General features: G+C 35.8%; 5 protein-coding genes across 6 annotated transcripts; 1 reads left to right on the top strand and 4 right to left on the bottom strand.

Annotated features, from left to right (window-relative positions):
- Positions 1–15,139: 15,139 nt before the first annotated feature.
- On the bottom strand, positions 15,140–23,206 carry LOC110685945 (putative inactive cadmium/zinc-transporting ATPase HMA3). 2 transcript variants are annotated; one of them, XM_021862501.1, is made up of 11 exons: positions 22,862–23,206; positions 20,178–22,522; positions 19,729–19,927; positions 18,258–18,515; positions 18,033–18,130; positions 17,682–17,937; positions 17,176–17,313; positions 16,753–17,080; positions 16,464–16,666; positions 16,160–16,365; positions 15,140–16,068 (listed from the first exon to the last, which is right to left on the bottom strand). In XM_021862501.1, exons 2-11 carry the CDS (start codon positions 20,244–20,246, stop codon positions 15,322–15,324), a joined length of 2,502 nt encoding a protein of 833 aa, XP_021718193.1. In that variant the 5' UTR covers positions 20,247–22,522; positions 22,862–23,206; the 3' UTR covers positions 15,140–15,321. The 2 variants fall into 2 exon arrangements, with proteins under 2 accessions (XP_021718193.1, XP_021718194.1); XM_021862502.1 differs by having other exon boundaries at positions 22,426–22,522; positions 22,862–23,203.
- A 1,905-nt stretch (positions 23,207–25,111) lies between these two features.
- Positions 25,112–41,970, bottom strand: LOC110685946 (protein translocase subunit SECA2, chloroplastic-like). The gene is given in 33 exon segments (XM_021862503.1): positions 25,112–25,551; positions 25,659–25,844; positions 25,922–25,996; positions 26,663–26,786; positions 26,898–27,087; positions 27,186–27,255; positions 27,488–27,542; positions 28,424–28,503; positions 29,078–29,158; positions 29,245–29,362; positions 30,273–30,328; positions 31,385–31,674; positions 31,784–31,847; positions 31,925–31,993; positions 32,576–32,689; positions 32,787–32,865; positions 35,445–35,530; positions 35,642–35,737; positions 35,856–35,948; positions 36,040–36,123; positions 37,299–37,389; positions 38,146–38,261; positions 38,365–38,430; positions 38,547–38,634; positions 38,717–38,781; positions 38,985–39,050; positions 39,230–39,321; positions 40,550–40,670; positions 40,783–40,847; positions 40,924–40,947; positions 40,950–40,992; positions 41,082–41,216; positions 41,329–41,970. Coding segments are annotated over 32 exon segments (3,156 nt in total). The 5' UTR covers positions 41,524–41,970; the 3' UTR covers positions 25,112–25,551; positions 25,659–25,679.
- Positions 41,971–45,721: 3,751 nt separating this feature from the next.
- On the top strand, positions 45,722–52,070 carry LOC110685948 (auxilin-related protein 1-like). Its single transcript, XM_021862504.1, has 8 exons — positions 45,722–46,674; positions 47,062–47,602; positions 47,704–47,812; positions 47,900–47,997; positions 49,752–49,817; positions 50,051–50,140; positions 50,541–50,717; positions 51,710–52,070. The coding sequence occupies exons 1-8, from the start codon at positions 46,058–46,060 to the stop codon at positions 51,746–51,748; spliced, it is 1,737 nt and encodes a 578-aa protein (XP_021718196.1). The 5' UTR covers positions 45,722–46,057; the 3' UTR covers positions 51,749–52,070.
- A 498-nt stretch (positions 52,071–52,568) lies between these two features.
- On the bottom strand, positions 52,569–54,201 carry LOC110685950 (probable mediator of RNA polymerase II transcription subunit 37c). Its single transcript, XM_021862506.1, has 2 exons — positions 53,675–54,201; positions 52,569–53,367 (listed from the first exon to the last, which is right to left on the bottom strand). The coding sequence occupies exons 1-2, from the start codon at positions 53,898–53,900 to the stop codon at positions 52,874–52,876; spliced, it is 720 nt and encodes a 239-aa protein (XP_021718198.1). The 5' UTR covers positions 53,901–54,201; the 3' UTR covers positions 52,569–52,873.
- A 5,719-nt stretch (positions 54,202–59,920) lies between these two features.
- On the bottom strand, positions 59,921–60,673 carry LOC110686285 (U-box domain-containing protein 4-like). The gene has a single exon (XM_021862899.1). It carries the CDS (start codon positions 60,671–60,673, stop codon positions 59,921–59,923), a length of 753 nt encoding a protein of 250 aa, XP_021718591.1.
- Between the last annotated feature and the right edge of the window lie 275 nt (positions 60,674–60,948).

Consider the following 60,948-nt stretch of genomic DNA (forward strand, 5'->3'; position numbering starts at 1 on the left):
ACTGATTCATATCAGGCACTGGATGTATGCATTGGCTATATAGTTGCTTGTATGTTTTCACAGAATACCAAGAGCTGATGTAATTGTAGGGATCAACCTTTGCATGGACCATTGCCCTAATGGGATGCCTGCAAGGTATGCCAGATAGCTACCAAGCACCACAAGAGCATATCTTGTTGTTCAAGCTTAATGGAAACTGAGATTTTCCCTCATGTATCTCATACTCCCCTGGAGTAGACTGGTATGCTTTGCAAGTGGTGGTTGCCTTGCTGATGTCCTTAACCACTACTAAAAAACAGCCAATCAACGACGGAAAAAATCCCTCGGAAAACCCTGAAATTCCGTCGGAAATGCCCATTTCCGATGGAATTCCGTCGGAAATGCCCATTTCCGATGGAATTCCGTCGGAAGGCACCGTCACATTACATATTGTAGGAATTTCGCGATATTCCGAGGGAAATTCCGTCGGAAAGGTCCATTCCGACGAAATTCCCGACGGATTTTGTTCTGTCGGAATCAAGTTTGATTTAATTAGGAAGTTCGTCGCAACGTTCCGACGGAATTTTTTCGACGGAATTTTCCGTCGGAATAGTCAATAAAAAAATAATAATAAAAAAAAAAACAGCCCCACCCCTAACCCTTACCCTACCCAGATCCTCCTAACCCAGACTTACCCACGCCTCCCCACACCACCAGCTACCACTGAACCCACCCACGCCTCCCACCACCCTAACCTGAACCCACCCACCAGACTCACCTAACCTGAAATACTCTCCTAACCTGACCCCACCCACTAGACCCACCACATTAGCTGCCAGATCTACAAACCACCACCGAAACCACCATTCCCCACCGTCCCCAACCGCCACCGAAACCACCATTCCCCACCCTCCCCAACCACCACCGAAACCTCGCCATTCCCCACCCTCCCCAACCAACCACCACCGACACCTACCAATTCCACCTCCAATTCAACCACCACCACGACCACAATTCAAACACCACCAAAAAAAAAACAAACCAAATTAATAGAAAGAAAACAAAAAAAATACCTTCAATTCCACCTCCAAAAGCTCGAAATTGGGATTATATGGTTAAATTCGAACATAAAAACTCCAGATCTGGAATTTTTATGGTCGAATTTAACCATAAACACCATAATTATTTGTTTATTGACGACCACAAGCCCACACATAATCCATTCTTGTCGAAAATTCAAGGAACAAAAATGAAAAAGAAAAGGAGAACGAAGGAGAAACCGGAAACAGAGAAGGAAAAGAGGAAAGAGAAAAAGGGAAGGAAAATAAAAATGAAAGAGGAACAGGAAAGAGAAGGAGAACGAAGGAGAAAGAACTGGAAAGAGAAGGAGAACGAAGGAGAAGGAGAAGAGGAGAAAGAAAGAGAAGGAGAATAAGTAAAAGAAAGAGGCGGAAAAGGTAAGGGGGTATCCGTTTTATGGGCTAGGGTTTGGTGAAAAAAATTATTATTATTAATTAATTTCCGATGGAAAATTCCGTAATTAATTCCGTCGGAAATTCCGTAGGAAGTTTAATGTTCCGACGGATTTTATTTCCGTTGGAAGATTAATGTTCTGACGGAATGGAAAGCTTATATTTTCCTACGGATTTATTTTCCGTCGGAAATTTCCTACGGAATAATAATCCGTCGGAATTTCTATTTTTTCCGACGGAAATACGTGTCCATCGGAAGATGTCCGTCGGAAATCGGCCTATTTCTAGTAGTGAACCTTCTTTGTTATCTTAGGACAAACATCATCATCATTCCATGACTTTGAGTTCTCATGCCTAGCTGACAACCTCACCATACAAACCCTTCTAATTCCTATCACAAGAACAACATCAATTCAGCAAAACATAGCACATGCAACTATAGGTAAAAATGAATCAAAGTCTTGAGAATATACCCTCCAGTAGATTTAGGACAGGTCTACACCTGTCAACCCCAAGGGTTGAGTTAAAAATCTCCTCAAAGTTTGATGTGTTTGTGTCATTACAAACATTTGGATCAAACTTGTATTTGCTCCATCTGGACTGATCACCAATGTCTGCAAACCACTTCATCACCTCTTCACCTCCCTCCTTTTGAAGCTTCTCCATTGCTTTTCTAAAACTGAATGCACAGGTTGCATTGCAGGCCCTCCAAAATAAGATATGCATCAATGGACCTGGGAAGAGCTTTTTGAAATTTCTGCTAAGGTGTCTGCAACAATACCTTCTCCTAGCTGCAGGCCAAACTTGCTTCAAAGCTATGTCAACACCATGCAAGAACAAGTTCAAATCAGTTTAGTCCTACTCTAAGTATGAATGCAACTGTATAATGGAAAGCAAAAGTATGATGTACCTTTTGTCTATCAGATATTATAGTCCAATCTGTCATGTTTGAGTGTTTAACAAGGTTGTACAAATGCCAAAAGAAGTATGACCAACTTTCCTTGTCTTCAGCACTCACAATTGAATATGCCACTTGGAAGATTTCATTTTTTCCATCAATTGCAATGGCAGACAACAAGATACCCCCATAGTTGCCTTTTAAATGTGCCCCATCAACACCAATTAATGGCCTGCAACTACTTAGGAGCCCCTTCCATTGCCCAGCAAAAGATATGAAGATGCTGCTAAACAAATTCACCCTTGGGATGCTCTCACTCTCATGCCATGCTACAAATGATGTTGATTCTGGGTTAGTACTTGTAATCACCTCTACATATGTAGGTAAGTGAGTGTAACACTTGTTTAGGGTAAAAATTACCCATGACAAATGGACCAATCCGGACCTGCCACCTGTCCACCACGTGGGCCAATCAGCGTTCACCACTTGTCACCCTAAGAGGTCCAACATGGACTAATCAGGCCACGCCACGTGGCCTCCCATATGCCAAATAGGCAAAATGGCCACCAAGGCCCAAAGTCCGAGAGAAGCCCAATTTTCCCTGGTTAACCTAAACCTAGGATTGGCACGCTTCTCAAGACTATAAATACTTAATTAATCCTCATTAAAGGGGATTCAGCAATTGATGACTCTCACCTAGAGAAGTCTAAACACATTGATCACTCCTCCCCTAGAGGAACCAGATTTCCAACCTTTACTTTCCGCATTTATTACTCCTCAAACAAGTACTAACTTGACCGTTGGAGGCGGAGCTCCCACCACAAGGAGTCTCCGTTGTTTTGCAGGTACAGGCGCAAGGATACCAGTCCCGGAATTGTAACTCTCCCGCAGGACATCAGAAAACCCCGAAACATTTTGGCGCCGTCTGTGGGGAGAGTACTTTCGAGATGGTATCACAGTCTGTACTGATTCTAAGTTAGAAGCGTCCCATGGACGACCCCCTGGTCCAGTCAGACCAGGGTACCGACGAAGAATATGAAGTCGAGACTCACACGGCCCCTGACGGGTCCCTCAGAGCTCGACGCACCCGTCCCATCGAAAGGAAGGAACGGGGAGACTGCCTGGCTGAATCTAGTAAACCAGTCGGCCCGCCGCCTAATCATCAACAGGCGGACGAGGGATTTGCCCCTATCACCAGGAATGAACTCATGACCCTCATGAGTAGTTTCAAGGGGGAGATCCAAGACTTGATCAACCAAAGGGCGCTTGTTCCTGCAAAGGAACAGTCGGCCAAATCAAACCACTCCCAGTTGAAGTTACATACGCCTAGCACGACACTCAATGGGTACATCCGACAAAATATCAGCCTCCCAGCATTCGGCCCGACAGCCAAGTACTACAAGCGTCGTACGGTCGGATGCCAAGAGTCGTATGGATAGGCTTGTAAGCTATTATTAATTTTATTATCAAATCATTATTATGATATTGATTTTAAAATAAAAAAAATAAAAAAATAAAAAAATAAAAAAAAAAATTTCATTATTATCAAATCATTATCATACGGCCACATGCGCCTAACTTACTGATTTTGTATGGCAAAGCTCCACCTAAGAGCCTTAGGTGGAAACCTACTACAAAGTTAATCTTAGCATTTGTTATTATCAAGTGGCATAAGTAGTATCATAACTACCAGCCCACATCGCTATATACATAGCCGGCTCCCATGATGCTTGTCACGAACAGCTTCCTCGGTCGGTTGTTCTACATGTCTAGGAAGCCTTCTGTTTTTCCTTCGATAAAGGCCCGAGTGTGAGTGCAGTAGTGGTATGCCAACGTCGAGCCTTTGAGCTTTTAGGCCGGCAACCATAAGAGCAGCCCTCATTCTCGCATAAACAGCCGGCTCTATATGATGTTTTATCAAGGTACAGTCGCAAGGTTTTTGCTCAAAATATAATGCCAAGTATACTTGATACAAATGAGTTTGGTTCCAGCTTGTTCTTCCAAAAGCAAACAGCCAAAATACTCGCACATATAAAAATCTCTCGGCCTGCCGAGAGGAGTAGCGCTTGGCTCGTAGTAATATAATTGGCCATGAGAGTGAATGCTTTAACTTGTTCATGTGCTAGTCTCTTATTGTGAAAGCTGGGCATTGGCGTCTCGCCCAAGGAAGCAGGCGGCCAGATGACAGCCGGCCTAGTCCTAGCCACGAAGCATGACAAATCAGCTAGCCATGCTAATGTAGGCGACACCTAAACAGCCAGCCCAATCCGAGCCACCAAACAGCCGGATTGATCACTTCAAGAACAAGCAACTCAAAAGGCCGAGACCAATGAGTTCGTGTGTATGTAAAAAATAGGCAGCTAGGCAGCTGTATTTATGTATGGGAAGCATTGAAACAGGCTGTTTAGCCATCAAGTAAATCCAACAAACCACTTGTCTTTCATGAAAGCAGGCGGCATCCACAGCGAACGCATCAAGCAATGCGTGAGGTGATATGGGTCTTCATGTTTTGTAATGAAGGCCGAGTCTTGAATCACTTTGGTCTAAATAATGCCCAACACGATCAAAACATAATTAAAACAAGCGGCAAGCTGATCATACGGCATCATGTGGCCGAATAAAATTTTGAAAGTTAGCTCCATTGAGAAGAGCAGCTCGACATCCTTACCAAAGCACCATGTAAGCTCAAAATGAGTGCCTTTTGAAATTTCATAGTATCATGGGTAAACATCAAGAATCAAACGACACATTGCTATTGTTTGTAAAGAAACAGCCACCATGTGTATGCACGCAACAGCAAGTCCCTTGTATGTCTATAGACAGCCGACCTAGTCCTAGCAACACAGCAAGGAGGCGGCTCTAAAACACATCCGGCTTGGCTGAGTTCAGATGGTCGAAGCATTCGAGAGCAGGCGGCATCTAGGTGTCGTAGCTCAAGCTAGCAGGGGGCACTTGCAACCAAAGAAGCTAGCCATAGTAAAACATGCGGCACATGAAACACAATTATCGTGCTAAGTTCAAATATCATGCTGAGATTTGACGTTGATGCTGGGTACGAGTACATGCCAAGTAGATGCTAAGCTATCCATTCGTCCAACCAAGTGTGTATCCATGTGTTTGAAGAGCCGCATGAAGTGATCATCCAAGCCAAATTTATGAGCCCAAGAGTATATAACTCAACTTGCTAAGTTAGGGAATCCTCATTGCTCTTATTTCAGCCGGCATTCAGTGCTCAGACGCTCAATAAAATCAAATAGTCGGCCACCCTTGTTAATGAAAACAGGCGGCCACAAGTGCTCTTCAAGACTCAAGCCCAGTCCCAGCTAGACTCACCTTAAACAACCGACACTTGGTTGAAAGGGCATGAGCAAAAGTGGGTCTTCATACTTTTTAAATAGGGTCCGAGTCTTATGATCATTTTTGTCTAAATAATGCCAAGCACGTAAATAGCATGCAACCGGCATCATGCGCTAGTCACCTAGCTTCAGCCGGCATTTACATTATGGCTTATTGTATTGTGATGCAATGAACAAAGCCATGATTAAACGACACCTTTGTTCACATTTAAACAGGCGGTAAGGTGGTTAACCTTCGAACTTGGCTAAGCAAGGAAAGAAAGAAAGCCACTAACCGGCAATGGAGCTAGCAATGTTACAAAGCAAGTGGCACATGCTCACTTAAAAGTCAGTGGTTAACTAAAGTGGGCAGCCCTTATTGGTTGGATATGAGAAAAACAGAGCAACCTTTGTATTTTGTTAGACAAGCCATAATAAGCATGGATGGCCGAGGTCATCAAGCAAATCATCATGAGAATAACCGGCAATTTCTTGCTAAGTCAGAACCTTTATTGCTCTTATTTTAGTGAACGGATGCGCAATAAAATCTAGCAACTTCTCGTGGACGCTTCAGCTTGGGTAGCCGGCACTTCGATGGCACCTTCATTGGTCCTCACAAATAGGCTAGCAGGCGGCAGCTCAAACTCCAACCGGCACATCATGGTAACAGCCGGCCTATAACCAAGCATGATAAATTTTAGGAATTCTTATGGCAACAAGAGTTCTATGGTCACAAGAACAGTCGGCATTTAGTGGTCGGATGACTCAATGAAATCAAGTACCACCTCGTAGACGCTTGAACTTTAGTGGCCGGCACTTCAATGTTTGGCATTGATAAATAACACTACATTGGTCCTTATCATTATTATGATTTTCCCTCGAAAAAAAAAAAAAAATTGCCTAAGGTTATTAAACCCGGCAGCATAGTCAGTAACCAATTGAAGACCGTCTCCCTTCAGGGATTACCTCCACTTATTTGTGTCACAGTAAGAGAGGCGGCATGAATAGTAGCCGGGCCCCTATAAAATGAAGTCTCGTAGCTATGAAAGCAGCCGACTCTCATTAATAACACCATCCATCCTTTATGGAAGGGAACTAGGTGATCCATCTGCTCTAACACTTGAAATGATTTCAATACTTGATACTGATTCAGAGGGGCAGGCCGCCTATACATTTACAGTCGCCTACTCTCCATTGAGTATTTCACTTTATCATCAGAGGGGCATGCCGTCTGTACCTTTACAGTCGGCTACTCTCCATTGAGTATTTTACTCTATCTTCAGAGGGGCATGCCGTCTGTACCTTTACAGTCGGCTACTCTCCATTGAGTATTTTACTCTATCTTCAGAGGGGCATGCCGCCTGTACCTTTACAGTCGGCTACTCTCCATTGAATATTTTACTCTATCAACAGAAGGGCATGCCGTCTGGACATACAATTGGCTACTCTCCATAGAAGATGGCCGACTGGTTCCAAAACAAACGACCACCCTCCTATACTTAGCTAAAAAATGATCAGGGCCTGGCCGACCCTGTGCCTAAACAGGCGGCTACCCTCCTCTTACTTAGCACCTACGTTCACCAAGAACTATCCAAGGCCACAAGCCGAATGATCAGTCCAGGCGCCAAGCCAACTGATCCAATCTTTAAACTAATACGACTTGTCCCAACATCATAGCAGGCGTCCGACGGCATCCCTCCGGATGAAATTCGTCGCAGAGAGCAGCTCCCTTTTGGGTGGAACATTGCTCTATAAACTAATTACACGGCACCTATACGACTGTCCCCAAGGGCAACCACGTAGCCGTTTTTTGAGACAAGGATAACTCTATCACTAACCAAACTAGTGGTAGCAGTTGACATCTGAGTCGGATGACCCCCTGTATTACTTGGGATAAATGCAGGGGGTACCTCTTGAGGTAATAGCCAACAAACATTGGCGAATCAAGGGGATCAGCCGACCTCTGCCGCCTGGTACCTCTACTGCTCAAGATAGAGTGTGACGGAGACTGAGTAACTCCCACGTTAACTCATAGTCACTCTCTCAAACTTAGTATGGAGCCTAAAAGGTATGAGTCGCCCGCCTGTTTTTAGCAAACAGGGGCTCTCAACCACTACTCCTTCTAGGTTAACAACCTTTGAGTTAATAGCCAAGCAAAACTTGGCGAATCAAGGGGACCATGTATCTGGCTTCCGCCGCCTGGTTTCCCTACTACTCAAACAAAATAGGCAGTGATTGACTAACCTCAAGGTTAACCAGTCGCCCTCCTTAGTACAGAACCTAAAAGGTATGAGAGATCCGCTTGTTTTTTGGCAAACAAGGGCTCTCGACCACTATTCCTACTAGATCTGACAAAAGCTACCGCACAGGCATAGCTACTCTGGCCAGGCGTCCCGTTCACAGAAACAGACGACCTGTCCCCATCAAACTTGGTGAAATTCACCAAATATTATGAAACCATGCCAAAACATTTTGGCACCACTATTCTTACTAGGTTGGCTATACTTAAAGCTGTCGTCTATAACCTAACAGGTGTAGCTACTTCGGTTGGACGTCCCGTCTGACGCCTGCTTCTATGCAGCCACCAAAGCAAACGACCAGCCATCCCCCAACGAAATAAACTAAGTACCAAAATTAGTATATTGAATCAAAAGAGGCCAATGGCCGAATAATGCTAAATGCTTACCCCTTGTGCAATAGTTGACAGTCCACCTGATCAGGGGCTATCTGTATAGTGGGGCAAAGAATCGGCATCTGTCTAGTTTGACGGCAATCATTATTATGATTGATTAACTTTGAAAATGTCATACCGCCCAAGGTATCAAAATTTTCTAAGTTAATCAAGTCCATCTCCCATTAGAACTAGACAAGATGCCGACCTAGCAAAGCTTCGAGGGTCTAACTTTCGAAAGGAGCAATCCCTCCTGGAAAGAGAAATTACTCCTTCCGAGGGGCAAATGTTTAGGGTAAAAATTACCCATGACAAATGGACCAATCCGGACCTGCCACGTGTCCACCACGTGGGCAAATCAGCGTCCGCCACTTGTCACCCTAAGAGGTCCAACATGGACTAATCAGGCCACGCCACGTGGCCTCCCATATGCCAAATAGGAAAAAATGGCCACCAAGGCCCAAAGTCCGAGAGAAGCCCAATTTGCCCTGGTTAACCTAAACCTAGGATTGGCACGCTTCTCAAGACTATAAATACTTAATTAATCCTCATTAAAGGGGATTCAGCAATTGATGACTCTCACCTAGAGAAGTCTAAACACATTGATCACTCCTCCCCTAGAGGAACCAGATTTCCAACCTTTACTTTCCTCATTTATTACTCCTCAAACAAATACTAACTTGACCGTTGGAGGTGGAGCTCCCACCACAAGGAGTCTCCGTTGTTTTGTAGGTACAGGCGCAAGGATACCAGTCCCGGAATTGTAACTCTCCCGCAGGACATCAGAAAAACCCCGAAACAACACTCATCATGCCCTCCAAACAGGACATCTCTCACATACCTCTTCAATTTTTACAGAGAAGCTTGCTTCATGTATATGCCATACCTTTGAAACAGCAGCTCATTCAAAGGTTTCCCAAGGATATCTGGATTAGCCCTAATATCCTCCATCACTTTGTATGCAGCCTATTTGACAGTGCACATTGGGTTGTATGTCTCCAAACCCCTACATGTGTGCTCAGCAGGCCATATTTTCTTAACAGCCCATGTCCTGCCATCTGGCAGCCTGCTTGCATGTAATCTCCAGTCACAACATTTAGCATAGCAAGTGACTGTGTACCTCCTATTGTCTGCATACACCACATTCAAAGCAAACCCCTCCTGGATAGCATAGTCCTTCAAGGTTTCCCTCAAATGACCCTTATCAATGAAAAGCATCCAAGGTTTCAGCTGGATTTTCCCAAAGTCTTTCTCTTCATACATTTCTCCATTTTTGTACAGCTTGTTCAAGTAGCTGACATCATCATCAGAATTAATAAAGCCATCCCATTGTCCAGACTCTCAATTTTCTTCTACATGTGGAACTCCACTAATTTCTTCCATTTCATCAGGTTAAATGTCATCAAATATGATGACTTCATTGTCAGAATCATCATTTTCAGAACCCCCACTTGCATCATCAGAACCCCCACTTGCATCATCAGAACCCACACTTGCATGATCAGCACCCTCACTTGCATCATCAGAACCCTCACTTGCATCATCAAAATTCACCATTCTCCTCACAACACTAACTTTTTGGACTTTTTTTTTTCAGATTTTGCCCACAAACCCTTCCTAATAGCTGTGATTTTAGGCATATTCCTATCAAATAAGGTGGTTTTAGGTAAAGAGATGTTGGGGGTTAGATAGTGGGACTGTAAATCTAGGACTCCTCACAGTAAGAGTTTTAAAGATGGTGTGTGGTGATTCTGGAGATGGGGGAATTCTTTGACCAAGAGCATTACTTAGTTCTATGCCCTTTCCCTTACCCGGCCCTTTGTTGCAGTAGAAGTCTCACCCTTCCCCCTACCCTTGCCCTTACCCTTAGATGCAGCACTTTTTTCACACGCCTTCTCAAATGCCTTCCTACCCTTAGTGTATTCCTTACTAGACATGTTAACACCAATACCCTCAAGCTCCTCTTGCATATCAGCAGCAGTAATAGTTGGATCATAATTAAACTCCTTAGGGAACATATCATCTAATGAGGAGTCAGTAACAATATCATCTAATGAGGGTATGTTAGTATCCCTAGCAGTAGTAGCAACAACATCATTGGTGGACTGGTATGACAATCTCAATCTCCTCCTAGGTTTGAGTTTGATCATTGGAGCATTTGAAGGTTGGGCAGAAGAGGGGTTCTTTTCAAGACCAACAGTAGGTGATGCACCATCATCTATAGGTTGTTGAGGAGGTGTTGGTGGTTCATTTAGCGGTGGTGGTTGAGCCTGGTTAGCTTCATTTAGAGGTGGTGGTTGAGCCTGGTTAGCTTGTTCAGTAGCAAATTGTTTCCCCCTCCACTCAGACACTAGATCATTCATGAAAGTGGAATCCTTAGTAGTGTCAACCAAAATTTCATACAAGTTAGCATCAGGGAATGTTCTAAACATCCTAATCATACCACCATCATCATCAATAGGCCAATGCTTGCCTCTATATGCATAAGAAAAGATAGGGTTCAATATAACTATTCCCTTTTTCTGTAACCTATCTTCAAATTCAATCATTAAATCCATGAGATTGCACAAATCAGGATCCACTTCAATATCAACATTATGAACCTTATATTTAAATCTTATCAAAACCTTGTCACTCATTCTGCAAAATTAGGGAAAAATACCACAATTCAATCCCATCATCAATGAATGAAAATCATTTAAACATGGCGGCAACAATACATAACACATAATTTGACCTAGGGTTACCTATCACTAACAAACTTAGAAATATCAACTCAAACACACCCAAATCGAATTATTTGTGCAACAAACACAAAATTAAGCAAAAAATCATAATCAGAGGCATATCATGCATAATTCAAACCATAATCGATTAACAATTGTACATGGAAATCAAACTTCAATCATTTACACAAATATTCATCTAATACCAAAAACCAAACTATTTTATGCGAAAATCACAATATTGAAAGCTCAGATCAACACTAACCTCTAACAATCAACAATGTAGTGCATAATTTCCAGGAATTTTGCTCCAAACGCGCTTGAATTAGGGTTCCCCACAACAGCAAAAACAGGGGAGAGAGTGAGAAGGAAGAAGAAGATGAACAATCTTCTGTATAGGGTGATTTTAATTTAGGTAGTTGGAGTTTGGAGGGAGAGAGTTAATTTCTGTAGGGTAGGGGGGGCAATTTAGTCATTTCATTGTAATTAAAAACCAAAATCTAACTTTTTTTAACTAAATATGTACGGTAGGTGTACGGCTGATAATGGTATGAAACCTTGGGTGTACCGCTGATAAACAATAGTTAAGTAGGTGTACCATTGATAAAGGCTCAAACCTTGGGTGTACCGTTGATAATTTCCCAAAAAAAAATAATGAATTGTTAGCCTTAATGTTCAAACTTATGACCTCATGCTTATATTATACTACCTCCGTTAAATATTAGTTTCAACTTTGGAATATTTTATATCTCACAAATAATACCCCAAAGTTGCAACTAATATTTAACGGAGGTAGTACTTTAACTTCAACCACTACTCCAATGACACATCTCATATCTACAATGTTTTGTTAAAAAGAGTTAATCATATTCATAAACTTGATCTGAAGTCAAACGAAGCAAATTAATAATTTTAAATACTAGATACTGGATAATATATATTGATGTTCAATAATAATTGGAAAAATTTATTTAAATAGTACGAGTACCACTACTCCAATGACACATCTCACATCTGCAATGTTTTGTTAAAAATAATTAATCGTATTCATAAACTTGAAGTTGAACGAAGCAAATTAATAATTTTAAATACTAGATATTGGATAATATTTTGATGTTCAATAATGATTGGAAAAATATATTTAAATAGTATGAGTAGTGAAGTAAATGTTGTTGAATTTGAATAAAATAAGGGAATTCAAGGCATCAAATCCAGCCGCCCGATCGGACGCGTGTTGGCCCGTTGGACTCCGACGGTTTGATCTTTGGATTCCCTCACTTAATTTCTTGAGTAATTCTTATAACTCCCCAATTTAAGAGGGTGTTTAAGGTGATCAATCACCACCATTATTCTGTTGATAAGTAACTCTCATAACCCCCTATTTAAGAGGATGTTTAAGGTGATTATTCACCTCCCTTGATGCTTGAGATTCTTCTTCTATGTTCTTTCATGTTTCTCTATAAATAGAACAAGCCTTTTTTCTGATTTATACACTTGAAAAATACATCAAGCACAATAGTCTAAACACATTTTCAATTGGGTATAAGTTACTTGACTCAAACCTTCCACCCAAAAGTGTCTTTGTGTGGAAGTGGTGTTAACCTTAGGGAACGTGCCGGCAAATATAATTGAGCACCTTGGTTGCGTCAAAATTCAAGTTAGTGATTTGCATCACGACACACCAATATTGTTCCATTATTTGTGAGATTATCTTTTTTATCTTACTTAAATATTTTTATACTATTTATACTAGACTACTCCTTTATTTACAACAAGTAATAATTTAATTTTTTTTTTTGTATTTTATCACATGATTTTTGTCATAAAACCTCATTTATAATATACATATAAAAATGGCCTGGGGCATTGCCCGGGCCAAAAACTAGTTATGAATAAATGCGTATTAAGAAACATATGAATTTACTGGATTACTCACTTTTTATTTATGATAAATGAAACTAGAGGTGACCAAAAATCGAATCAAACCGGGCCTTAGTATGAAATCTTATGCCCGAACCTGTAAAAGTGTCGGGTTTTTTGGGTTTTTTTTCTAGCAGGATTCAGATTTTTAACTAAAATTATGTTCTTAACTTGCCAACATCTGCCCTTTTTTCAAACCAAGCTAGCGAGCCGGACTATAATTGATCACCTCTAAATGAAAACTTACTAAACCTGTAGGTATAGCTTAGTCATACTTTTCTCTAGCTACCGCGAACTTGTGTTCCCTCATAAGAGTGCGCGCGTATGATGATCAAGTTTTGATAATGTCACCGACAAAAAAAAGAAAAGAAAAAAACTAAAGTTAATTGAAAGGATTTGTTGGTGAATATATGGTAATAACACTAGTAATGCATATACAATGACACCTATTGTTTTATTCCCAAAGATAAACTACGAGTATACTTGTGCTACTATTATACTTCATCGAAAGTTTACAAAGCCTAAAACTAGCCAAATGTCACCGAGCTAGTTGGCTACATTATATATAAGTGGTTATTATTAGGCTCTTCCTTTTCCATGTTCATTATGAAATTTTACTTGGAATAAAAAAGAGATCGAGCGAAATACCATACGTATGTAGGAAGAGGAGAGTTTAGGGCACACGAAGCTTGGCACCACCTTTCATAATTCATTGTTTATAAGATGCATGCATGTCGTTCATAGACATGTATGTATGAAAGGTAGTGCCAAGCTGCGTGCGTCTTAAACTTCTCTTCTACAGCCTTATATATACGGTTATACTTGATGAAACGATGATTGGCGGCGGCGGATGAAGATATTTGCGTATCTTAAAATGGCTACTAAGATTTCTCTTGTAGCATTGCTAAATGCATACCTCTAATAATGGAGCTTCTACACATCAATAATGCATCTCATGATCGAATGGTGAATAAAGGTTGTTTATTCAATTTTAATTTCAATTACCCTCAAAAAATTTATATCTCAAAACTTTTATCTTTTACTAATAATCCAAAAATAGCTAATGCACATACTTGGGCAAACTCCTTTATGAAACCATCATCCTTTGAATAATAAGGGTCTGTTTTGTGCATCTAATTTTCATTCATTTCTTATCGAATAAGTTTAAATAAGTCAAGTCAGAAAAAACAAGTTTTGATAATAGTTATCCAAATTCAAATTAGTGAAATTACAACTGAAATAAGTTTTAATAAAATTTTCAGATGGCAAGATAAGATAACTTTAAATAAGTAAACATCAGGTAAATAATAACACACTCTAAGAATAAAGTTATGAAGTAAAACTGACATTTTTACACTTGAGCTCAATTAACGCAGTTTCTTGTTCACTCCTTTGATTAGTTTCCAACATATTTACATGATGATCTAATATCAAGAGTTAAACTCTAGTCTTCTTATCAGAAGAAAGAAAGGAAAAAAAAAAAAAGTCTTCGGTTTTCATACATCAATTCATAGTAAATTAATAATGCTCTGGTTCAAGATCGAAATACATGCTTGGTGTCTTTTTTAGTAGCAAGGGTTTGATTCTCATGGAACATATTGTTGTACTCCGTCTGTTTCTTCATTTTTATCCCATTTGACTTTTTGTTGTTTTCAAGACACGTGTTAAAACATTTATATCTTTATTTTAAGATGTTTAAAAATATTAAAAAGTTGATAATAATTAAATTTACAATGAGAGAATCAAACAAGATCTCACATAACTATATTTACTTTTGTTGAACAACGAAAATTTATGGTCAAAGTTTTCAAAGTTCGACCCACATTTTAACAATGGAGCAAATAAATAGAGACGGAGGGAGTAATACGATGGGTAAAAAGTGTAAGATAACCTAGGGCATCCCAAGTATGCTTGAGTTCCACCGCTAAGATACTCATCGATCTTAGCTTATTTGGATAAAGTTGGGCACATGCACATTTCCACAAAACTATCATAGTATCATTTCCTATATACGCGTTCGGTGTCATACTCACCGGCCACCTCACGCCTTGTTTCAACTATACCCTATGTATACACCATGTAATCTATTTCTTCAGTTTCAAATTAATTGACACATGTTTAATCACGTTTTCTAATATATAAATTTAATTATTTTATCTTTAAATATCAATAAGTAAAAACTGGACAATAGTTTCTTCCTTATAATAGACTTGAGAAGATTAAAATTCAAGCTACAATCATCATGAGAAAGATTAACATCCAAAATGATTAAAAAAAAAAAGAAAAAGAATAACAAACTCATATTTTTCATGTAATCTATCTATACAATCACAACATCAAGTGAACTACTTGCACCAACCTGAGTACACCCAGTAGAAGATTTGCACTTCCCAGTCCTACAATTTGAAGCTGATCTCTTACAACATCCAACCTTAATCGCGCTATCCTTTTTCTCCAGTGTCCCTTCCAACTTAGCAGTACAAGTTTTTTTAGCACAACACCCTTTTTTCGGCTCCTCTGCCTTCTCAATACTCGGTTGAATTGCCTTTTTGCTAACTGAACTTTGGCACTTAACTTCGCCCTTGGCAGTTTTATCACAGCAAGACTTATTCTGAACAATTTTAGCACTCGGCTTCTTGTATTCGTCAGCCCCTCGTAGAAGTAGCATGCTGTTGAGTATTACAAGCAGGCATGTACCAACATCAGTCACAACAGCAACTAAGAGCATAGAGTAGCCAGCAATGGCTAAGGCAAGGACTAAACCCTTTGTCGAAAATGATATGATCACATTCTCAACGATTTTTCTAGATGCTTTCTTTGATATTCGAATTGCTTCTGGTATCTTTCTGATGTCATTGGACATCAGAATTACATGTCCTGTCTCCATTGCGAGTGCAGAACCTGATATCCCCATTGATATTCCGATATCAGTTGTTGCTAAAGCGAGTGCATCATTTATTCCATCTCCTACCATTGCTACTACTCCATCCTTCTTCAGTTCCTCAATAATTTTAGCTTTGTCTTCTGGTAGTAGCTGCGCATGAACTATGTCGAGTGCGTCCTCTAGCTGGATACAATTAATCTTTATCATTGAGGAAATACTTGCAATGCAAACACAAAAAAAACTGTCTAGATTAACAATATGTTCTTGCGCGTACCTGATATTGCACCTGTTGCGCTGCAGCATGATTATCACCAGTTAGCATAACTGTTCTAATCCCTGATTCCTTTAGCTCTTTGATTGCTTCCATGACTCCTGACCGACAGTTGTCGGATAGAGCAAAAGTTCCAACCAGAGTTGCTCCCATGTATATAAATCCACTCGCTTTCTCTTCCATCTTTTGTAACTCATCATTGTCACATTCTGTAAATAAGCAGCAGCAAATCTGTGATTAAACAACAGTTCTGTAGATTATAGTTTAATCTAAGTTGTTTCGAGTTCAATTTAAAAAATGCACTCACTTTCTGTAAATCCTGCTCTTAGAGAGATTCTATAATTCCCAATGTAAATATGTTCACCCTCAATTTTTCCATATATCCCTTCTCCGGGATAGTTTTGAAATTCCTCGACCATTTCAGGAATTGGCTTAATAGAATGTGATGCAGCATAGTTGACAAGTGCCGCTGCCATTGGATGGCTCGATTTACTCTCAATGCTCGAAATCCTGACAATGTTTAAATAAATCAGCAATGAAGAGAAGAAAGTGAGCACTACTAGTCGAATGCATAGGACTAGAAAGTAGAAACTAACCAGAAGAGTAACTTCTCAATGCTAACTTTTTCGTGTAAGGACTGAAAGTGTGTGACAGCAAATTCTCCTGTTGTGATTGTTCCGGTTTTATCAAAGGCGACAGTCTTAACTTTAGCAAGAAGCTCAAGGTAATCTCCACCTTTGAAGAGAAGCCCTGCTGTTGCGGCTTTTGAAAGAGCGCAAAATATTGTGACTGGTGTAGAGATTACTAGTGCACAAGGACATGCACTCACCAATACAACCAAGGCTAGATGAAACCAGCGCGTTTTATCACTACTTTGTAAAACAATAGGAGTTACAGCAACACCAGCTGATATCAGAACAACAACTGCAGAACAACCAAGTAGCAATAGTAAGAAAATTTAAAATTCTTTAACAGTAGATGCAAAACATTGTTGATCTTAGATTTGATCTGTTACTTACCAGGAATGTACCACTTTGTGCAGTTCTCAATAAATGTCTGGATTCTAGCTTTCCTACTCTGAGCTTCTTCTACGAGATTCACCATCCTTGCCACTAAACAGTTTTCAGCTAACATTGTAGTTCTTACACCGATATAGCCTAGAGAGATTTCAATAGGCAACATAAGTGAGGTGCTCGAACAATAAATTCATCTTATCAGGTTCAACTAAAGCTATCTCCAAGTTCAATTCGCAGCTAAAAGAACTTTAGACACATCCAAAAACTGTGTTTCAAGTGCAAAGACTAAGCCAATGACTCGATCAGTATAACTGTGAGGTCTATTAAGTTCTAAGAATCGAAATAATCCAGTTTTTTACTTGCTGTTACCAATTTCCAACATTGATGAAGTTAAGAAGTAATGAATCTAATCTAAAACAAGCCACCTAAACGTCTCAAATGTTCACTCTTAAAACATCAAAAAGTGTATGTCAACTTAAATGATGCTAATTAACAAGTGTTAAACTAACCATTCAAATTGATAGTGCCAGCAAAAGCAGTAGAGCCAATTTCTTTGATGACAGGAAAAGATTCTCCAGTCAATGCCTTTTCATCCACTTCAGATTTACCCTCCACAACAACTCCATCAATAGGAATAACTTCGCCTGCTTTGACTGCGATTATGGTTCCTAGATTCACACTTGTGACATCAACTTGTTTACCAGAATCAGCCAGTGTTGCTTTCAGGGGCGTCATGCTCGTCAGAGAAGACATAACAGACATAGCCTACATAATTGCAACATAAATGTATACAACTCAATTCAACAAGTTATACAATTTAAAAGGTATGAATGAAAGTTCATATAGGAGAGAAACCATACCTTGTAACTAGCTCTTGACTCGAGCCACTGAGCTATATTGTACAAGAAGACGATTATAGCTGCATCTGTGTAATCTTGCAGAGCTATTGTTCCTCCAACTGCACAGTAACAAACAATATAAGCTCAGAAATGGATGTGACTACTTGAGGTTTTCTTGTCCCAAAACCCAAGCCATTTTAGTGCTACATGATACAAGAAGCAAGAGGTAAAAGATAAGCTAATTACCTGCAATTAGAACTATGACATTAATATTGAGAGTCAGATTTCTGATAGATGCAATGCTTCTCCAAATAATGTTTGGAACTCCAATAAGGACAGCAACAATGGCTAACCATTGCATAGGTTGGTACACATATTTCAACAATGACAACAGAAGCAATACACCACAAGTTATATTCCACTTCCCTGGCCATTTCTTGGTGTAGTTACCTTCTCCTCGAGGTCGAACACTTGCTTCTAGTCGTGCTTGATTCAATGCTTGAACTGAAACACCAATAAAAGGGAGGAGAAGTGTTAAATTAGGGGATGATGATGATACTAGCTGACTTCATATTTTGTGAATAGGGACGGAGGGAATAAGATTATGTTTATTCGACTTATTTATGATACATAAAGTTTAGACAAAATAGTTTGTGACGTAACTTATATTCTTATACTAGTTACATTTAATATACATGTCTAAACCTTATAAGATTAAAACCAAGGACAAAGATTACAAAATTTTACATACTTAGTCTAAGACATGTACCGTACCATTCACACCGAGGAAAACAACCCATAATGATATAAGGGGAAGGCTGTACTTAATTATTTGTGTTTTAAAATACTAAGTATAATTATATGAAGTACGCAGTATATATTAAATTTATAATGATAACGACCTATAACAAATTGACAACAACATCAATTATAAAATACAAACAAGCTGAATTGTTATTTATCTAAAAGAAGCTAACCATAATATAGTATACAAATAAATCCAAAGTCTCACTCTAGTAATTTTTATAGTCAATATTTTCGTAAATCGTAACGAATCAAATCCTCAAAATTTTAATATATCTAATCGTCCAATATGAAGTGCATGTATGAAATCTACGCAACCAAAATTTTAATACATATGACAAGATGAGAAATGAAAAATGAAGTGTATTGTCTAAGGCCGTATATATCTAATTATAAAATTTTTTAAATGCCTCCTAGTGCTACAATAATAAACACTAAAATTGAACTTATATGACAAAAAACATTTGGTCAAAACGTTTGACACGAGAGCTAGCTGAGCTACTAATTGGAGTTCATGTTATATAAATTAAAACCAAATATATTGAGAAGTGGACTTTTATACCGTCCAATTAGTAATAAATTTATTTTCTATAAGAAATTTATAGAAAGAATAATCAAGACTACTTCATTACTTTGGCCCTCTTCTCTTCAAATTGAAAAAGAACATTGAGAAAAATCATTTCAAGTAATTAAAAGACATTTTCAAAAATACTTATAATTTATTTTACACATGAAAAAAAATAACGGCAGAATTATTAGAAAGAAAAAAGAACCTATTATTTCTTTCAAAAAAAAAAAAAAAAAAAAGAAATAACCGATTATTCTTTTTTATCATCATCATCGTAATTAGATGATTGATTAATAATTAAAAATAGAAATCTTTAACCTTTCAAATGAAAATAAAAATACCTACCAATTTGAGAAGGAGAAATAATGCGAATATCATGGACAACCGTCAAAGTCTTGGTAGGAACAACAACAGAAATGTCCTTAACACCATTTAATGGCTTAACAATTGACTCAATTAATGGAACTTCTGATGAACAACACAATCCCATTATCTCAAAATAGCTTTTCTCCAACTTCACATCTTCTTCTTGTATTGTATGTTCCTGTATTATTTTGCGGGTCCAAAAAGTTTCAATCAAGTCGTGACTTATATAATCCCCAAATCATAATTTATTTAAACTCGTGCACATACAATAACATAAACAAGATTCAATTCTGGTATTTTAGAAGAAAACGTACGTAAAGTAATATATGAAGTAGAAGTACGTGTTAAATTAAAATGGATCATCACAAATAAACCTGACATTTTGATCAATAAATTAAATCAACAAGAGAAAGTTAAGAGATTACTACTTGTAAATTTGGAGTTTGCTGAAGTTGGGTGCTTGGTATCAAAGGCTGCTCCAGATCATGAGTTGACATGATTAATCGAATCCCCTATTAGTTATTTATCAATTATTGATTTTAATTTTCGATTGTCAATTAAAGGAGATGGAGAATGAAACTTTGATTATTTGATCGATATGAGTGATTTAAATGTTTCTCCTCTTTCCCTCAAAACATAGCATATATAAAACAATGTTGGTTGTCTTTGTTGAAACATAGAAAAATATTTCTACATTCTGCATTATCTGCTTAGGGTTGACTTTGAAGTTTTTTTTAGGAGGGGCATACTTATTCATGGAATATTTGATCCAAACAAAGTTTATATGTGTCTGGTCAAACCTTGCATTCGGGGTTACTTATTCAAGGGTTATTCGCAGGGCCGGCTAAGGGCCTTTGCAAACCTTAGCACTGGCCCTTAACACAGGGCCCCGTGAATTGGAGGGCCCAAAATGTTCTAATCTGTCAACTCTCTTCACACGCTTCAACAGAAGCAATTCAACCTTTCCAAGAATCATTTACTCCATTAATGTTGTAATTCCAATAAAATTTGTAAAGTTTCCTTATTCGATTCATCTTTAATATCTCATTAACTTCCTTGATTTCCTAAATTTTCATTAAAGCCTTTCATCTTCTCTCTACTAATCAGTTAGTCACTATATAAAAATACGAGTAATGAATTAATTTCGGCAAAACAATCCTTATTGCTATACTTTTCTTTCTTTAACGAAAGAACCAGATTTTTTTTTTTTTTTTTTTTTTTTTTTTGATAAAGGTTGGTGTTAATTGCTATGAGCCTATTAACCTTTTTTTTTTTTTTTTACGAGAAAATTATCATAATTCTACTTTCTCAAGCACTCAACCATAATTGGAATTACATGTTGCAACAGTAGATTATTAAGGATTGGTTTCAGAAAATATGTTCAATCAATAAAATGATTGATTAGCTAATAGCTGGCGTCTAATTAAATTGATTACATATTGACATATTGTGATAATGGTTTAAATTTTTTTTAATATAATTTTTTAATATAATTACATATTGTTTTAAATTAATGGCAACATTTTTTTTTTAATGAGGCCCAATATTTGAGATTAGAACAGCGCCTCCGAAATATTTAAGACGACCCTGGTTATTCGGTCAATTAGGGATTACTCAATCAGTCAGGAGTTACTCGATCAATGTTTTGGTCTATGTTAGTCGGCTACACGGTGTGGTCAGCCACACATAAAACATACTGATATATTATTGTGTGGTCTTTCATTCTAAAAAAATAAAATCATTGTATACTTTCTAGTTTCATTTTTTTGTTGTTTAGTTTATGGCCACACTGGTTTGGTGACCATGGTGTTAGCTATGATGACATACTTGATCTAATTAAATATCATTTCTTCTTAAATAAACTATTTTACGGAGTATATATACTCTTTATATTTTTCTAAAGTGTTACACTTTGTCCTTTATTATTATTCGCGTAGTGATTTTAAATTCTCATTCACTAAAGTTAGTAACATAGAAAAAGCAATGTTGGATTAAGTGTAATACTTGAAAATAGAGGGAACATTTTTTTTTTTTTTTGCATATATCTGATCTCTTGGTATCATTGTTAATAGCATATCATGATATCTTAAATTTGTGGATTAAGATATGATGTTAAGAAAATATATATGATCTATTGTCATTCTTTGCAATCGTTAAAGTGTATCTCAATGGTTAATCTTAGTGATCTGATTGTGTTAGTCTATAATATTTGATAGATAATACATTGATCTATATACTTCCTCTGTTTCTAAATACTTGACATTCCATGCTTTGCACAAGCATAAAGGATTCATTTATTTGGTTGGATTATGTTTGCTATTTATAAGGGTTTCGATCAACTTGTTTAAAATTGTTTTTTTTTTTTACTAATTAAGCACCCTTCTTTTATTTAATTAATTGCTGATTGATTATATTATTGTTAGATGGGAGATTGGAGAAGTTCTTATAACTTTGATTGGAAGTAGGGACTATCATTAGAAGAGCCAAAAAAAAAAAAAAATTGTTTGGAAAAAACCTAAGCTTTAAACATCAATTACATATTCTTATTGATTAAGTAACAAATGAGAACTAATTATCTGATGCAAGAGCCTAATATAATATGGTATGTGATAACAACTCCATTACACTTCAATTTAATTCATGTTAATTAAGGGATTGTTCAAGTATTTAATTTACCTTAGTAATGGATTTGGGGGTGCTTTCCAAGATAAGCTATGAAGCAAATGAAATCAGGCCATCTCTTTGCCTAGATGTACTTCCCGGTTCAATCGATCTGAAACGTTTTAGAAACAAATAAACAACATCATCAACAACAACAACAACATTCAGAACTCTGAAACTATTAAATTATATTATAAAAAAAAATTGTCAAAGAAAGAACTAATAACAAAGCTGCTAAAGAATGAATTTATGCACAGTTTAGGCAAAGATTAAAAAGTATATATTATATAGTTTTAATACTCTTATAAAAAGTTGAGCATTGCATTGAATTAAAGCCAAAATGCTCCATATTAGCTCTATCAAATACTAGCTAGCTTAGTACAAGGCTAGGGCTACATCAAAACATAAATCTACATATATTGCATCGATAAATATATAAGTATTAGCTTACATGAAACTAAAGCTAGGTAAATCTTTCTTAACTCATCATATATATAAAATTGATGAGTTTAGATTTTGCCTAAAGATAAACACTCTTTAGCTAGAATGCCAGCATGAAAGTACGTTTAATTAAGCTGCCGGCGCTACATCATCGCCATCATCATCATCATCATCATCATTCTCATGCGGCCTCATCGTGGCAAGGATGCTGAGCTTAAGCTGATCATCACCATAGATTGTACCGAAGGTAGACATATTTTTAGATAAAATAAAATATGAGTACCAAAATAAAATTGATATTGAGAAATAATGATAAATTAAATGTAGTTGATGATGAATTATATTTTTTTCATGCATCTTATATTTATAATACAAGAAAGAATAATAGTTATTGGAAAATCTAGGAGGTTGGTTGCAAGTGTCTTTTTAGTGATGTCGTTGTAAGTTGAGATATTGTTTTAACTTTAGTAAGATTTGAGTATGTGATGCAAAATGTAACAAGGTGGAAAAATTAGGGCACATAAAAACATACGTGCCAATAACTTTAGTGTCAAGTGGCACGTGGGCCAGAGGCATTGGTGAGCTTATGTTAGGAGCCTGTTATGCACGAACCACACGTGCTAGCAACAGTCCATGCACACTCCCATGCAACTTTGTTACGTGTCTTTCATGAGGATTTGGCTAGTCAACTTCTTTCAAACTAGTTTCAACTTTTGGTCACCACACTTTGCTTTTGTTGCAAAAAAGTCATAGATATAGAATGACTAACATCTGATCTTTATTTCTTTAGTCCTTTTTCTCTTGGTGGTTTTTATGCTCCGTATACGTATACTATTCTTTAACACGAGCGAGCCTCTCAAACTCTTTGTTATCTAAGGAGTATTTAACTTTTGATTAGCTCTATCTTTCTTATGTTTCCATTTAATTCCTGCTAACACAAATCAAACATAAAAATGGAAAATAATAGTTGTGATTTGATTAGGGGTTGATGCAAGAGAAAAGGAATAGAGTTAATCAAGGATGATCAGGTCACGAATTTACAAATATTAGTCATTACGTATGAGTGTCTACTGGTTCATTCATTCTTGCAAAATTAAATGATATGGTTAAGTTTGAATAGTTGGGGTGGGGTATGTTGTGAATAAGGTAATTAAGAACTTGAAGGTTTATGATTTTGGTCATAAGAAAAAAAAAAAAAAAAAAAAAAGAAAAAAGAAAAAACCTTGAATTATGCTACTCCTATTTGTTTTTATGAGCTACATAGTAAACACAATTGTTATTCAAGTTTATAGTACACTTTCTTTTTTAAGAGTAAACACTAGACACACTAACACAGTTGTCTGATCCATTCAAAGGAACAAGCCTAAGATCGTCGATACAATATATATGCAGCAAGACAGACCATTAGGGTCTACATGAAAAACTTTAGTTGCACACGTCCCACTAGGAGACTTGCATATAAGGTGACAATGAGACTAATCATGGAATGGGACTGCAAGGCACGAAGAAGGAAAAGCAGAGAAAATTGGTCGAAAGCATCCTTATTATGAGTCCAACCACGTCTCGTCTTCGTCACAGTTACCATCTCAAACCTACCCTTAAATGTAGAGTACATTTCATAACATCCAAATACGGCTTTCCAGGTATTAGACCAGACATTAGGCACGTAAGAACAACAAACCATGATGTATTTACCCTTAAGATTGATTCTTAGCTTTAACTTTACGGCCATTTCTACGTAATCGCATCGACTAGGGAACAACAATGATTCAATATCTAAAGGCTCACCGGGGTCAATGTTAGAATTATTCAAATAAAATTTAGGCCTCTGAAATTCATGTCTAATAGACTGCTAATTTAGATGTAACATCTCAAAAATGATCAAGTTTAGCATCTGGTGGACAAAATGAATTTGGGTTATCCAATTCCTTCGATAGTTGTTGTTCATACCAAGGTACTATAGGTGTATTAGGAAACAAGTAACTCCTTAATTCCTCCACTTCCATACCCTTTTAACACCTTCAACTCTCGAGGAACGTTATTTTTCTTCAACTCTTGAGTGACATTCTAAATTCTTTAAAGTTGTTCATTGACAAACATAATGGTCAAATGTTGCATTTTTAAGTTAATAGAGCAAGTATAAATGAAAGTTTAATAAATAAATTTCTTAAAAAAAAAAAAAAAGTATAAATGAAAGAATAAGCAATGTGAATAATATTACTCCGTAGGACGGATGATCACTTCTGAAGACACAAGCAAATGAATAATCAATGGCAGTCTAAATTGATACTTAATATAAATGGTACAAGCCTCAATTACATTGTGAGCATAGTTCATTTTTAGTGTTTACTCTCCCTTCAAAATTTGCTTGGACGGTTATAATTACTGTACAAACCAAGCCTATCACCAATTCACCATCCCCTTCATACCGAAGAAAAGAAGAGGAAAGAACTAAAGAAGAGAGCTGTCATCGAGGTATTTACATGGACATCCTTCCAACTCAATGGAAACTGGAGCATTGACAAATTTACAATTGCACCAATACTCAAAAGGATTAATCCTACCCATGATGAGGGCTACCCCAGACATCATGAGAAGAGGCTGACAGTTGCACTCCTTACTCCACAACATCGACATCATGTTCAGCTCAGCCAAAAGAATATAATCAGAAGCCATTGCATGATCGCAGGATCAGTAGAGCTGGGATGAAATGTCATGGTTACCACTTACGAGTAAATTCACAAACTGTATCACGATATAGTTTTGAACATATCTCTGTAATTAAAAGAAAAGAAGAGGACATGTACCACGGATATTTGCAGGTCCTGTTATGACATGAGTACTTCTTGAGAGTCCATTGGAGAGGCCCAATACCGCAACAATGATTCTATAGTCAGCCTCCTAGATGCACTGAGCATAGAGATGAAAAATCTACAGCCATCAATTTTGTATTCCTCCAGTGGATTTCTGTGCCCAAAACTTCTCACATTCACCTGCATGTTGTATGAATGAGCCTTGCTCTAGTAGTAACAAAATATCAAAAATGACCAGGAAAAGCTAATATGAGTACCGCTGAGCTAAGCCTGTTCATATTGACAAGATGATCCCTCCATAAACAATCGAGAGTCTTGATTAGTACTGCCCTCTGCATTTTAGAAACAAACAGATGTAAAAGAAACTCCAATAAAACTTGTAACAACCAGTGTTAATCCTCGCAATATAGTGACTGCAATAAGACAAAGCACTTCCAAATTTCACATCTTGATCTTCGGAAATGAGCAGAGACAAACAAAAGAAAACTGTAACAACTCAACTTAATACTTAGAATGTTGAAATTATAATAGCTATCCGCTAGTTCAGGCAGTTAGATCAAAATAATTAGTTTTAATTCTCTCCAACACATAAGAAAACTTCAGGAGTCTTGCAGTGGTAGGTAGTAGCCTATAGTTTGAAGAAATTTAAAATTTTAAAAAAATAAATAAAATTTAAAAAAGGCAGAAGATCACAAAAAAAAGATGTTTTCTGATATTTTCATCACGTATGACATCCCAAATTGGCCAAATGATATAATACTGTAATGCATAAAGGAACTTGGTTGGAAACCTATAAAGATTAATAAAAAAAAATAGATGTTAAAGATATTACTGCAATTGACTCAACCTCAAAAAACAGTTGCACAAACGAATTGGCCCATTTAACCCGAAAAAAAAAATTAAAAAAAAAAAAAAACTGACATAAATATAAATAATGGATAATTCAACTATTACAGAATCTGAAATGGTGAAGCCCATGCAGAATACGAAAAAATTACCTCAATTTCCTTCACATATGTATCATCGAAACCAGATTCTTCAATAGCATCAAGATATGAAGCAATCAGGAAATCTCCTAGGTAATGACGCAAGAAATTAATGCTCACTCGGTATTTTCCATCCCTGCACAAATCAGAACAAAGTATCATGCTAAGACCAAAATTATAAAAATAAGATAAAAAAATTTTTAAAAAAAGGTATGCACTGATATCATAAAACAGTAGATGCACTCACGTAATTGAGTCATCAGCACATATGGTAAGCCATCGCTTGAAGGAAGAAGTCTTCTTTCGAATTCCTTTGAAAGCATTTGGAGGTCTTGGCAAGTTTTCAGGCAAAAAACCATTGAAATCTGTCGGAGCTGATGCATCTAGTTGGGAGAGGGACTCCAAAAGTACAACCTCTGTGATTCCTGCAAATGACTCTGAAAAAGGCCCAGCAGATAGCAACTTAAGCATCACGATAATTGTGAAACATGGGCAAAAATAAAAATACGAGGTAGTAAATTTAAGATAAGCTCACCATCCAACAGCTTCCCCCCCACATTGGCCAATTCCTTTAGGATCTTTCTCAACTTCCAGTCACGAGGATGCTATCCAAACATAAATCAAGAAAGAAAAGAAGGTTAAAATCGTTCAAACTCTTCATTCCATTGGTGAACCTTAAACAGTAATGATTATTAGGTCACAAGTTGCATATACCCGAATTGAAGGGAATTTTAGATTAATTTGAAGCATTAAAAACTAGATTGAGCAGATTAGGTAGTGAGTCCGAAAATTTTGGAGAGGATTGGGAAAAACTGTAAATATACACATACAAATTACCTTTTGAGAATCAGCACTGCCTAGTACTATTTCATCCACAACAGCTTGCATGTACCTGTAATCAACATTGCCACCACAAGGATTAAGGGTGCGAAATCATAAATATAATAGATACGGAGGCAACTCGAGAATTGCGATCACCAACAGAAACTATTAAATATAATGTACAAAAGTAATACTATAAGAACATCAAAGCTTTTGCAACCAAAGACTTATGTAAATAAATAATAATAATAAAAGTCAATTTCAGTCGGTAAAGTTCTAGCAAGTAAAATCACTTTTAATCAGTAGAAAATAATTTAATAAAAATTAGAAAAATAAGGTGAACAAAACAGGACCTTAATCCTTAACATTTTTTTTTGGATAAGAGAAAAAGAAGAGAGGAGTGGAGGTTGGGGGAAAGGGAGGAGAGCAAGTTTCCTAGGTTGCGGAAGAATGGAAAGGAAAGGGATCCATTTTTTCTCCTCTTTAATAAACAACATCCCTCCAAAATTGAAGATTTTGGAGAGAAAATAGAGCTTCAACTTCCCCTATCCTTCCTCCTTTTCTCCTCCCATTCCTTTCCCTTCTATCTTGCTATCCAAACATATAGTAGTCTAGTCACTGATATGAAAGCATGGCATCATATAATCATCTCATTAACAAGTGTACAGTGTACTCCCTCCATTTTAAAGAGTTAGTTCAAGTTGACTTTTCAAACATATTAAAAATAGTGGAATTTTGTCAAAAAAAAAAATAGTGGAAAAGATTAAACAAAGAGTTATCATTTTTAGTGACATAACTATTAAATGTTAAGAGAAACAAAAATGAATAATTCGGACGGACTGGCAGAGAGAAACAAAATCTGATACAAGATGGAGAGCCAAAGAAAAAATACACATTAATTTGCAGTCATACAGACAAAAAATTTATAATGCTGACAATAGATGGACTCACTGGAATATATGCTGTGAGCAACTTTCAGCATCACCCGCCAAAATCAATTGCCTAAGGTCATAGACATGCTTCCTTTGGACCTGAGAATACATAAAGAAAGTGTAGTAAGGGCTACTAATAATTTTTTTACTGTTTGATTTGAAAACACACACACGCATACACTATCATGGTTACTCTTATATTTTGACTAAGAACAACATATTTGCTAAAAATAAACGACTCATATTTTTTTCAACTTCTGTTTATTCAAAGGTGCCATGGAATTAAGGATCAAAGGACCAATATGAAGATGGCACAATGGGAAAAATATATTATTATCATGCATGTAATCTTAAATTATCAAAGACCACTTTGGTTTCCAGTAGTTTCAGCATTCAATTTTTCAATAAAATTGGCATTATACAGAAATTCTTTTCAAGATTTACCTAATTAGATTATAGATGAGAGGCATATGGACTCTTGCATAAACAACGAAACTAAGCCCATTGGGAAAGAAAGCTACATAATTAACAGGGAAGTTGTAGGGGAAAATAAAACAACAATGCCTTAGTCATCAAAATTTGGTTACAAAGCTCTTTCAAACTACACATATGAGAGCATTACAAGCAGTGGACTCATGCACTCAACCAAGTTTGAAACTGTAATTAAATATACCTCTAAGATTTCATCAAACTCAACCAGGCTCTTACGGATGTTAAAGAAATACTTCTCCGCACTTATTTGCAAGGACATAAGCTTCATCCATGACAGAAAAGTGAGACAGCCAGAATTGTACAACTCATGTAGAAAGAAAAGAAGATATAAAATTAGTCTTTAATAACCTGTTTATATATGGTATCACCTTCAATTGGTACATCCTCATCATTTGTGATTTTTGATATCAGTGTGACGGCCCACTGAGTGTCAAAATTAAACTTTTGAAATATTTCATCCTGCAAGCTGTAAATTTGAACAGAATCAGCTGCCAGTGCAGAATCTATGAAAGACCAAATTCAAAAGTCTAACTTAAGGTGTTAAATATTATCCTCAATTTCGCTCCATCGATACAAGCACTATTATCGAGTACACCTTTCATTTGGTATACAATCCTAATTGCATAAAATATAATTAATCCAAGGACATAAAGTCATAGTGGTTCTAGGATCTAGGTAGTATTAGATTCTACATTTCTACATATCCTTCATATAATTACAGTAGCAGAAAGCTGCAGCGATACATGATTTGTAGCAAAAAATGAGGTCGCACATCACATCAGACAGTGTCAATGCTCAGAAAATTGTATGGCCAATTTTTGTCAAGAAAGAATAACATAACCTCGAGTATAATAGTTCAGCAACTTTAAACTCTCATTTCCTACAACTAACTTAGGATTTTTTTTATTAAAATCCTCCATAGAACACCAATACTTTATTTTGGCACCTCTAAAGTTAAAAATTATAGACATAAGACGGTGCCCGAGGTTCTGTAACTCAGTATGAAATGTCAGGCCCATATTTTGTTTCATTACAGTATCAGTTCTTGCCAACTTAAAAAGTGACTACGACCAATTGTTATAGAGTCTAAGTCATGTAATCTACAGGTATAACCATATGACAGTATACATCATACCTCTCAAATAAATTGTTACAAAACAAATAAGGTACAATTCTATTACATAGGATATATTACCATGCCTGAAAGGAAAGGCATAGGATATTCTCTCATTGAAATACTTTACCTTCTCTAGTCAAAGTACTGTCAAGAAATTATCCATTCACATTCATTAATAGCAATCTCTCCCAGCAAAAATAGAGAAGAGTATGAGAAAATGACTAAAGGAAGAAGACCAAAAAATAGGTCATATAGGTACCTAATCATAAACCTTGTTGATCCTGGATCTCCTTGTCTGCCTGCTCTACCTCGAAGCTGTTAAAAAGTAATTACGACTAAGAATGAAAGATATGGTAAAGACTGAAACAAATATTGAAAATTATTATGATACCCACACCAATAAGTTAATCATATACGCAATGTCCTGCTAAGTGCTAATTAAGTTGATCCATGTTTCATCACCAGTATAGTGTCATGCAATGCATAAACAACTAAGTGCAATTATATTCAGTAAAGTCAATAAAGGGAATCAGGTTGAACAAGAATACATTTAGTAATGCAATGTCACTCGCTGATCTGCATTTAACGCTCTGTCATGTAGGTGAGGGTCCAACTTGGAAGGCACAAACAAGGCGAAGTCATCAAGTAAAACCATAAAACAACACATCTTATTAAACATAACGATACATGTTCAGCAGAGGTGGCACCTGATATTTTATCAACTTGATGTGAATAATTGACCCAATTAAGTTTTCCCTAATAGTAAGGAGTAGTTTTCAACTTAGACTTTGTTATGCTTTTTTGTGCTTCTGAGTGTTTTAGTATCAGTGTGTGAGTGTGTGTGTGTGTGTGTGTAATCTCTCTCTCCCTGAGGGAAAGGGATAGAACAATCAGATGATAGCTGATAAGATGCAAGATTGCAAGACACTATCTGGGAGAAAAACAAAAGAGTACCCAATTATGGCAAGGCCTCCTTAAAGGCTAAGTCAGAAGCCAGATTGCTAGAAGTGTGTTTTAGGCAGGAGTTGTCTTATTCTAGTTTCTGACTTTGTTATGTGTTTAGAGGTGAGCCGTACGACACTGTTGTAACTATTTGGGCTTTCTAGCCTACTTTTGAATAAAGTTTACTATGCTATTTCAAACTAAGGAAAAAACAGTGAAAAAAATAGAGAGAAGATATGGGGGAAGGTCAGATTTGTTGTCATATCAATTCCCTTATATTTGACACTCACCCCAGCCCCCAGGTCACCTAAACATATGGAAGATACTGAACCTACATGATTTGATCTTATAGAGGTATTTTTTTTTTTTTTTTTTTTTTTTTTTGGATAAGTTCAGGATAGCGGGAAAACTTTAAAAACGATCACTCACCTGATTATCAATTCTACGAGACTCGTGCAAAGATGTTCCAATCACATGAAGCCCACCAAGCCTTTTGACCTCATTTCCTTCATTCAAGCAGTGTAATTCACAATCACTCAGAACCGCTTGATAAGCAAGAGCCAGTGTAGGACCAAGGGGGTACATCTCAGACTCTTCTTCGGCGAGCCTCTGTAGCTCCTTAGAGTTGACTGACTCACTCAATTGGACAGACTCAGAAATCGTAGACTTCACCTGCTGATATGTCCAACTCTTACCCTCACTTTTTCCCACATATTTGGCTGCATAGTTTTGCTATATGTTATAGATGGCAATATTGAACTAAAATCAGATTAACAAATGCGTTGCAATATTTGCACCAATGACAATAAAAATAAGATTCCAACCAACCAATTAAGGACGCCTTCTCAAGCAACGCTAATGTTGATGGACTGATATCCATTTTTGACATTGCCTTGAAAAGTGGAAAGTGCACTTTAGATAAAGGAAAGGTAATTCACATTTACAACCAGTCACCAGATCAGACATTACCTCAAATTCAGGAACTTCTCGTGATAACAATGGTAGCAATTTCTTCTCTATTAATCCTTTCGCAAGCATCTTGACATTAATAAGAATGAATCATGGTTAGATTAATCCTTTTGCAAGCATCTTGACATCAATAAGATCGAATACCATATCATAAGCATCTCAATCTTCCCCTTTTTTTTAGTCTAACTGTTTCAAGTTCAGTTTGAGGAGGGTAACACAGCTATTCTTTTGATTTACCCTCAAGATGGACATACCAAATTCACAGAATTTGGAGAACTTCCCCAGAACAATTTTAAATCCTTAGATAAGGAAAGATTAATGGAAAACAATATTATCTGTAGTTCCAGTCCTGGATTTTCGCAACTTTAACAAGGTTCTCTTTAAATTTTATATTCCGAGTGTTTCTTTCAAGTATTCAGCGTCAAGCAAGAGCATAAGGCCGTAATGAATTATTTTGGATTAAATTCTAGTCCTCTAAAAATACTCCTTGTAAGATGAAGACTCTGAAGTCTGATCTGTGAAAGATTACCATATTCTGCTTTATTACTACGTGCCCATGGATATCAAAACTCAATACCTGGCCATTGTCCAGTACCGAGACTTCACTTGAAGAGAAACTTTAAAAACCTCTGTAAACAAATCAACACTTACTTTTGGGTTTCCCCCTAAAATAATGTCTGTGCCTCTGCCAGCCATATTTGTAGAAATGGTAATAGCATGTTTCCTCCCTGCCTGGGCAACTATTTCAGCTTCCCTAGCAGCATACTGGAAGATCAATCAATAAGAAGAAAACAAACTTGAGAAAAATATTGAGCCAGGAAACAGATTTATATGTGTGTGACAGTAAATCAAATCATATTACCTTGGGTCTTGCATTAAGAACATTGTGTGGAATATTTCGTCCCTTTAGAAGATCAGACAAATGTTCAGAGTTCTCAACACTGTAATACGAATATAAGAGTAGTTTTTCAGTAATGCAGAGAAGTTCAGATAGAGCATAAATAATGATAACTAACCACTTCTGGCACTTACTTTTCCCAAATTACAACCAGAGTAAAACTTAGCATACCCAGATGGTACAACAAATAAATAGTAATAGCTCTACAAACGGGATAAAAAATAACCAAATAAGATAGAATGAGCCATCCACAACATATAAGTTCTCATGCATTATCAACTTATGCCATGCATACAGAGCAGCTAGGATTATGGAAATCATTTTATATCTCCGCATATTATGAACAAGATCTCCTTTCTAGCAAGGAAATCAAAATATCTGCAGTCATCACTAGCTTCTGTTTCACATCATCATTACTTCACTTGTCACCAAGTGCCAACTTTATCACATAAGGAAAATGGAATCTCCAATAACACAAAGAAACATAGTTCAATAAATTATACAAATGGCCATGTTCAACGTCTCTTCCACCTCCATTTTGCACCAGTAGGGTAGAGATTTACTAGATCAGATATTCACAACCAATAGTTCCCACAGTCAGACATAGCCACTTCTCCATAGTTTCAGATATTCATAATTTTATGCATATATAAAGTCTTCTTTTTCCAATAAGTCCGTACATCACAGCTCTCTATTGTTTCAAATTTTATATAATTTTATCTACCCATATTCTATGATCCTCTGCTTTATCAAAATTGAGACTATTATTGAGCTCCCCATAACCCTCAAACACTTTTCAAAATCTATCTGGGTTACTTCATTCAAAGTCTTCATCCAAATTTAGTCCATCCCTGGATGAGGATTCAAGGGTTGTGTGATCCCAGGCCTAACCTCTTTATCCATGTCCACTAGACACAAGAAACTACTAAGAACAGTACTTTCATGAATTTTATATACCACGGCCATTTTGGTTTAGCACTCCATCAAAACTTTATTCTCCATCGTCCTTTAAACTGATATTGCGCGCTAAAACTGTCCCTATATCATTTTTCTTCCATAAACTGTAAAGATTATATGGTTGAAAATCTTCAAATTTGGGATTTTGACATTGCTATTGCTTTCTTCTTCTATTTCCAGAGACAAGGACACTCTTATAAGAACCCTTACCACATTTCAGCAATTCCAGAGGGTTTGTTCCAATGGAAAAATATGTCTAGGCCCCTCACCAATAACCATTATCCTTCCCAGCTTACCTACTTGACTCACAAATACAACATCATGTGTATGAAAGACGCACAAAAGTAAATCAGATTACACTATTGACGATGAGCATAATAAATGTAGAAATACAGGATTGAAAATTCATACTCCATATCATACGAGACTTAACCAATTATGAGGGATTTTACTCCACTTACAACAAGGATAAACAAACTAGGTTCTAATTTGAGGTTCTCAAGGATCTTGCCAACCCCATCTTTGGGATTAAGCTTTCAATTGTTGTTTGTTGTTGTAACTTGTAAGTATCTTCCCTAAGATTCAGACTAGTGATTGATAAACTAGCAAGGTATCTTGTTAAACATGGACTCTTTAAACACTTCTTGTGGATAAAGGAAAAAAAACTCAATATTCCTGATTTTTGAAACAAATTTATAGAGTTTAGCTGCTTAGCCATGCAAATTTTTTGGAAAGCTTTAGGATTTGACCATCCCCTTATGACTCCAAATCCAACTAAACAACTTTTTAAAGATAGTTCTCCTAAAAGCCAAGCTTTACCAAGCAACCATGTATTATAAAACAAATAGATCTAATATTCCCAATTAGACAATCCAACCAGTGCACAAAACAAGTGCTGCTTGCCTTATCTTTTTCTAACATAACTACTATCCCAATATATAAATTATAAATCATATAATCAAATCAAGGCCCTCATATATACACTAATTATATATGCAGCCCTCTTATAATTTCCTGCTGCTCTATTTAAGTCAAATATAGAAGTTTAATCACAATTGGCCCCCAACAAAATAAAAGCCAGCCCATAAATCAACTAAGGTGGCCCATGCAAATAAACAGGCACACGTTTGGAGCATCAAACAAGAACTTAGATGAAATTTGATATTTTGCTTCTTGTTTCCCATGATATAACAGTTACACATATTGCTACTTGTTTCTGATTACAGAGTATTTCAAACCCATATATATCACATTAGACAATTATTTTTAATATTAGCCAGATAAAATTTAGAAGTAAAAAAAAAAGAAAAAAAAAAAGCAAATAAAATAAAGTATTGTGGGTCAACAGGATGCATGTGCATTCTGGTACAAAGACTCCAAAGATCAAATTGGGCTACTTTCATAATTCTCTTTATGTATTTCCGTTTTCTCTTTGGTTAAATTTATAAGCATCCAAATGCATTATTTGTAATCTAGATCCCAAAGTCAGAGACCACTAGTGTATTACTGTAATATGAGACTTGGCATAGAAATAAATTACAGTTAAGTAGAATCTATTAACACTACCAAAAGAATTTAGTTAACTAATGAAAAAGAAACTTATCCATATCATTAAGATGACGTATGAAAAGAAATCACACAACAGCAGCTTAAAATCCCAGGTACCTAGTTGTGCCAACAAGGACTGGTCGACCCAATTTGAACATAGACTCTACCTCTCCACTGACATGCTCCCATTTTCCACGTGCGGTCTGAAATTATGTACAATAGGAATGACTGTTATACAAAAAGCTCACTATTAATTTGTTTTTCCAAGAACCATAAAGATCATCTTTAAAACTTGAAATAACTTCAAACCCTACAGCGAAAGCCTGGATAGGTAAGTCTTGTCGAATATTAGGAAGATTTGTAGGGATTTCGATCACTGGCACGTGGAACATTTTGAGGAACTCCTTTTCCTGTGAAAGACAAGAACATCAACACCAGGAAAGAGCAATTGCTTTAAATAAATATTTTTTGGAAAAAAAAAAAAAAAAAAAAAAAAAGATAAAAACTCAGTTTCCGGTGTTGAATTACTTCAGTTTTTGCAGTTCCAGTCATCCCGGACAATTTTGGGTACAATTTAAACAGCGACTGATATGTTATTTGTGCCACAACAACAGAATCAGCCTGCAAAAATAATTGATAAGGGTAGATCAAGTTATGGAAAGGATTACCAGTAAAGTTAAGGAAGAAACAAAGAGAACAAATAATCATATACCTGAATCTTTAAACCTTCCTTCGCTTCCACAGCTTGATGAATGCCGTCAGACCATCTCCTTTTTTCTTCAACTCTGCCTGTCAACTGAAACAATATAGAAATCATTAACATTATCATGATTTACGAACATCATTCCAATTTGACAAAGGCTAGGAAATGAAACATAAAATTTATGATAAACTTGTTTTTATAAGAATTTAGAAATTTTGCAGCTTCCACCTTATATAGCAGCTCTTGTCTTCACTCTTTTCCAATGAAATAACTTAAAATATTATTGGAGTTTATAAGAATGCTAAGAACTGTATGTCTGTACCCAATGTGCCAAACAGTCTAACTAAGCAATAGTGTATTGACATTTTAGAGATAGTAGCGATTTTCAGTTGAGCTTGTGTTAATATATATCTAAATAATTAATTACAAAGTAGACATTATGAAATGGAGTATTATTTTGCAAGAAACTTACCCATATCCTAATAAGCTTAATTCTAATTTGTTAACTCAAGATTATAGCAGATTAGCAACAAATCTTTATTCTGTTGCAACTAACAAAACAGATATACCATACAACAATTGGAGCCCATGTGACCACAATGCATGAAATATATAGCCTTTTCTATCTGTTGCTTCTAATGTTGCTGAAAGTGTAGAACTCCTGTACCAAACTTTTCTGAGTGTTGACTTGAAACTGGCAAGATTTTGATCTTAAACGTATAATACATTATAAAGTTAAATTGGTACCAAAATCAATCCACAACGTGATATTTTTCATACATACAAGGTCTATTCCCACATAGAATCCTGCACTCTTTCATTTCAAGATATCACCAAATCCAACCCTGTATAGAACCATCCTTCGTTTCAAAATATCACCCAATAATGCTCTATTATTCATTGTTCACCATATAAGAATGACAAAACCAATGGTACAAGTATATCTTTAAACATAAGCAAACAATGAATAAGCAAGTTAACATTAAGACTAATGATGCCTAATTTATTTAATAAGAAAAAAGGATTGTATCAACAGCTCGGAAATAGGTGTAAAAGAAAAAGACGACAAGCCGCCCCCTAAAATAGAAAAAAGTAAACTACAAATTAGCGCAGTTCCTTTGAACCTCCCCCAACCATGTTATCTTTGAAGCCCCCTCCAACTTAGCCCATAATGACACCAAATAAGTGACTTCGTCCCACAATAAATCAGAAGACAAAGAAACTAGTGAAAAGACACAGACGTTGAGCAGCGATGTCCTATAGTTTACCTCATTGATTATAAGAGCCTTCCCACTCCTGACTATGTACTGAACGTCTCGTCGATAAAATTCTTTGGCCTTCAAAGCATTTATAACAAATCTGCAAGATCACCATTACTGCACAATTATTTTTTTTATTTTTTTTTTTTTGAAAAAGAAACCCAAGGATGATTCTGAATGCAGCTTATCATCCAGTTTCAAGTGAACAATTAAGACAAATCAGGGAATCCTAAACAATAAAACAAAGCATCTACCAGCAAAATTAATGAACGGCTTAACAGGATTTCAATAGCTTAGGTTATGAATACTATCAAAGGAAGCAGCCAGTTAACATACTTAGCATATGGTAAAATGTAAATACAAGTTCAATGACTTCAATAGCCGTATTGAAGAGCAATTGCACAGATTGATTAAAGAACTAACGGCTTGTTTGGTTAATGGCAAAAAATAATTGTAGTGAAAATGATTTTATACGTTATGAAGAATGCTCATGCCAATATCCATGGTCAGTCCATTCCCAAATACCTCATTTTCTTTCAGTAATTTTCACTACCATTAATTTTCACAACCATCCATTACCACTTTTGAATTGAGTGGTAATGGAAAAATATTTTTTTTTAAAAAAAAAAAAAACAACACATGTTTGGGATAGAGTTTCATGATCATGGTAATGAACATGAGCTATCCTTAGCAAAGCGGTATACACATTCATTACTCTTTCCTCAATTTATTACCGTTTACCAGGCGGTAATATAATAGATTAAACAAATGCATGGACATAACAAGTTGGGAGATATACATAAAACTGAAAAAATCATCTCATGCATAAGCATGGTAATACAAATTCCACTTTCACCTGGCCCAAGGATCATCTTCATCCCACAGATCGTTGGTTTCAAGAGCCAGCTCAGCCAAAGAAATACCTTCTTCTGTCAGTTCCACCGAATTATCCTTGAGCTCTACATTATAATGCTGTCACAAAACCCACATGCTTAGATACATAAATGTGACAATGAAAAGAAAGGGCCTCACCAAGAACTCTATCAATTGCTGAAAAGAAAAGCATAGGACTCACAATACCCCGCACAAGTAACTCTGCTACTTTGGCTGCAACAGGGTAGCGGGCAGCATCTTCATTGGCCTAAGAAGGTATGATATAACACACTTTTAGTAGGATGTTGTTAGACCTCCAAAGTATTCACATATTGTTATGGATCATATACTATAAGCACAACATATACAGAGAAAGTAAACTACCTGCCCACTTATCAGTAAAGGGTTTCTTCCTTCATCAATTAGAACAGAATCGACCTCATCAACTATTGCAAAATGAAATGGCTTGGGCCTGTTAACAATATCCTGATTAAACTCACTTAGAGCAAACAAGATAAATTTAACAGAAATTCATAAATTATTAGAAAAATTACCATCTCATTACAAGCTCTCCACTAGTTCCGGCAAGATTATCCCGTAGATAATCAAAACCAAGCTCCTGAAGTGTACACATAATGAGACGAATGATTTAATTCAAAATATAGAAATACGAATGCAATAATTGAAATACAATTATAAGACATCTGTACCAGGCACATCAAGAATTGCCACAACAGCAGGTGACAAATTCCGAGGTTCTAGCTGATGAATTATGTTCAAAAACTTAAACAATGAAAAAGAAATGAGCATAAGGATACATACTGCATTGTTGGTGTAAGTTATATCACATCTATAGTTGAATCTCCTCTCCTTAGCCTTCATTCCCTTCTACACTTGTCAGAGAGAGAGAGAGAGAGAGAAAGAGAGTAAAATCAAGATGCAGTTTACAAACACATAAATTCCCAAAATTATATCAAGGCAGCATGCATGACGCAATGTCCTAGACTATGTGAATTTAAATTAATTACACACATAACTCAAGTTCACATTGAAAAGCTTATTTTTACCTGAATGAGACCAACTGATAGACCTAGGAAATGATGAACTCTGCCCATCCACTCAGCATCACGACGAGCAAGATAATCGTTGACAGTTACCACTGCAGCAGAAAAACTGATTGAATCAGCAATGACGTTCTTGAAGTAGCTTGAAGAACGCAGTTGCAATAGACTCTAAAAATCCTATGTTTGGAGCGTAAATGTATGCCTAAACAGGAAGTGTTCCTCACAAGAAAGAAAGTCTCAGGAATATTGTATCTTTGCCTCATAAGATCATTAAGCCTTAAACACTGAAAGTTTGAAAATTATTCTGGATATTTTTCTCACAATGCATATGCCAACAGCCAAAGTAACTTATGATCTTCAGCAGTTCCCATAAGCAATGTATCCAGAAAACAATCACCGACAACCATTATGATGATACTAGTAGAATATATAGATCCTATAGGTCTCATTATTTCAATGACACATCTAGATAAGTAGATATTATTAGAGCTCAGCAACATAGACAGTAATTAGGTATTTTTTCTTAAAAACAATTGACTACACCCACTGGCAGATCCAATATAGGTTCAGTGGGTTCACATAAATTAGTTGAATAGAATTCAATGCACATATATGTAGCAATATTTTCTGCAGCTCAGCGGTAGGAACACCACCTACGATGTCAAAGGTAGCGGGTTCAATTATGCCCGGGATCCATTTTTCGTATTTATTCATTAATTGGCCTTTACTTACTCGATACCCCAATACCAACCATTACCCAAAATACCAACAGAACCTAACACGAAAGTTTAGTCACATTTATGGGAAAAAAAAATAAAATAAAAAATTCAAGTTAAGTATGAAGATGTAATAGATCGCTTTCAAAACTTGAAAACTCGCCGCGCTCAATTTTACTATATTTTTTTAAGTTGTAATTTTTTAACGTGTACGCTCAAATTATTAATTGTAATTTGCATTTAGGATTATACTATTTGATATCATCATATGTGTTTAGTGACTCCGAAGCCATAAGGAAATATTTTTGTATCCGCCACTGACTACACCAAAGCCTTAATAACATAAACACCAAGAAAAGGAAATAAGTATGGCGATCATGGACAGTCAAATATAGGAAATAGGTAAGATAATCATGTTTTTGGTGTATCTAAGGCAAAGGAAAAAGGGATAGTAAAAGCTTAAGCCATCTGAACAAATTGGATTCGCAAAAATCAGTTTTTGTCCTTTTTTGACAAGATAAAATAGACATCCATATAATTAAGAGCCAAAATTGATGGATTATGGCATTAATTTCACTCAATGTATTCATAAAAGACACTGACATACCATGTACGCCTTCTCCTGTCAAGGCATTGAGATATGCAGCTAATGTAGAAACCAATGTCTTCCCTTCACCGGTTTTCATTTCAGCAATTGAACCATCATGAAGCACTGCTCCACCAATTATCTGTACAAGCAAGCAACATAACATGATATTAAGATTTTATCCAGGAGCGAGCGCACAAAGTCAAATGAGTGCGGTTTGAAAAGGCGCCTAAGCATTGAAAGAGATAGGCTACCTGGACATCAAAATGACGCATTCCAAGAGTCCTTTTTGCTGCTTCACGAATAACAGCAAATGCCTCTACAAGATCCAAGTCATAACTAAACAATCAATCAAACTACATAAGATATTGTCCTTAATCAAATAATTTACTGACCAGCTTGAATATCAGCTAAGCTCTCCCTAGTGCCAACCGACGACGAAACTCCTCAGTCTTAGCCTTCAACTAGAAATCCCCAACAACAGAAACAATTTTCAAACACCCCCAGATAAAAAGAACATAACTTTATAAACAAACATGAATAACCCACAAACCTGGTCATCAGAAAGACTCTGAATCCGAGGTTCCAGAACATTAACAGAATCCACAAGACGATAATAATCCCTAACAACCCAGTAATTTAAACTAGTAACATCGTCCAATTTCTTCTTAACTTTACCAAAACCCTCCTACAAGAAAATAACCCACATAAAACATAACATCAGAACAAACAGTTCATTGAGGCATTACAACAAACGGGTGGTGGGCAAACACAATCACACAAAAGACATTAAAACAAACCTTGAGAAATGCAAGGGGAACTTGTCTAGGACGATAATTAAAACGCCGAGAATGAAGAAGAAAGCATGAATTTGATGAAAGACGAGGAAATGCAAAAATGGGTGGTGTAGTTGTGAGCTTGGTGGAGTACCAAAGGGGGAGAAGCGGCTTAGTATAATAAGGGGAGGTGAGAAAGGCGGATGGCACGGCGGCCATGAGAGATGCTGCGAGTTTTGGCCCCTCTTCCGGTGGTGGTGGTGGTGCTTGAAACTAAGTATGCTGCAAGTGCAAGTATTACAACCTGGTCTCCTGCGCCTCAACTATGGCGCCTAGCCCGGTTTTGATTTGTCAGTACTTTTAGGTGTTCGGTAGGGACCTCGGTCTTACGAGATCTATTAACTAATATTAAAATAAAACATGTATACATCATCGCTCCTCTAAATTATACACATGTTTCTCTCACATTATTTTCTTACCCGCCAATTTTCCATGATGATGTCATTAGTTTTTTTTTTAAAATTTACCTTTGTTTTTTATTATCTAATAAACCTTTCATATGTTTCACCCTTTGTCCCTATCAAATCTTTTTTTTACAGGTATATTAATATTTCAATGTTCAAAAGTGTTCATTGCGATTTTTTATTATTTATTATTATTATTATTTTTTGTATACTTTACAAGTAATATGCTACCGTTTAAATTACTTACCATGTATTTAAAAAAAATATTACGAAGTAGAAAACTTTCTTTCTCTATATTATAAACAAATCTCAATTGTGCATCTCACGAGAACTAAACTAGTTAAAATACTAAAATAAGATTACCGTAACACTTATACTTGTACGGGTTTTTTTTTGTTTTTTTTAAGTGTCCCAATTTTAGTATTGTATTTTAATGCATAATCTATCAATACATAGTAATATATATAATACTCTCTCCATCTCTTTATTAAAAACCTATTTGGGTATTTTCACGAAAATTAAGAAAGTTAGTGGAAATACGTAAATGCATGTGGGGTTAGAGAGAGATAGAAGGAAAAAAAAACGTGGTTGGAAATAATTGAAGACAGTGTTGGAAATTGATGTAAAAAGTCATTATTATTACAAAAAAGTGATGACAACTCATCAAAAAGTGAAGAATATTCTCAAATAGTATAACCTTAAAATAGAAATAGGTCTTTGATTTTGATTTGCCAAAAAAAAAGAATACTGGTCTTTAATAAAAGGATAGAGGGAGTATTATTAAAACTCATAAGGACAAAGTATGTGTAACCCTTCATTCAATATGATTTGGTGTGCGACAGTGTCACCCTATATGTCATCACCCTTCTCTCGCCATATTGAATTGTACTCCGTAATAATGTTTATTCTTGTTGAAAAACTCTTCATTACCATAATTTTGATTCTCTATAACAATGTTTAATTTATACGAAAAACTCTTTATATGTATAACCTTCTTATTTAAATTTGATGTAACTTCATACGGTTCAACATTTATCCTTCTTAATTAATTTTGATCAAACTTATAAATTTATGATGAAATAATGGGGCATCGCTCGGGTCAATAACTAGTTTTTAATTATTAGTTAATATGAACTGTAAAAAGAAGTAGACATTCAAAGAGTATGTGTTGAAAGAATTTTAACAAGTGCTGAATATTAGTCCATGTGTATTATGTAAATGTTACAAAAAAGTCAAAATAGAGCACTTAAAATAAACAAATGAAAATCGAAAATAGAGTTAATTGTCTAAATTTTTACAGCACATTTTTTGTGTGCCCAGCCACACCATGTGGTCACTTGTTAAAGAAAAAAGTAACCCCTGTAATACTGACCAAGTAACCCATGTAACATTGACTGAGTAAACCCTATTACACTAATGAAGTAACCCCCTTGTAACAATGACCAAGTAACCCCTATAACACTAACAAAGTTACCCCTATGAATTTATGTGATTTTTAAGCTTACGGATTATGATTATCCTTGTAGATATCCTTTGTTGATATCATGACTTATTATTAGAGATATTCTTTTTTCTTGTCAAAAATAAAAAATAATAACAATCCTTTGGTATGTCATTTAAGAGAAAATACAAGTTGATTTTATAGATATTCTTTTTACAGATATCAACGGGGTATAATTGACTTTTGCCTCATTTAGTAGGGGTGTTATGGTACATTTACCAAGAATGAGTTAGAGTAATTGTCATGTCAACCTGTAGCATAAACAGGGGCAACAAACAACGCTTGTCCTGAAATTGCTAACATCGGTAGCTGAAATTAAACACCAACTTTTGTTAGAGTGGTAACATTGATCATGGTAACCGCTGGGTAGTTATCTTTCTTGATAATCGCCACCCACGATCCCCACTAAGGAGATATTGCCTAATCAGACCCACTAACTTAGCCTTGTAGGTAACCACTAGGCACTTACTAGGTCATACCGGGTAACCATCACCTCCCATGATCCATGGTAGGCATCAACCACATTCAGTCTTCACTAGACTCCACAAGTCTAGCATCTCTCGATTGATGTGTTAAGCCATGGTGCACCAGACCTGCATGAGCCTAAACTCAAACTAAAGTTCGTCCTAGACATTGCCCTTCGTGCCATAGCCCCCATAGGCATTCCTATGTCCAAGGTTACGCCCATGGCCAAGGGCAATGGAGCCACCCATGGTTGGTCGTGCGACTCATGAGTGAGCACCTTCGTTCCCTTGACCTTTTTAGTGTGTCCCATCTTTGCGGGATCAAACCGATGCTTTGCTAGACAATCTTAACATGACATAAAGATGCTCGTTCTTGGGATCGACCGTGGCCTCCCAAGTCCCCATGCACCGGACTAGGGGCATGCAAAGTAGCACCTATGTTAGCGCGGGGATCTTAACCCTCGACGGTAGCTATTAGCTAATACTCAGGGCCGGTTAAGGGCCTGTGCAAACAGACCCTTAGCACAGGGCCCCGAAATTTTAAGGGCCCAATTTCACTTGGAGCCCAATTTTATTAAAAAAAAAATAATAATTCTGTTTGCAGCGTGTCTTACGTTTACAAATTAATTCTCCAAATTCATCTACTCCATAATTACCTCTGTCAATTTGCAATCCCCATAAATAAATTTTCCATCTTAATAACTCTCCTTTATTAATCAGCCTTTAATTCTCACGTATTACCAAAAAAAATGAAGTTAATAATCCCACGGTCCACCTTCCTCTTTCAATGGCTATGAGTATGGAGTAGTATTTTTGAATAGTTGAATTGCTTCTAATAGAAAAACTAATTCCATGTTCTTCATAATTAAATTAGTTATATGTATCAAAATCCAAAGTTTTTCAAACGCCAAAAATTGGATTACTCATTATTTACTCGATTATCAATCAAAATTCAATCAATGAACCATTCATATTACTCATATATATGGTATGTGTTATTTACTCTGTTTTCTTCCCTAATACAGTAGTACTTTGATTTAATTTTCTTTGAGCTTATTTATACATTTTTTAAGTGGAAGTAAAAGAAATTGGTAACCTTTAATTGTGATAAGCGGCAATGGGGCTTTTAGTATTTGGAATTTGAACAAGTTGAACTAATAGGTTGTTTCTATCAAATTTTTTATTTGACAAGTTGTTTCTATCATATTTTTACCTTCATTTATTAGTTTAATTATTTTTTGAAGGGGAAATTTATTAGTTTAAATTAATTATATACAAACTTTTAGAAAATCGGGTGTACAATAATTATTGTACATCCACTATAAAAATAGACTAAATTGATCAAAAGTTACCCCTAAAATAAATAAAAGTTACCCTAATATGCATAAAAGTAATCCAATACAAATAAAAATTATTAGTAAAGAATCACATTTTAAATGACTAAAAATCAATTATTTGTGATTAAATGTAATTAAATTACCATTATATAACTTTTCTTATTGTCTATTTATATAAAAATTGTATTATGTTAAAAGTTACCCCAAAAAAAGCAAAAAGTTATCCTAAAATTAGGTAAAAGTTACCCTTATACAGCTCGATGTACAATAAAATTAGTGTAAACCGGGTGTATACAAAAGTTTTTGTAATTACAAATGTTTGTAATTTGTTATTAATTATAATCGAAATAATTTTTCTTAAATGAGTTAAATAAAAATTGCATCTTTTTATTAGGGTCCAAATTTTAGGATTAGAACAGGGCCCCAAAATATGTAAGACGGCCCAGCTATTACTATTTTTCAATATTACAACAATGTCATTAATCGGGGTTTGCTCCACTTACCATACTTTACATCACTTTCTTAATTAATTTTTTTTTTTTTTTTTTTAAAAAAATGATGTACTTACAAAATCATCTTCCACAACATCGAACACGTAACAAAGAAAATTGAAAGAAAATAAAATAAAAAAACAAAGTACTCGTTAAAAGACAAAAAGAACAACAAAAACACGTAAATGATTGACGAAGCGACATCTATCTTTCAGAGGAGCGAGCAACCCAGAAAGAAACACAGAGAAAGAGGAGAGAGATTTCTCTCTTCCCTATTTCGTGGCTTTCTGGGTTAGCAGATCATATAATTCATTATTCATCCAATTTCCGCTTATTTATCTTTCAATTCACAACTATATTAACACACCCAATTCCCTTTTTTGTTCATCAATTTATGCACCGACAAAAATTTCCCAATTTTTGTATTCGAAATTATTGTACTTTGAGTTCAATCTGAATAAAATTTGGGGAAAACCCAGTTGAAATTTTTACAAAAATGGATGATTTTGGTGTTTTAGTTGAAGGGTATGGGATTAAATCCCAAGGAAAATCAGCTCCAATGGCTGCATCTAAAACTGCAGCTAAAAAACCCAATAATTATACCTCTGTAAATCTAGATCCGACTTTTGGGACCAAACCCTTTTCAAATTCTACACATAGTTCAAATTTAGGAAGTGGGTCTTTTTTCAATGATCAAAATGATGATATTTTTGGTCTTAATTCTGTTAATAAACCCAATAATTATGCAAGTTCGGATGTTTTTGATGATGTGTTTCAAATACCTGCAACCAATTCTGGTTCTTCCAGTGGAGGTGGGGTTGGAGGGTTTGGTTTCGATGTTGAATCCATGCTCAAAGGCTCATTGAATTTGAATTCGAGCTCGAATTCGAAGGCTTCGGATGTTAGTGATGATCTAATTTGGGGGTTTTCTGGGAATGGGAGCTCTAAAGCCTCTAATGTGGTGCTTGAAACTGATGATTTATTGTCATCTGATCCTGTTGATGATTTCTTTGGAAAATTGGGAAATTCCGGTCCGGCTCGAAGTGGTTCTGTAAAGACGGGATCGGACGATTTGATACCGGGGTTTGGGAGGAGCAATGCTGCCAATGATAGGTATGCAACTGCTTGTTTAGCTTATTATTATTGTATGTTGATTTCATGTTATTGCATAATTAATGAGCTATAGTTGGCTGAATATTGTTTTTGTGTGCATATTTTACTGGTATGATTGATATTTGATGACTTAAAGATATATGAGCTGCATGCAGTAGTGTTAATTGCCTTTCCTGCTTATTGGATTGGTTGAACTTTGAGCTGTCTTGTGAGATTATTTGATGGGTTCTAATTTGATGAGTTCATGTGTTAAGAGATGAATCCATGCAATGGGTTATAGTATGATGAATATTTGGGTGAATATATGCAATGTGCTTTAGTGTGATGAATATTTCATTGAATATTTTGCTGAATATGCACTTGGTGGTTCTCTAAAACTGTTGAAAGAGCTCAGGCTGCTTCAACAGAGAAGAGTTCAGGTTCTTCTTCTCTTGGAGAACTTGAGGATTTTCTTACTGTCGGGACTAAAAAGACTGTGAAGGGGCATGCAAATGGAACTTCAGTTAAGAAGGTAGAGAAGAAGTCAGTTAGCAAAAAACCAGAGGCGGCAAACTTTATTGATATAGAGGGAAGCTTACACGGTGAAAGTGCACATAGCTATACGGCGAAGAAGGCAAGTGATCTAATGTTTCAAGAGGAAGCACAGGATCTGGATTCTTTTTTTCGTGTTACAGGCGAGACCAAAAAGACTGTTAAGGGGTATGCAAACGGAACTTCAGTTAAGAAGGTAGAGAAGAAGTCAGTTAGCAAAAAACCAGAGGAGGCTAACTTTATCGATATAGAAGGAAGCTTACATGATGAAAGTGCACATAACTACAAGGCGGAGAAGGCAAGTGATCTGATGTTTCAAGAGGAAGCACAGGATCTGGATTCTTTTTTTCGTGCGCACACTAGAAAGAGTGCACCTGTAACTGAAGATACATCTATGGTACGGCCACCCTCTCAAAAGAAAAGGAACTCATGCTGTCTTTTTTATTTTATTTATTTTTTATTTTTAAATATAGGATGCTAACAGTTGTCACATATCAGAATACAAAAACCAATGAAGTACCGGATCTGTTTTCTGAAACAACTTTTGGAAAAGAGAAAATAGTACCACAAGGAGGAATTCCTGATGACTTAACATCAATATTTGGAGGTATTATCACTTGGTATAAGTTTTTGCGTTGTAGCTTTTTTGATAACATTTGTTAACTATTTCTGATGATTTGAAACATATTGATAGGTGCCCCACCGTCTAGAGTGTTTGAGGAGTGCGACGGAGAAAGTGATGAAAGAAGAAAATTAAGATATGAGCGTCACCTAAAATCTACGGCACGTATGGTAAGTGGACTGGCTCAGGACTATTGAATATATATGCCAGTGGCTGGTGTTTGTCTTTGGTTTCAAGTGATGTTATTTTTGTGTTGTTAATGTTAACTGGTTTTGCTTCCTCTTATTATGTCTTATCTGTTCATAAAGAGTGGATATCATTCTGAGTAAATTTTTGAATGATTAACAGTGAATTATGAGAGTTTCTATCCACTACCTTTGATAAGTGATAACAAGGTTGAGGGGAAGGAGATAAGGTTTTGTATTAGTGGAGGCCAAGGAACTCCTTAATTGAGTCAATTTGAATTGTCTTTTACTGGTATATTATATTAACTTCAATATATAATTTTCTGATATTGTTGAACCTGAGGCAAAAACAGGGGAAGGAGAGGCAAGAGAACTCTCATATCCCTTCATAAAGGGCTATCAATTTTTGGGGCATTCAAACCTTTCTTTCCATGAAAGAAGTTTGATCATTTCTTTTTGTGATGGAGATTGCACGGGTAGGGATATTAGACATTGCAGCCTACCCAAGAAAAGCTAACAAGTCTTATTGTTTAGGAGACGAATCGTAGGAAAACTAGTTAACCAATTACTCAATCTATTGTTTTGCTTATTATCTAAGTCCCCCATATAAGTAAGAATTTCTGAGAATTTGAAGCAGCTACGGCACCCATTGGTTTTGCACCTTCTAACATAATTGAGTAGATCATGATTTTAAAACTTTTTCTATCACAATTTTATTTCGTTATTCTTTCCCTCTTATATTTAGGAAAGCGGCTAAGGTTCTTAACTACTCTATAAAATTACGAAAGCAGTTAAAGTTCTTAACTAAACAAGAAATTAGTGTTGGGGGCTTCCTGATCCACTTTCAACTTTCCCTTTTGTTTCCACACACATTCTTCCACTTTGAATCTTTCTGGCCAGCGTCTGGATTCTTTCTGCTTTCATGCGTGCTGATGCTTTCAGCCTTACTCAAACAGGGGATAGGGCCAATAGGATGTCTCCAAAACCTACACAAATGGAGGCTGATGACCTTGGACTCATAACAGGATAGAATGAAGCTTTTTCCATATAGCAACTTCCTCCATTATAGGAACCTTCTGTCATCAGTCCTCCTATTCTGGTCAACTTTATAACCAACAACCATTGTTGTCTAGTCTTGGTTGAAATCTTTCTCCTAGTGAAGAGGAAGATGCTAAGCTAATGGAACTGTTGCATTGTAGTTTTTTGATGGTCTCTTTATCTATGCATGAATGATGATAGCATTCACTATAGATTCAGCATTACGGAAAATACGTGTCAAATATATAGCAGATTTGGGCACTATAGCCCGGATGAATCCTATTTTGGCTATTACTTTCTCTATTACTATGCTTTCTCATGCCCTATCTTGTTATGGAGTAGTTGTAACAGTTTAGCTTTAAAGGCACTTTGGTGGACCTATATGCTGATTTTGTGGAAAACTATTTGAGACATCTTATAAAGGAAGTTCCATTAATCATCAAGCAACAGCTTTTGTAGTTATTGGATCTCTACTATGTAGTTGGGGTATCTATATTGTTGATGTTCTAGATAGGATATTACAAACTTTGCCGATGTATTAGGTTGATGTTTCATAATGGACATTAATTGTTTTATTGAACTCCTGAAGACATGGCTTAATTAACCTATCACCATGGTGTTAGTTATGCTGCTGAAATTACATGATTTTGTTCATTTTATATAGACACATCACTAAGCTGCTATTCTGTATTTCTTTATAGAAACAAGCATTGGAGGATTTGAATCAACGTGAATATAATGCTCAGCAGGAGAAGGAAGAGAGACATGTGAGTAATTCTTTGCAGTTTTTGGTTATAGTTTGGTGCTGTGCCTTTAATTTTGATTATATCTTATTTGTTTGTTTTTCCCTTCCCTTCACCCCCTCACCATCTTCTTTGAGATAGGGTTAGGTAGGAAGGGGAAGGGGAATGGAAATGGGAATGGGAATGAGAACTGATTGTGTGAGTAAGTGTCACCTGACATTGTTGATTTATTGCATATTTGTCTGATTATGTTCTAGAGGATTGCTGAAGCTATGGAAGTGGAAATGAAACGATGGGCTACCGGTAAAGAGGGAAATTTGCGAGCACTTCTGTCATCTTTGCAACAGGTATATTCTGTCGTAACAAAACCCATTAGGGACTCTGATTGCTTTGTGATGACTTCCTTCCACTTTTCCTTCCCTTTTCACATGATTGTCTAATTTTGTTAAATTTAACATATTGTATTTGTATTTAACTAAATTGGAGAATGTGGCATGCAGCTCTTGTACTAGGTGAAATGGTGAATGTATAAGAAAATCTCTTCTGAGCCACAATCTTTAACTCTGGATCTGTATTTGTCATTGGGTTTAAACTTTTGTGGATTCTTTCTTCTTATGTCTTAGATAATGTTTTAGTGGGATTATGTTATTCCTTTATGGTATTCTTTGTATGCTCTTTGAATTGGGTTAATATTTTTCGGTGAGATTGTATAACCTCTCTTCTCTCCATTTGTTTTTCAATGAGCAGGTGCTTGCCCCTGAACTTGGTTGGCGGCCAGTTACTTTAACAGACTTGATCACTTCGTCTCAAGTTAAAATTGCATACAAAAAGGCTGCACTGTGTGTCCATCCTGATAAAGTGCAGCAGAAAGGTGCTAGTCTTCAGCAAAAGTATGTTGCGGAGAAAGCCTTTGATCTACTGAAGGTATCTTTATATTTTTAACTTACTCCATTAATTATTTCTATCAAGGGCCATCGGTCCTATGTGGCCTAGGGCTTGCATGCCTTGCTTTTCATGTTGTGGTTGACTTTCTTGTCAATCTGAGGTACATTTCATTTTACTTTCTAGTGAATTTTGTTAGTGAAATGAAGTTGTGTTGATAAACATGATTTCTTAAATATTTTAAAGGTAATACTGTAATATGATATAGTTTATACTTTATACAACCCTAGGGATGTTGAGAATCACATGTTGATCGGTGTTAATCAAGCTTGATTTTGTTTAATATTTCCTAATCCTTACTTACAACCTTGGGGCTGTTTACATCATTTTCTTCCATGAGTTCCATCTATTAACATAGACTGACCAATTGGAAATGTTTTGACATTTTTTTTCCATGCTAGTATTTGACACCCTTGAATATAAATGGGATATCAAGTTGCAAATTAATTTTGTTGGATCATCAGTCCAGAATTGCATAGTTGGCACAGAAGTGTACACTATGTGTAACCTGGAAATGGCCCCTTCTCCCTACCTCTTCTCTCTCTGTATAATGCTTGTATCTGTTATGTGGGCAAGTGTGTCTTGGCATGTAGGCTATCTTTTTGAATTTTAGTTTGATGCTTTGATCTTTCTATTAAGACTTCTTTTATGATTTTTTATTGTTCGCACTGCTTTATCATGAGCTGTTCTATAAAATATAAACCAGCAGGGGAGGACGGACTTGTTGATTAGTCACTGTCTCTGTAGTCTTTATTGCATCATCACTGTAGTATCTTGTGCCTAGTGATTCACCGTATCTCATACAGAATGATTATGCAAATCATATATTAGGAGAGGTTTTGCTACTACTGTTTTCCCTATTTCCTTCCCTTTTGATCTTCTCCTTTTTTATTGGAGGAAGTAGACCCCCCCCCCCTCTTTTTTTTTTAACTTTTATTATCACTCGGACCTTACCTATTGTGGCATTTTTGCAGGAAGCTTGGAATAAGTTCAATACGGAGGAGCTTCGGTAATTCCTGTTTCTTAGTTCAGTGCATCATGTTTCGTTTCTGTCCTTTGTTGATCATGTGTGCCGACCTTTGTAATCACCCGGAATTTTATATTTGAACAACCAATAGGAGCTTTTTTCTTTTAGCATGTATATGTGTGTCCGTATCAATATTTTATTTTTGGCCAGATCTTGTTCATTAGTCTTAAATCAATGGTAGCGTTTGTTGATAGTAACATACTTAGCCATTTTGTTTTCCTTTTGAAGGGTACATAAGCTGAAATTATTGTACTTGTTATATGTTAATGAATGAAAGTTCAACTGTTCAAGGTAGTTTAGCTTTCTTATATTGCCCTAAACTCTTGCTGTGAATTTGCAGCCTGTGGTATTTCATTTTGAAGTTTAGATCTGAATAATAGCCAACAGTTGTAAAAAAATTACATTTATTATGAAAAGAGCAAGCAGATCGTGATGTTCTGTAGTGAAAGACTGCAAAGAATGACAATTTATAGAAGGAAATCCTCCTCGGTTTAAGTAGTAATAAACACGGGACTATGGGCTAACACATCTTTTCTAATTAATCAAAAGGATGTTCACAAGCTCGATTCAAATCCAAAGTGGGTGTAAAGCCAACCCAACGAAAAAGCTGAACTGTAAAATGTTTGATGTTCGATTAAACCTGAGCTACCAGACTAAACAGTTTATTCAAACCATTCACTGTTGAACGCAGAAAGTTGTTGCCAACCTAAACCCTCAATAACCTCTTCAGAGTTGATATGTGGAAGTCTTAATACTGAAATATCTTCACATAAACTACTATTAAAGATAAGAAATCAAATCTCGTTTATATCATTTACTTTATGTGTCGCCTTTTTATAGAAGGGAACCTACCTTTCGAAGTTGGAAGGCCAAAATATTAGTGTACTAATAACATAGATGTCCCAGAAAACTTAGTCATTCAATACACATACTTGAAAACACAAAATACTTACTAGTGTTACTACACTGCTTTTATAACAGGATCATTGCAAATCAGGGAACATTTAGGTTAATCTACAGGAAAAGCGTATCATTTTTCCTTCACAATGCTATTACCACAGAAACATCTTGAAATCTGAAAACCAACTTTCATCATGCCATTCAACCACACTTAAGCAACATCATCTATTCCAAACCCAAAAACCTTGAAAATTTTAGAGACTCCAGTCCATCCACAAAATTGTTTTCTTAATAGAGTTCTTATAGGACTCACTTGAAGATGCGAGTAAGCGGTTTTATCATCAGGCTTAGAGGCTTCAGCAATAATGGGCTCACAGATGACTTGAAGCTCATTCATCTTTTCTTCAAACTTGGAAGCTTCAGTAAGCTGGAAATTCCAATCTAGCCACTGCATTGTCTTCTCAATGGCATTCTCTATCATCGCCTTATCCTCGATTTCAATCTTCTCTACATAATCTCTCAATATCTCCCACATTTTGTTAGCATAGTTCTCCAAATCATTCTTAGCCTTCACCTTCTTCAAACATTTTTCATCCTCAGCCCTGTACTTTTCCGCCTCTTCCAACAGTCTATCAACCTCTTCCTTTGATAACTTACTCTGATTAGTAAGGGTGATCTTGTTTTTGTTTCCAGTGTCTATGTCCTCTGCGGATACAGTAATAATCATACTTTGTGTGGTACAAGTATAATCAAAGCTATTTCTTTAAATTGCCCATGTGCTTATACTCTCTATATATGAGTAGGAAAATTAATCTTGATTTAACCTTATTACAATGTATAACCGGTTGTATATGTGATGAAATTTGTCAAGTTGAAAGAAATATTGTGGAAAACAAACCTCACCAACAATTCAAAAAATACTCTGTACTTGAATATTACCGTCAAGACTTTAACGAGTACTAATACGAAGTAATAGTGAAGTAAAAGAGAGTAGAGCAAGTAAGGAACAAACCAAAGATAGTGTTGGTGGGGTTGACAGCGACTTGATTTTTTGCAGCACCACCAATAAGACGCTCATTTTGAGTAAAGGCAACCCAAGACGGTGTCGTTCTGTTACCTTGATCGTTGGTGATGATCTCAACACGGTCGTGCTGCCAAACTCCAACACACGAGTAAGTCGTTCCGAGATCGATTCCAATTGCTGGACTTTGTACTTCATCTTTGCCATTCATTGCCATCTTTTAACACAAAACAAATGAGAGAAAATACTGGTTTTGTCTCTTGTCTGCCTACTTTTGATGAGCTCTTGTTTCTTAGTTTCTTTCCCTGTTGCTAGTCTTTATTTCCTTTGCTGTCTTATTTTGTACACTTTTCCATTTCCAAGTCTATGTTCTAGTCAACTTACGTGGACCAATCTATGTTATGTTGATTAGTGTTTTTCTTTTTTTCAACTAGTTGTTTCTTCTGATGGAAGGAATTGGATTTTAAAATTTTAGTGTATCTTTGTCGAGTACTCTCTCTGTTTTTTAATACTTGCTCCATTTTTTTTTATTTCCGGCCATTTTTAACTACTTGCTCTATTTTTTTTTATTTGGAAAACTTCTATAATATTTAATTCATTTCTCTTAACTAGTGAACCCAACATAGATTATACTTTATTAATTTCATATTCTCTCTCCTCCAATTCTCTAACTGCTTTTGCTTTTTACAAGTTTTTATTCTTCTACCAACCCCACTATCTTTATATTTTATTACTTTCTCCAACCAATTTATCCTAAACCTCCACGAATTGAAAAATGGAGCAAGTATTTAAAAACGGAGGGAGTATGAACTAGCACCCCACCACCTCGAAATCATTCCAACACTGGGTAGAAATTGTTACATACACTTGGGTGCACGGTACACCAAGAGTATTTGTTTGCTTATTTGATGTTGTTTGCTCATTTACTCATCAAATGAGCAAACAAATACCCTTGGTTGCACCGTGCACCCACACTGAGAAAATAATCCTATCCTCTTCAGAACAATCAAGACTATTTTTTGCTTATATATTACACTTACAAGGTACTTCTAGAGCTAAGCATGCACTTTGTCAAAGGCAGCTTTGATTGTACCATGTACAAAGTACATATCTAATTGCTGCTAAGAAACATAAGAGGGATAATAATCTAAGTTTTGTTTAGCCTTGGGATTGAAACAAGCTACTCGAAACTTCGAAAGCTTGTGCTTAGTATACATCCATCATCTGATCAAGCAATATAATTGTTCTGATTTAATTTCCAGATTATAAATCGATGACAATTATCATCTTCTTCAGTTGTCAAAAAAAAAAAAAAAAAAAAAAAAAAAAAAAAAAAAACCCTTTACAGAACTTTATAACTTATATCAATCAAGGAAGAGACAATCAACTTCATAATATACGGAGTAGTAAGCAAGGAACAAACATAAAATCACTTATTGCATTACAATCAAATGAAGAGCAAGAGTAATGATAGCAACAATATCAGTAACTAAACTCATTAAATTTTTTGATCAATTAATCTAAACTAAACTTAGTCATAAAACTCATAATCAAAATCTAGACAGATCAGAGAACTACATACAATGTATGTTGGAGAGGAAAATATTACATAAAAAGATTCATTCAATCTAGAAACAAGACTTAATAACCAAATTACGACGTAGACAGAGATAGGTACTAGAACCTAATTTAGTAATTCGGCTGAATTACAGTATAAGTGAGGGGAAACAAAGGAACCAACCCATGGCATCACTACATATGCATCGTTGAGATCAGCAGCCAAATCACATGCTTGTATTTCGAGCCTCTTAAAAGCTCCACTACGCGTATCATATTGAACAAAATTCATACCAGGTTGCCCTAAACCCAGTAGGATTTCTTGTCCGTCCTCTGAATAAGCAAGAGGCAATGGAATTAAAGGTTGGCCAAAGAGGACTTGGCGTCTAACTATATCAGCAAAAATGTTGTTGAGTTCAATGCTAAAATTTAGACCATGTTTGTTTCACACCATACTCTTTCATAATCCATATCTCCATTCCATGAATTGTAGAATATTTTACCAAATGCAAGCAGCCCCTTATATCAGCCAACTCAAATTTAAAGCCCCCATCGTTGTCAGGATTAGGGAACGATAATTCATGATATTCTTCCGTTCCAAGGTCAAAACACGTTATGATTCTTGACATTATATTAGCAGTCGACGAATTCTTAGGCTTTAAATCTATCCAGTGCAACGCATTATTAGAGAAAAGCATACGGTTTGAATAAGTCGACGAATAAATCCTTAAAGGTTGGACGACTTTCCATGAATTGTTCTTCAAACTGTAAACATGAGATTCAACCCGTTTTGGGTACGTATCGACTGTTTCTGCTTGTAAAATCTTATAATCATTACTCGATAACCAAATCCTATCCTATATTTTGCATTGACATCAAGCACATTATAACGTCTCAAGGGCGATACAACGACAATTTTAGACGCGTTGGTGACCGGGTTGTAAATCGTAAAGCATCTGCTAAACCTCTTGATGAAACAAAGCAAGCCATTACACGAACCAACAAGTTGAGCATCATAGACTAAAGGGTGAGAAAATCGAGTGAGCTTCTTTACGTTTTTCGGAGAATGGTAATCAAGAGAGTATAATTTAGTCGATCAACGACAAAATAAGATGACAGAAGCTCTTGAATTTGTGTTGTTGAATTTGATAATTTGGGATGTGTGAGACTTGATAAAATTAGGGTTTTTGATTTCATCACGCCAACGCTTGCAAACACATTGATAACGAAGAAGATCTTTAATAGGTAGCCTTGAAAGGATATTGGATTCAATCTTTAATGTAAGACACTTAGAAGTTGAGGTAATGTTCTTTCGAATTTCCATTGTTGCTCGCCAAATACAGTCGTGGAACTACGGAGTGGTTGATCGGGCGATATGCTGAGAAGCTAATTAAAGAATTTTCTTTCTTTGTTGTGGGTTAAAAAAAAAAAAATGGATATATGAGATGTTTTTTTTTTTTTTTTTTTTTTTTTTTTTTTTTTTTTTTTTGAAATAAAATTTTAGCATAAGCTTAGTTAAGTTTAAAAGTCAAACAAAATAAAAATGATGAAAATTTGATAATTACCCCAAACTAGTTCACGTGAAATAAGGTTTTACTCCGTATTTTTCATTGGTCGAAATAAGAATTTATTTATATGGCACACCAAATGCTTCCGAAATATATAATTACTAGATGGAAGCCTTTTATCTAAGCTTTTTAATTATTTGATTTATTGTTTTTAATAATTTCAAACAAAATTACAAAAGTTTAATATTTATTTATTTTTACTATAATTTATAATGAATTTATTAAATATAAATAAATTGTAAATATGATATTTTTTCCGTAATATAAAATCTTTAATGTGAAATGATAAATTTTTAATAATTTAAATCCCAAATCATTATTCATTGTTTTACCATATCTTTTATTTCGATAGAATCACCAACCTCGTCCACAACCAACCTACTACATCAATGGATACTGCACATTAGATTTGGGTTTATGTCTAAAGATGTTGTGATAACCTTATGGTTATGTTAATTGCAAGGTGTATTCGTGATTGAACTTTGAAAGGGCAAAGTGTTGATTGATATTCGGAACCAAGGTACGTTTAGGTGACTAGATACCTTCGAAAGTGATTGGTCTGAATAACATGTTTCATATAATTTTATTGGTGATTGAATTAAATTGATCTCAATTATGATTTATGAAATAAAGTATGGTTGGAGGAATTGATTTTAATATTTGTTTTAATAAATGTCTTTTTGAAGGATTGATTTTAATATCATATTTGAATGGTTTGAAATTATTTATTAGGTTTAAAGGAACTTGGTTTTACAAAGTATGTTGGATTGTTTTAACGAGTTTTTAAAAGGGTTGATTTAAAAGCTTATTGAATTAAATAGAAAGGAGTTTTTGAGTTATTCTATTATAAAGGTTGATTTTATTCAAAGAGGAGTTTCATGAGAATTATTGAATTATTTATAAAAGCTTTACAAGCATAATTATTATATTAATCCCACTATGCAGATTCATTGAAGAATATGAACTTTGTATGACCTAGTCTTTCTCCAAGAATAGCCTTGAAATAGTAGGAGACTAGCTTGAGGGTGTGCACGCTTAGAGAGGAGGTTGAGTTTTCGATAATAATTGATTTGACTAATTATTATTATTGAGTTATTGGAATTATTTTGATAATATTTGATAATTGGTTATCAAGAGAGGAATTGGTTTTCAAAAGAGGAAATTGGTTTTATAAATCGTTTCATCGAATTATTGAATTATTGGGAATTGATTTGAAATCATGAGTTTTGGAATTCATTGGATTAATTATTGGAATTGGTTTTAAAAGCATGTTTGTAAACAAATTGAATTTACTTATCTTGCACTTATCGTACTTAGCATATTTTGCTAATTCGTATTTCTTATTTGTTTGGTTCGCCCTGTTTACTGTAATGGTAAGCAGTGTTGACTAATTTCAGGAGGAGTCAAGAATTGAGCATATGAGAGTCCTGGGAATGTTCTTCACCTAGATTAGGATTGTTGGTCTTGGTTTAATTATGAGTACTCATGAAGATGGTTTCTATTTATAGTTATTGTTGATAAAGAAATAGCTTGAATTTCCGCTGTAAAGTATTGGTTTTGGTTAGTAGTTGAGTAGCCTTGTGTAATCACGCGGCGGTAATACTCCGAAGTCCTATCTCTACGGTATTATTATACGTATTATACTAGTATTTCTGTTGAGGGAGATTTAGGGGTGTTACAAAGTGGTATCAGTTTTCAAGGTCCTAAAAATATTAAAATTGGGAATAATAATAATAATTGTGGGTAGACTTAAGAGGGCATGTAGGATAGATAGAGTTTCGCATCTGTGTGTGAAAGTCAAAAGCTTTATTTTTATCTAAAACTATTTTCCTATTTGTGGAAAGATGATTGAGAAAAGGATGCTCGGGTTCTCTACGGAGGCCTATAATGAGCACGCCTCTCTGTCTAGGAAAGGCTCACCTCGACGCTATAGGTAACTTTCCTGGGAGACGCAGGCTCGACCGTCCTATATCATGACTCAAGTACATTATTATTATTTTTGAAAACAAAAAGAATTGAAACTATTTCAAAGCTTGAGTCAGTGTGATTGGTTGTGCATTAAGTTGGTGTTATAACACCTTGGTCTATGGTCAAGAGGTCCGAATTTTTTTTGAGTTTATTGCCCATCTAACACCCTAGAAATTCCTATCCTTTAAAATACTTGTTTTGACCTTTTTAAAATACGAAATAGGAAAATATAAGACATTACCACCACCGTGAAAACGACTAAGGCAAATATCAAAGACACACAGCGGAAGACTATCTTTTAAAAACTCAAATGAAATAAAGTTTAATAAAATCAACTCAAATTTTAAAACCAACTTACACTAAAACAATAACTTGGAATCATTAAAGACCCTTTAAATCCAAAGTAAATATAAACATTAACTAATGTTAGTGTCAACACTTACATAAATAATTTAATACAATAAATAATAAACAAAGAAACATGCATGTAACCCTCTTCACTCAACCCCATCATGCTTGATATGCTTCATCACCTGAAAGATTCTCTCTATTTGTCCCCACTACTCGCCATTAGAAATGAGTCGTTATAGGGCCAAGTTAAAGACAAGGCCAAACAAACATACAAACACACAATCAGCAATGCTGAGTACATAAGCGTAATAAAAACACACTAACATACTTTTACCCTAACATCACACAACTTACCTTATTGCACTTGTTTACAAGCATACAACACACAACATGACCAATCACTAATAACTAAATTAATTATATAGTTTGATTACGCATCGAACGAGGTTCCCCCTAACTTGCCCCAATAAAAGGGGTACTAACACGGGAGCTAACCGTGAAAGTATAAAAAGAACCACTAGTAAGCGGCGGAATTCCTGCGCATAATAAAAAAGGAAAATACAGCGTCCTATACTCCCAGTAGAAGTTATGGTTAAATATAAAACCCCATAACTCCCCTCATATGTTCATACTCAAGGTATATACGTTCCAAGAGTTTTAGTGCATAACCTCTTTCACTTTACGTTGTTTACATATTTTAGACTTGGTGATGGCTCTCAAACCTTTTCTTTGGCTCTTGAGGTTCCGGACATGGACAAGATAACTAAAGGTGGAATAACTAAAGGTGGCATAACTAAAGGTGCCGATTATCAGTATGTGTAGACAAGTAGAACAAAGCAGTGGCCGCATCCTTCCTACCACGGGGTGTTCCATTCCCTAACAACTCCACCAATGCATCAATAACTCCTAAATTCCCTATCCTAATCTTATTCTCTTCAAATACAGATAAACTATACAGAGTTGCAGCAGCATTTTCTTGGGCCTCAGGAGTCCCCGTCTGAAGGACATGGATAAGAGGCTCAATTGACTTAGCTTTCATAATGTTAACCTTATTGTTGTTGCTGATAGACAAGTTCAGGATAGCAGTGACCGCGTTTTCTTGAGTATTCATGTGTGAACTACGAAGGAGGTTAACCAAAGGGCCGATAGCTCCACAACTCGCTATTATGATTTGGTTATCCAAGTCCTTGGCTAAAATCCTGAGCTCTGAAATAGCTTCTTTTACAGTTTCAAGTGAAGTACTTAATTTCACATTATCTACTAATTCCTTTACATGAGCCTCAAATCTTGCAGCAACCCCATTTTGATCATCTCTTGTAGACAAAGGTACGATCATGGGTGAGAATTGGATCGGCTGTAGTCGGGTTTTAGGATTGTAACTTTTCCTTTCCCTTTGTTGAGATCCTGTTGTTGCTGATGCAGGAATAACTTGATCCTTTGCCATCACGCCTATTTCATTGATTTCGCCGGGTTCTGATGGATTGTGCAATTGTTTCTGATTGATATCTTCAACTATTTCTTGTTCTAAGTCAGTGTATGAAACCATGATGGACTGAAGTTTGAGGGACTATTTGTATATAAGCGTAACGCCTCTATATTCTTCTTGTGCACATATTCTGTACAAAAAAAGCAAATATCACCATCGTTATTTTGCTAAGCTATAATGAATTGATGATCAATATTCATCAACACGCGATACGCAAGAAGAACTAATTAATCATGCGGGACACCAATCATATAATCTTGGAGGAATATGAGTAAGAACACCAATCTTGTAACAGGGGATATGCAACGGAAGTTGTAATGTTTAAACATGGCATA

Source organism: Chenopodium quinoa, unplaced genomic scaffold (assembly GCF_001683475.1).
Source record: "Chenopodium quinoa cultivar QQ74 unplaced genomic scaffold, ASM168347v1, whole genome shotgun sequence".
Lineage (NCBI taxonomy): Eukaryota > Viridiplantae > Streptophyta > Magnoliopsida > Caryophyllales > Amaranthaceae > Chenopodium > Chenopodium quinoa.

Coding starts and splice junctions, on each gene's coding strand:
- LOC110685948 (XM_021862504.1), top strand. CDS start 46,058: ATGGATGATTTTGGTGTTTTAGTTGAAGGGTATGGGATTAAATCCCAA. Junction 50,141..50,540: donor TTCTGTCATCTTTGCAACAG/GTATATTCTGTC, acceptor TTCAATGAGCAG/GTGCTTGCCCCTGAACTTGG. Junction 50,718..51,709: donor AAGCCTTTGATCTACTGAAG/GTATCTTTATAT, acceptor GCATTTTTGCAG/GAAGCTTGGAATAAGTTCAA.
- LOC110686285 (XM_021862899.1), bottom strand. CDS start 60,673: ATGGTTTCATACACTGACTTAGAACAAGAAATAGTTGAAGATATCAAT.
- LOC110685945 (XM_021862501.1), bottom strand. CDS start 20,246: ATGTCAACTCATGATCTGGAGCAGCCTTTGATACCAAGCACCCAACTT. Junction 17,938..18,032: donor AGTCAAGAGCTAGTTACAAG/GTATGGTTTCTC, acceptor GCAATTATGTAG/GCTATGTCTGTTATGTCTTC. Junction 16,667..16,752: donor ATTGAGAAGTTACTCTTCTG/GTTAGTTTCTAC, acceptor AAACATTGTCAG/GATTTCGAGCATTGAGAGTA.
- LOC110685950 (XM_021862506.1), bottom strand. CDS start 53,900: ATGGCAATGAATGGCAAAGATGAAGTACAAAGTCCAGCAATTGGAATC. Junction 53,368..53,674: donor CCCCACCAACACTATCTTTG/GTTTGTTCCTTA, acceptor CTGTATCCGCAG/AGGACATAGACACTGGAAAC.